Source organism: Protopterus annectens, chromosome 13.part0, assembly GCF_019279795.1.
Source record: "Protopterus annectens isolate FY-2018-M chromosome 13.part0, PAN1.0, whole genome shotgun sequence".
NCBI lineage: Eukaryota > Metazoa > Chordata > Ceratodontiformes > Protopteridae > Protopterus > Protopterus annectens.
In genome coordinates, this window is record NC_056747.1 from 995,158,413 (window position 1) to 995,230,501 (window position 72,089).

At 39.0% G+C, this 72,089-nt stretch overlaps 1 protein-coding gene across 1 annotated transcript; it reads left to right on the forward strand.

The window, feature by feature from the left end:
* The first annotated feature begins 14,278 nt into the window (after positions 1-14,278).
* On the forward strand, positions 14,279-40,821 carry LOC122788054 (keratin, type I cytoskeletal 19-like). The gene is made up of 8 exons (XM_044054976.1): positions 14,279-14,846; positions 24,058-24,140; positions 25,121-25,277; positions 29,509-29,670; positions 29,808-29,933; positions 32,430-32,650; positions 37,029-37,042; positions 40,133-40,821. Exons 1-8 carry the CDS (start codon positions 14,325-14,327, stop codon positions 40,225-40,227), a joined length of 1,380 nt encoding a protein of 459 aa, XP_043910911.1. The 5' UTR covers positions 14,279-14,324; the 3' UTR covers positions 40,228-40,821.
* The last annotated feature ends 31,268 nt before the right edge of the window (positions 40,822-72,089 follow it).

The window sequence follows — 72,089 nt, forward strand, 5'->3', positions numbered from 1 at the left end:
ATATCATTGTCCTTAGAATGTGTGAGGATATTAAATGGCAATAATATAATATACATTTACCAACAGATGAAAGGGAGGTTGGATATTAATGAAAATAACCTGTGAATTATGTGGTACTTACTTACATTTCCAGCCTTGATAAAATTACATCTAACACTTTGTAGGTTTAACCTGACATACCCCCAGGATGTAGGTCAATCTGCATTGCTGTTGTGTCTTCCTTCTCCCTACTATTAGTCATTCGCAGTTGCAATCCATTAAAAACAAAGAATGAGGAAGTGCCTGTGCTATGTTTACATCTGATACAGTATTTCGGATTCAGCAATTCTAATGAGTTTGCACCTCATTAGCATTTTCACTATGCTGACAGCCCTGAATCTATACCATAAAAAGGCAATCAAATAACTAGGGAAACTGAAGGTGAGGAGACTTGTTTATGTGGAGAACACAAAAAAGAAGCTGTTACTTTGGGATATATCTGCACAGAGGATTACTGAAGTTGAGAAAATATGCTTACATTTTGACAGCAACATGCTGCATATTCTGAAGTGTAACTAAAAATCTGTTTAATACTTGTATATATTTATTAGCAAAACTAATATACTTTTATCTGTATGCATTAGTTAGAAGTGTACTTATGGCATGGCCATGTTTGCCAGGGCATTTCACGGTTACATGTGATTGGCAATACCTTAACATGAAATATTCTGTGTTAGATCTGTAGACATGTTTCAGGGACAGTTCATTTGCTAGCACTTTTAGCATTTCAAAGATGGTTTGTTAGCAAAATGTGTCATTTGCCTGTTTTTTTGGGGATGGGGAGCAAGCTGCATTTCTGTTATGGCACAAACCAGGATATGTTGCTATTGTTCCTCTCCTTTTTTGCAGCTAAGCTGTTGCTTATATTTCAGATCTCTAGACAGGTTTATCTTTTTCCAGTGGGTAATACTGAAATGCTACCCTTTCTGTTTTACCTGGGAAGTTATTTTGTAGTTATGTGATACTTACGTGTGCTATCCTTCTGTTGTCTTTTAGGACACCTAGGACTACAGCACCCAGGCATCTCAATCCTTGAAAACCACCCTTCACTGACCCTGAGAATCAAGCCATTGCTGAAGCTTTTATGCAACATGGTGCCTTCCTGCTTGAAAGGGGACATGGAGATATGTCAGGCAAAATGCAAATTTAGCAGCAGATCATTGCAGACATTAATGCAGTGGGCATCCACAGCAGGACATATGACCAGGTGCACCATAGGGCCACTGACTTAATCTCATCTACATGGAAGAGAGCAGCTGCAGTGGCCTATGATTGGATGGGTATGGGGGGGCTGCTACAGAGCCACCTCTAACAACAAATAAAGAATTCCTATCCACTGTCAGGGATCCAGACAGCTCCCAGGAAAGTGCAGAACAGCATGTCCTTGACGTTGGTGCTATTGTTTCAGGGACAGCAAGCATGTCCCTGGAGGAGCTTCCAGATAGGCTTTTGTATCTCAGTTGTTAAATATTGTTGTATAGTAAAAAAATTAAAATCAATACATTAGTTGTACTTCACAAGATTTTTTTAGGGGGAGGGGTGAATATTGTTACAGTTAACAACATATTGTGATTGCACATGATATTAGGTTGAACTTGCCATCCAAGTTCTTGTTGAAAGTCTAGTTAATTTACATATAAAGGGGCAACAGTATTGCCCCCCGTGTTTCTATTAATGTGGTGATGTTGCCCTTACCTTTTGGTTAACTTCTTTTAGAGCCATCTGGGATACAGAACACACCATCATCTGCACATGACAAGCCAAATGTTTTTATCTCAGTACTAATGAGCAAATCAAAGAAATACTTAGTAATATTTTAGTGTGTGCTGTTAATGTCAGGACTGTTGTGTGTATTGCTGTACTGTCTAATAGTGGCACCCCTGTTATTTTGTTATCATAAATTGGACTATAGTAGTGTAGGTATTAACTGTTACTGTGTTTGTTGCTTATTATTACAGGTGATCCTGACAGTGGAAGTGTGAGACTTCTACCACCTGATGTCAGAGTACCAGCAGACTCTGATCATGATGGTGGCCAAACAGAGGCACAGTCAGAGGGTGCATAGGTTGAATCTGACACTGAGGTTGACATACAGCCACCCCCTGAAATTCCATCGGATGCAGCCAATAGGTTTATGCTTACAAATTCCAGTGAGCCCTCAGATATTTAACAGGTGGAGGGTGAGACAATCTATCAGGGAAGTGTGGTTACTGGGGCTTCAGTACCTGTTGACTCTGGCTGTAGCCAAAATGTGGGTGAGGTGCCCTGCAAGATGGTTGTTAGGGGTGCTCGGAGGAAGCCTGCTGCACATCCTCGACCTGATCCGGGTATCCCTTCCCAAGCCACTCAGGATATATTTAAGGGCATTGTGGAGACACAGGTGGGCTCCCATAGGTGCATCAGAGAAATGCTTGCAGGTTATAGATGTGGCACAGGCTGACATGTGTGACTACCTACACCATGTTGCTGATTCAATGATTCAGATGAATGACACATTGGAATGAGCAGTGTCTGTGACAGAATGCTTGCTGAGAAGGGGATTGCATCCTAGTAGGTGTAGGTCAGCCACATTATCTGCAGTTAGCCAACATGGCCAGGCCCAATCATGTGCCCATAGTGGCAGAACGTCTACTCCTCCATCAGTGGATGAGCTGTCAACATCCAGACATGCCAGGCCATGGGACCATGGTCCCTGGAGTCCTCGTGAAAGGAGCATATCCAGCAAGCATCAATCACAATCAGGTAGCAGTAGTACACCTGACTGTGGGCATGGACATGCTAGTGCAACTGCTGGCAGAGCCAGTTACTGTGGTTGGGGATGACAAAGATGAACTTCCACGTCTACCATGCATGACTCACACTTCTCCAACATACCAAGATACAGAGCTAGCACAATGCTTGTCTGTGTTCATGCAGATACTCATACACCAATTTCACCTGGAGGACCAATACAGACACACACAAAGCAGTTACGTGGTTCAGATGTGCAGCTGAAAACTCATTTTGTCTCACTGGCCATTTGTTGCTTTATCCAAATGTCTACCTGATTATCTTTCTTACTCACACATACTCATTGACCTTTTGTGTCAACCAAGGGTCCCCCACAGCACAACATGTGCAAGTGATGATAATGGTGCCATAACCCTGTTTTGTATCTTTTGGATTCAGGGGTGCATAAGCTTTGTGTCTGATGGTTAAAGTGCATAGCTGACTTAGTGCTTAGTATATCTGCATTTGTGATGTTGAAATGGTAACAGTATCATATTGGTCTTAGAAAGTTAGACAGTTGATAGCATCATCATTTTTTAATCTTTATTGTTAACAGTCCTGTGAGGGTTGTGAAGTCTGAAACTACACTGCAATGTGTATCATTACTCTCTAACTTCTATCTTTAATGATTTTCCAGTACAAATGTATGGTGCTAAACTCAGGGCATGCAGTGACCATCACTACTTTTGAGAGGTATGACTGTGTGAATCTTTTGTGCCTGAGGCATAATACTTAATTATGGATACATATAAGTCAAATAAGTCTCTGCTGTCAAATGTTAAGTTTATTTCTGTACAAATCTCTCACCTTTTACTTGCTTACACTACCAAGTAACAACATGAAAGAATATGCCGGTCATTCATATTACTACACAATACACTCCAAATTTGACACTTATTTTGTAAATACAGCAATTACAACAGTTTTAGTTGAGGGTTGAATCTGTCTGATGCAAGCAGTGCACAGCCAATGCATAGGAAGGTAAAGGTTGTGACATTTATCAATGTTACTGCATGTATAAGCATAGGAGGAAGGCTTTAGGCCTTTTAGGTGGTGAATGTGTACGCAATACATTGTCTTTTAGCCAGTGCAAGGTCATATTGAGCAGGCCTATACCCACAACAGCTGCTGCTTCCCCCTCTGACTCCTCACTTGTGTGTGGCTCTGGTGACCTTGGCGTTGGCAGCGGGATATGTGCTCCTTACCCTTGTTGATCCTGCTGAAGCTGTTTTCTCAGGATGATGTTGCATAGTTCTCCACCAGATGTAGCTAAGCACCAGAACCAGGACTTCAGCAGCCCAAACACATGCACTATGATATTTCTGGTTTGAGCATGTGCCTCATTATGGTGTTCTTCAGCAGGTGTGTGTGCATGTCTCATGGGTGTCATCAGACACATTTCCAGTGCATAACCTGCATCCCCCATTAAATTACCCTGTGAGATATCCTCCCAGTGACCATACTGGGAGGTGTGCCAGATATGTGAGTCATGGTAATTGCCTGGGTTGCCAGCACACATGTTCAAGATGAGTCCCTTGGCATTACATATGACTTGGCAGTTGTTAGAGTGAAAGCCTTTATTATTAATGTAGAGCCTTCCTTGTTCCTCAGGTGGTACCTTAATTTTTACATGTGTGCAGTCTATGATATCCAGTACTTCAGGGTAGTGTGCTACAGGGTAGAACTCCTGCATATCTCTGGCCTATCCTCAGGAGTACAGAGAAAATATATGTGTTCCCTAACATGTTGTAGCATAGAATTCAAGGGCTGATGGAAGATCCTGGATGCTGATGCTTGTGACACCCCCAGCATGTCCTCTGTTGGTCTCTGAAAGGCATCTGTAGCTAAGATTCTAAGTGCTACATATACCTTTGTTTCCACTGAGATGGGTTTCCCTCGGTTTGCCCTGGCTCTGAGTTGAAGACAACAGAGGATGCAGAGTTCCGGTAGTGTGTCTCTATCCACACTGTAGCCCTCGATAAGTTCCACATCATATAGATTGTGATAAGTTACCAGGGGTCTTTAAACTCTTCTCTTTTTTGGCCTTGGTCTATTAGCAGCAGCAGCAGCAGCAGCAGCAGCAGTATAGACTTCAGCCTGTTGCACATGCACATGAATTAAAGCAACAGTAGCCCCTAACATTGTTTCTGAGTAGACTCCTTTCTGTGGCTGTATTCCAGCATGTTTCTGAATTCATAGGGAAAACCAGCACTGATTCTACATGGCTGCTTTATAGCTTGTTGAATAGCTCCTCCATCTTGGATTAGCTGATTAGCATAACATTAAACTGCTTATGCTGATTTGCATGCCATGGTGTTTACCTTGTTTGAGCAGCTGTGTGCAGCTCTACACACCATGTAGAGCCACTTACTTAATCCAAAACACTGCTCTGCCACATGCGCATCACAGCACAATGCACACACAGTGGAAATGGACTGTGTAGGCTTTACTGAATCTGGCTGCATGTGTTTTTTTACAAGAAAGGAAACACTAACCTGAATGCTATGGTCCATACTTCTGGACTAGACACTAGTTATTTACCTTGCAGCCATATGGTGTGCACAAGCCTGCCACATGGGTCCCTTATTATTACTTCGGATGAATGGTCATCATTACTCATATTTGGAGTAGAACTGGAACTAGTGAAGCATGGGTCACTTCACCACCAGACTCCTATGTGATAAGGTTGTACAGACGCAACATGCATATTGTCTTGATGCTCACATGGGCTTGGGATTGGGCTATGCTGTAACTGGCTTCAGCAGCTATACTTGAATTTTTCACTGATGTCATGAGCAATGGCTCCAGTGGATGTTTAGCATCACCTGAAAGAAAAAAAAGAGAAAAAGTGAGAGAATAAAACAGAAAAAAACTGGATTAGTATTCAACAATACATTTTGCCACAAATAATTACTTAAATAAAAGACAAAGAAGAAAAAAAATTCTACTTACCAATAAGATAACCACCGGGCAATACCCTTAAAAAAACTTAAATATACTCAGCTCATGATAATGAATAATGCGTATCTTACTCCTGACATACTTAATAAAATATATCCCAACTACCCTCCTCAATGTCAGTTTTGCCCTAATCAAACTGATGATTTATTACATGTTTTCTGGAGTTGCAAATGCTCATATAGGTTATGGTGTGCTTTGAGAGTTTTACTGGAGAAAATTGGATACGAAAAGTCTACTCTTTCTTGGGAATTTACTGTTCTACATATCCCACCTCCAGGTTTATCCGAGCGGAATTATAGATTACTGATCTCTATTTTTATGCTAATTAAATATTATATTTCTTTGAATTGGAAAAATAGGCATATACTATCGTGGGAAGGGTTTAAGACTCTAGCTATTAAGCACCTCAAATCACATAAATATTTTCTTCACAACATGAATCACAAACCATTTCTCAAAGAATTTTGGAGAATACTTTTTGAACTTATTTTAATATGATTACATGTTCTTTTAGGTAATACCAATTGCTATTTTGTTTTCTTTCTCTTTATTTATAGGTGGACAATGTATAAATGTACATAGTTTTTTATGTTTTGTCCTTCTGTTTGTTGTACATATTGTTATAGTTTGATCTTTTTTACTTGTATTGGTGTTATTATGGAAAAATCAATAAAGAGAATTAAAAAAAAAAAAAAAAAAGATAACCACTGGGCATCTTTCCAGGTAGGGCGAGGCAGTAGAGTGAGCTAGTGTGCCAATATGTGAATCATACACACTGCTAGGATGCTGGGCTGGGACATTGGTGACGCACTCCAATGCATCACACACTACCTGGCAATTGACGGAATGATAGCCCTTCCTATTATGGCACCATTCACCTTGTCGACGAGATGGGTCACTACATGGGTGCAATCTATTGCACTGAGCCACACTATAAAAGGCTCACATAGTCTGGGCTTGGTCCAGTGGTGACCCTGAAAAATAGATGTGCAGATCCACATGTGCTAAGAATACATCCAGGAACTGCCAAAGTATGCTCAAGGCAGGAGCTGGTGAGATATACAATGTGTCCCCAGCCTGACTCTGGAAGGTCCCTCTGGCAAACATAGTGAGGGCTATACATACCTTTGTATCTGCAAGGGAAGGAATTACTTATACATTCTAACTCTGAGATCAATGTATATAGAATAAGAGGAATATTCTGAAATTCTAAAGCTGTGGATGAAGTATATGTTCCTCCTATTTACATTTTTTTGTTTCTTTTCTTCCAATGACTGGAGTTACAATCCATAAAATTCCAGTGGGATACCCATGAAGGCACTATACATAGTCTTTCGGCTTTTCCCGGTTAGGGGTCGCCACAGTGGATCTCCGGTCCGCTAATGATTGGCAGTAGAGTTTTACATGCTGGCTTGCCGGGCCTAACGCACAACCTTTAACGAAGGAACGCCTATTCACTCATGTCGTCACACAGTAGATGCTTTAACTGAGAATCGAACGGGCAACGTCTAACTGTGAGGTGACAATTGCACTTAATTAGTACTGCTCTTGGACTGACTTCAAACCTTTCTCCTTCACTATGCCACAATCCCACAAAAGCTTAGAGTAAATAAATAAATAAATACATAAACTTTATAAAACTGAAAAAAATAACTACTAGCTAAGGAAAAAAATCACTCTTGCTGAAACTCACTTCCCAGCATTACAATCATGGGGTTGTAAATGCCAGAAAAAAAAAAAAGAAAAAAATCTGCCTACCAAACAATAAGCACATTAAAGAAACAATGAAAAAGTGTTCCGTCTAATAAAACAACAAAAATCAAACAAAAATATCAATAAAAATTCTTACCAAAACTACAGAAATATAACAACCAACTTGGAATTCATGCTTCATTTCCTTTAATAAATCCTAGAAGTGTTGTATCATGTAGTTGTACTTTGTAAAAAGTCAGGAAATGCACGTTAATAAGAAACAGTTGTTTTACTAATATATTAATACATTTTTAGTGCCCATGCGCACGCACACATATGCATGCATGGCTTACCTTCTCGGTGTCAATTTAAACTAAAAACTGACCTCTGTTTTGTCAAAACAGTCTGGTTAGCAAAACGGGTCTATATTAAATTATCGAACGGAACGAATGTCGAATGGCCGGATTATCGAAAGTGCCGTTGATCGAGTTCTGGTTTGTGGGATTGGGGTGCAGTGACAATCGGGAATTTTGCCCTTTCCTCTCTGTAGTGCGATCTCGGAGTTAGTATATATAATTAGCGGTGGGTGGGGGGTGCAGCCCCCCACACAACCAAGTAATGTCAATGGCACTTTTGATATTTCAGCCATTCAACATTCTTGCTATTCGATAATGTAATATAGACCTAGCAAAACATATGGCTGACAGTTGTGTGAGACTGGACAATCCTCAGGTTTGGGGAATATACCCTTTCCCTGAAAACTGTGAGATCTTAGAGCTGGAATAAATAATTACATAGGGTCGAGGAAGTGCAGGGGGCTTGCCAACACCCCTGCAAAAACACTTTTACAATTTGCATGGTCCAAGAAATAAATTCAGATCATGCACAGAAGTGTGTTGATGTTTATCTAATTATGTTAATGTGTTGACATTAGAGACGTCTCCATTTCAGAAGTTCAATGATTGTCACTATATCCATATGTGGGTGCGTGTATATATAAGCTATTTCATGCTAGCTTATTTTTCATGTTATGTATATTTTATATATATATATATATATATATATATATATATATATATATATATATATATATAAAATATGCAAAGTATAATATATATTATATATATATATATATATATATATATATATATATATATATATATAGAGAGAGAGAGAGAGAGGGAGAGAGGAGCTGTATTTATGCATATTTGTGAGTCTGTATAAAGCCAAAACATTGCTCTAGTTATGAATTCCCCTTCAAAAATGAAGAGTAAACTCTGCAGTGGTTTTCTTCACCTCCTTATATAGTGCTTTACTGCATTAATTGCTTTACTAAGTAAACCTTGTCTGGCTATTACAACAAATTATTTTTCTGCTCTTAAAGAAACATTTTCAGATAAGGTAAACAAACATTGCAGTTTAAACCCGTTGTATCTATTTATATCTTGATCACTAAAAATATTTTATGTTTGCTACTTACATCAGTATTCTGGCATTCTTGAGACACTTACGCTATGCCGTTTGATGAGGTTCACCACACTTTCCTATAAATCATGAAGTGATTGAAATGACAGGCTTTCTGCCCACTGGATGGCCTGTATTCCTATGACAGCAGATTGCGGTGGTTCAGTCCAAGTAGTGTAATGCGTTACATGGCTGTATCCTTTTCATCGCTGCAGTTTCCTTCACTATTCTTTCTATTTCCTGAATTCTAAGCCTTGGGAAACTGTCCAAGTCTAAAATGTTCAATCTCTACAAGTCGCAACAGACCTTAATGATTTCATTAGTTTGGGACTCACATTATGGGACTGCTGGCCTCATTTTGACTTCTCCACTATCCCTGTCCAGGACTATTTCTTCCTGTATAACCTTTGTCACTCTGCCAATCTGCAAGGGTTGAAGTTAATCTTTTCTGTATTTAAATTACATTTAATCTGATGAGACTGTGTTGCTCTTCTTCCCTGAAACGGAAGTTTCTTACTGCTGACATTTTTCAGATAGACATTGGGCTAGAGCAATCATGCATCAAAAGTTCCAAGATAAATTATAAGATGTGTTCTGCAATTATTTACTAACGTTTTACAAGTTTGCCTACACCACTTTTCTACCTTGATTAGTCAGTATGTTCACTTGGCTGTTCAGAAAGACAAACTCTTGCCTGTGAATTGCTTTCATCTTGTCCATTACACTGTATTTTTCTTATACTCACTCAACTAACGCTTTGGCTTTTACTTGCATTCTTTACCACACATGATTCCTGCTTCTCTTCAGCAATTTCAGATTTGGTTAAGGCATCATAACATTTAACCACTGCACTTTCTTAGTTTTCTCATGATTCTACACACCATATATACTTTATATATCCTTTTAGCCATTCTGTTTTTGTGAATATCTTGCTTTTTCTAAGGAATCCTTTTCACTAGTGTTCACATCACTTCTCTTATCACTTATTTTGGCTAGAATTCTCTCAGATTTGTTCCATTACATAAGACAAGGTTACTACTCATTTCATATTCCTCTATCATCTGATCTTCCATCCTGTCATTCTGATTATGACATCCTGAGCTGAACAGCAGATTACTATGACTATACACACTATATGCTTCTTCTGTGCATTGGTTAAACGTGTAAACGTATATAGCATGTTCCTTTTACCTGCAGTTTTACCTTCTTTGTATGAGCCACTATTGTAACTCAAAGTATGAGTAGGTTGTAGGGACATCTTGCTCAAATTCTTCACCTTTATATCTCTTGCTTAAAGTACTTCTTCCAACCACACCATTTTAAAATGTAAGCGTCTTACCTGAAGGTTAGCAAACTCTGGAGTTTCCTGAGGGTCAACTTGGCTTGAGATAGAAGGACTGTACTTTTTCCTCTCCGACTACCACGGGTATTGGGGTTTCAGTGACTATCTCATTACCTTCAAAAATCAACTCCTACTAGTACTTTTTAATACCATTTTCTATATACCACCTTTGATGTCTCTTTTTTTATGTTACCTTCACTCTGTGTTATGCTGAATGAATCCCTTCCTCTCAATTTCTATATTTTTTTTGTGTAAGTTACTATGACTGGAAAAGTTACATCAGAGCATATTTTACTTACAGTCTTACATTTTTTCTTAGTTATAGATATCTGTTGCCTATAATCTTCTCTTATCTGTTTTTTTATGCCTTGTTCTAACAAAAATGGGTCTAGATCTCTGTCTAGGTACTATGTTCCACTTTTGACTATACTAGTGAAATCTTTCTCACGGCTAAGCTTCTTCTCCTCAACATACCTACAGGCTTAGAATTCTCATTTTCTGGGGCTTACTGTTTTAGAATGACAGAAAGTTTAGAATTCTCTCTGGGTTTTGCATTTCCTTAAAATACACCTTTTCAATGAGTGTTTCATTCTCTTAGTTCTTCTAGTCACTTCTACTCTCTCTTTGTAATATTCCCACGCTGCAATGACACATTTAGGCACCTGCTTTTTAGACTTACTCTATTCCCAGCTACATATAGACGTGCTAATCAGATATTTTTTTCAGCCAAATCTTGTTTGCCTGTCTAATCAGAATTAAAAGCAGCATCAGGCACTGCTCGTTTTGAGTGCAGCTCCCTCTGCTCAAAGGGCTTCTATTACATTTAGTAATGTGAAAACCACCAAATTCATGAAAACCAGCGTAAACTTCAGAAAAAAAAAAAACAACAGAAAAAAAAATGTGAAAAAAAGGCAAAATGATGACTGTCCACACTGATAAAAAGTTAAGTGCTTTATTTCATTTTAATCACAACAAACTTCTTCAGAAGAATTTTGTCTTTTTTTCACGTTTTTTTTTTCTGAGGCTTCTATTACATTGACTTAATATCAATCAAGCAAGGATCAGGACTGGAAACACCAATAATTGCAGAATGTCCATAATATATATCTTATCTAGCCTCATTTTAACATGCTGCTTTAAATAAATAAATTTACATATTTTGCATCACAAGATATCAATATTTTCAATTTGATATGCTTTAATGAAGTGTTGCACAAACTATGGTTATAAAATCTGATAGCCTGAGCTAGTAGGATAAATTAAACAATATGTTTTATCTTATACAGTTCATCACTCAGACAACTAGAGAATCTGAGACAGAGCAATAGTGGTACATCATAAGCTCTTTAATTATGCAGAGATACTCCATGTAATATCATCCCTACCACTAAACTGCCTTCTACCATTCTTTATACATGCAAACACAGTAACTGTCAAACTAGAACATGCTGCAATAATGTTTCCAGATTTGCTGCAAATGTCCAGCAAAGAACTCATCATCACAAAGCACTACAAAAATTAGGATCACTTGAACTAAGAAATACTACTTCAACAACTAAAACTTCAAAACACAACCCTTTTTAAGTCCTAAAAATATCCACTTCTCTCAAACATCCTCCAAATATGCAGCCTCCTAGAATCTTAGATGAGTATATCAGAATGAGCTACTTATCACTAAATCACACAAAAGGAATGATGACCCTTTGCTCTCTGTCAGTACAGCTAACAGCATAACTACTAATATCAAAATGAATGCAACATAAAACCATTCTTAAACTGAAACAGACTCTAAACTCAAGTCAATATTACCTTAGCATTATCTAAAATTATACTAACTCCTACATCTCCAGACATATCCAACATGCCAATTAATTACGTCCGTTTAAGAAAACACCAATCTTAGCTAGCACTCCTATCTTCCTCTCTCACTGCGACAGTATGTAATTCATCTGTCCAAGCTAATCACTTTCTTATTTCCCCTTTGTCTTCTATCTACCTATCTATTCTGAGATACCCCTTACATGCAAACTTTGCAAATAACTGCCATAATAATTGTTGTGGAGCGTTATATTTAAAATATAGTAGGATGATCGGTTAATAAAGTATAATATAGAAACAAACAAATATATAAGGAAATACAATTAATCACAGTAGTTAGTATTTGACACAATGGGCAGCCACGGTGGTGCAGCAGTTAGCGTTGCTGCCTCACAGCAAGAGGTTCTCTGGTTCGATCCTTGGCTGGGGTGTCTTCTGTGCGGAGTCAGCATGTCTTCCCTGTGGTTGCGTGGGTTTTCTCCGGGTGCTCCAGTTTCCTCCCACATCCCAAAGACATGCTGTAGGTGGATTGGACACTCTAAATTGGCCCTGGGTGTGTGTGTGTTCCTTCTGTGGAAGGTTGGGTGCCAGGCTGGCTACTCGACATTGTAAAACTCCACTGCCAATCATGAGCGGACAGGTGATCTGCTGTGGTGACCCCTAACCAGGAAAAAGCCGAAAGAAGATGTTAGAATTTGACAAACAGTTACACTTCAATCTATAGTGAATGTATGTGTTTATCTTTGGAGCATCTTCTTCTGGACCAAACATAGAGATTTACTAGCTGTAAAACAAATATTACTCAGTCTAGAATATCTGCGTGATGGACCCATCTCTTTCAGAAGAGTTAAAACATGTTGTATGCATGACAGTCTGTGTTTTCTCTAATTTATGCTTTTCATAGGAGAGTGACAGAAATCTGTGATTTTTATTCTGGAAGGAATTAATGACAGAGCATTTCCTCATATTTCATGGTAGGCACTGCAAGCTAAAACATCTTCTGTGATATTGCATTTGGATCCATGGGCAAGTTATCTAGGTTAAAATATAATGATGCAGAGGTAATGGGTCTTTCAATAGCATGAAAAAAGATAATATTTTAGCAATATTGCTGATTGGGGACTGCAGCATTCCCATTCAGTGCAAACTGTCTGGAGTTTAGTACAGGCCTTTCTATACAAAAAAGTATAAAGAGTTGTGTCTGCACTGAGTGAAGCATTTACCTTTGTTACAATGATGTTCTTTTAAAATTGGGAAGGTAATATGTAATAAGATTCATTAAAGTAGGGTGTGAGCTTTAGGGGAACAATGATCACACTGCGTTGATGGTCTTAGTAGTGATTATGGTGTTGTGATAGCAAAGGACAAATGAATGAGTACTGTATCACATATGCTTTATCCATACTTCAAATGTCAAGAGAGTACCAACAACAAAGGAAAAAAAAAAAGCTAGATGATGCCATAACATTTACTGCAAAATGCTGCACTACGGATATTGGATTACATTTTGACTTTTTACTCAGGTGCAGCAAATTATCTTCGAAATAATACATACCCATGTCAATTTTCGTTATTTCGAAACAAAATGAAAATATTATGCTCAAGGGTGAAATACATTTGCAGTTTGTTAACTACATACTTTTTTAGCAAAAGTTTCCTTATCATGGTCTATACAAGGAATCTTTACAACCAGAAATGAATGCTTAGGTTCCTGAAAGTAACCCTAGCTGCTACAAAAAAAGCTTTATATTTATAAATGGTTAATTGTCTGTAAATATTAGGTGCACTGTAACAGACCTAGACTTATTTTGATCTTTCCATATTACAATCCTGAATTTTCAAGACATTCAAATTTCGGTGAGAAGCAGCATGGGTGTGGTTCCCATTATTAAAAATGAAACAGTGTGCTTCTTTTAATGATGATACATCAAGCATCTTTGATGGAATTAGTGTCTCCTTTCAGTACTTCCTATTATTCAAGAACAGTGTGTTCTTGCCAACATCATTAAAAAGACTCAGAACATTAAGGGGAAAATAATACAAGTGTCTTGTGGTCTGGCTTGGACATGTCTGATTTGTAACTAAGGATGGATTAAGGTAAGTTGTGAAACTTTACCTCACCCTGCTTGTGAAGAATATATATGAAGGACAAAGAAGGCAAATGGTGTGCACTTGCTCTTAGACTTTGCTTGTGGTCAGGCCTTTCCTTGCCCTTACACTCCAGTCCTTCACTGAAAATATGACAAGCCAGTTCACAATTTCAAGGCATTGTGGCTCAGTTAGGGCCCCAGGTAGTATGCAGATTTCTCAGATAGCTTCTGGGTCCTGTCCAACTGTACGTAAAGCTTTCAGTGTATATGGTTCTGGGACAGGTGGTCGAACCCATGCCTCACTGCCAGGATATGGTGGCTTGTGTTCCTCTAGCATAGTATCATCTTCTGTTGGTGGTGGTTTTGGTGGTTGTTTTGGTAGTGGTTCTGGTTTCGGTAGTGGCTCTGGTGGTACAGGATTTGGTAGTTTATCTGTAGCCTTAGGTGGTGCTCTTGATAGTAATTTTCTTGCTGGAAATGAAAAGATAACAATGCAAAACCTGAATGACCGTCTGGCAAACTACCTGGGTAATGTGCACATGTTAGAGAGAAAAAATGCCGAACTAGAAAAAAACATCAAAGAGTGGTATCTGAAACAATCTCAGGGTGGAGATGGGACAACTCGTGACTACAGTGAATATGAAAAGATAATTGATGACTTGAGAAATAAGGTAAGCTCTCCTTTATTATGGCATGATTAACTGTTACTGTCTCTTGATGATTTTTGTGTTTCTCTGTGGTAATAGGCATGACTGTTAATTTTAAGATTTTCTAGCAACAATGTCAAAAAAATTCTAAACTAAAATTCCAGATGTAGGCAGATTACAACTGCAGAGAAAAAGGGGTCTATATTAGAAGCTCGAAGAGTCTCTTCATCGAATGCTTAAATGCCATAAAGCATCTAAGAATCCACCTATCTTTCCAATGGCTTTGCCTCTGTACTAATCCTGTCTAATTTTTTTTTCCTCCTCATTCCACTATCTTCACATGCACAATTACAGGCATCCCTTGTAGAAGAAGAAACAAATCACCCTGTCTTTGTCTTTTCTATATTTAGTTGTATTTTAACTTTCTAATATTACCTTTACATATGTTAATCATGTTATAAACATGTAATTTTATATTCTCTTATGTAATGAATATTTAATTTTTACTAGTCACTATATCAAATTTAATTTTTAAAATATGTTACTCCTATGTAGTATTTTTTGGTTTCTTTAGAACAATGTTGTAGTGGAGCTTTTCTCCCCGGGCCTCTACTGAAAATGGACATATATCCAGTTAGACTAGCCCGGTCAACAAATGTAAAATAAAATAAATTAAAATGAATTGTTATATTAGTGTTGACACCGCCTTTCATTAAAGGCCTAGGTTAATTGCCTTATTAAGGACTTGTGTACAATAGGCAAACAGAGACTGAAATTAAACCCAGGACTACATGATGAAGTTTGATAGCTGATGGTATCTTTGATTCAGTGACTTAAACTGCCAGACAATTTTGTATCATGATAGTATCTCTTGGGAAGTCAGCCACCCCTGATAAGTACCATATTAACAACACATCTCTAAGAGTCAACGTAGTAGTGAGGGATTGGGGACTCACACAGACATAATCTATCTTTTGACCATCATGAATGCATGATAGTGAAGAAATCATTCCATACTGCGCAGCTTATAAACAAAGGTATGACATCTTGGTCCAAGGAGGCCATTGTTCCACTGTATTTGCCTTAATTAAACCAATCATTGAGTATAGCGCCCCCTTTGGTATGCATCTAACCAGGAACATCCAACCACTGCAGTGCCAACAGAGGTTCCTCACTAAAAGAATACAAGGCATGAATATATGTTATGTAGAATGCTTCAGTGACTCAACCCTGTATTCTGTCTCCTAGAGGCTGTTGAGAGGAGATCTATACCTGGAATACAAGACATCATCAGACCCTACCATTATGGAGCTTCTGCATATTCACAAAACAAACAGCACCAGAATTATCAAATCTAAAAACTTATACCTTATCTGTGATATAAATAAGAGTTGCAGAATTGCTGGAGAGACAGGTATGAATCACAGAGAGTAACCCTTCTCTGTATCAGGCTCCACATCAATGTAAAGCAGAGATCCTCCCTAACACAGTTCAAGTGTAACTTGGATAGTTGGATAGAGGACAGGAAATTCACCTCTGGTTTGGTGCCTATCACTCTAATAAACACGGGTAATCTGTAAATGGTTTATTTCCCAGGCCCCTGTTTATAAATGGTTTATCTCCCAAACCCCTGTTTACACTTTTCAAGAGTACCAGAACTTGTCAGAGATTTTGGGATGCATGGCTAGGCTTAAAAAGGTCCCAGTGGTTGGTAGCCTAGAACATATCTGTGAACTTATGAACCATCCAAATGAATGATTGCTGAAAAAAGCAGCAGTAGGCCCATCTGCTTAAGCAAGCATTCCTCCTTTTTGTTGAAGAAGTTGAATTGCTTTACCTATTTATTTCCTGATATTTTTCCATCACAGCTGACCAGACCTCTTACTGCTAGAAATTTTCTTTTTGTTTGGTTCTGCCAATTTTCTGAGTTGAATACGTCATGGATGACACTATCCACGTGTCATTTTTTGTACATCTGAATGGTTTCAAAAGGATTTTCAGTGGAATGGGTATGGAATGTTGCTGCTCAGAAATTAGAGCTAAGGCTAATGATCATGTTTGTCTTTTGTGCCTTTCCGGCCCTTCTAAATAGTGACACATAATAAACTTACTCCAGTGTCATCCTTGGAGCCATTGGCTGATAGATGTGTTGTGTCCCCACAGGGTTATTGGTTGTTAGCTTTAGAAAGAAGGGGCCAGGTTTGTGGCAGCATAAACATGATACTGCATCTTTAAAGATGTTTCATTCTTCCAAAGAATAAGCGGATCACTGCTACTGATATCCACTATCAGGAGATAATGACAGAAGCATGAAATTGAATTTATCTCAGCCTTACATATTACATACAGCCTTACAGCCTTACATACAGCCTGAATTTATCAGCCTCACATAATGCTACCACACCACTGAATCAAACACATAAACACACAAAAACATACTCGGAGGCTCTGAGTAAAAATTTACCTAAACAGCAGAGGCATCCAAAGCAGACACCCAAACAACTGCTACCTCAACACACCCCACAAGCAACACATAAACCACAAAATCAGTGTGCAAAGCAGTCACAGCCCTTAAGGCCAAATACAACACCAAACATACTTGTCATAGGTGACTCCATAGTCAGACACACTGACGTCCCACTCACCAGGCTGAACAAGGAGAGGGTCACAGTAAGCTGCCTATCGGGCGCTAGAATCCGCCACATAACACAAGCACTCGGGTCACTCCACGGCAAGTACAAATATGACACAATCATTGTCCATGCTGGTGTGAACGACCTGAGACGTACCTCCCTAGACTACATGAAAAGAGACATAGAGGAGCTCTCTTATTATGTAGCCCGGGCAGGTATGACCCTGACCCTGAGCAGTATCCTTCCTTCACCAAGAATGATGCCACAATATAGAGACAAGATGATCAGCTTTAACAATTGGCTTAATGTCTGGTGTCATTCAAAGGGGATCCAGTGTCTGTCTGCCTGGGATGACATGCTTGACAAGCCACGCTGCTTCGCAAGGGACAGCTTGCACCTGTCACCCCTGGGATTCCGGATATTGGCTAAGGCTCTTGCCACCCCCATAGTGCCTTTTTTAGGCAAGGCTCAAATTCTAAACCTACCACCCTAGAAAACAAAAATGGGAAGAAACTGAGGGTAATGCTGCTCAATGCCAGAAGTCTAAATCTCAAAATGCACGCACTCGAGGCCCTTCTTAGTATGGAGAACATCGATGTCTGTGCTGTAACTGAAACCTGGTTCAAGGCTCCTGAGAGCACCCCGGCACTATTAGGTTTTACCTCATATCATGCGTTCTGGCCCCAAAACCCGGACCACACCACAAAAGGAGTGGGTGTATCCATATTCATAAAGGATACCCACACCTCCTGGTTGGTGGCAACGCACGAAGCTTCAGAAACCATCCAGGTGCAACTAACCATAGGCAAAACTGCTCTACAAATTGTAGCATGCTACAGGCCACCGTCTCAAACTCAGGAACCCCACACAGCCTTCCTGAAGACACTGGAGGGTATAAATGTATCTCCAAACACCATCATATTGGGTGACTTCAACTACCCGAATATAGACTGGGAACATTACTCAAGCCCTAACTTTCTAGCCCAACGGTTCCTGGAGTTCATAAATTCAAATGCCATGGAACAGCTAGTCACTGTTCCCACGAGAGGAGAAAATATACTAGATCTCATTATCACAAACATGGGGACAAAATGCTCCACACTGGAAGTATATCCCTCATTGGTGAGATCTGATCATAAACTAATCTCACTGGAAATCCACATCCCGCCCCCACCCCCAACAAAAGACCACAGTGAAGAACTTCTCTAAAGCAAACTTCACACTACTCAAGACTGGTGTGGTATCCTTCAAGGCCCCTGAGCCAGTGGAAACCACAACCCAAGCTGTGGATGCCCTTACAAATGCCTTCTATGAACACCTCCAGGACTGCATGGATCAGGCAATCCCAAATAAAACCAAGACTCTTTCCACAAAGGGCAAACGTCCAGTCTGGTGGACCCCAGCCATTAACAAACTTTACAATAAGAGGAGAAAGCTATTACATGATAGAACAAAGTCCATAAAAGGGAAGTCACCCCTGATCATTATTAGTAAAAAAATACGAGCACTCATAAAATCAACTAAGGCCAATTTTGAGAGAAAAATTGCCATGGATTCAAAGGACAATCATAAGGCCTTTTTCAGCTATGTTAGGAACCTGGGTGGAAACTCCCAGATATGCTCAGAATTAGTCCAAAATGATACAAAAATCACTGAACCCACAGACATTGCCAACATACTGGCAGACAGGTTCAGTGCAAACTCCACCCCCCCCCTAAAGGAGAGATAACTATCCCAGCGGAGTGTAGCCTCCCAGACATCTCAAATGTGTAGGTGAAAGCTGCTCTGTCTAAAGCTAAAAACACAGCATCAGTGGGACCGGATGGTGTCCCTGGCTGTGTGCTACATGAGCTAAATGAGGAATTAAACCTGCACATAAGGCAGCTGTTTAATCACAGCCTTACCACAGGATACGTGCCCAAGGAGTGGCGTACGGCAACTGTGGTCCCACTCCACAAAGGCGGTGCCTCTACAGACCCTGGTAATTACCGCCCCATAAGCTTAACAAGTTTAGTCTGCAAAGCTATGGAGAGGATCATAATGGAGCTCATAAACAAAGATATAGGGGACTTGCAGACATTGGACCCGACCCGGTTTGGCTTCGTCAAGGGCAGATCATGCCTTTTGAACTTGGTTGACTTCTTCGAAACAGTCACCAAGGCCATTGATGAGGGAAAGGCAGTCCATACAGCCTACCTTGACCTTGCAAAGGCTTTCGACACAATACCCCACTCGGGTATTGTAGAAAAACTTACCAGCTTAAATGTAAATCCATATGTCACAAGATGGGTTGCAAACTGGCTTAAGGACAGAACCCACAGGGTTAGAGTTGCTGGCGCTATGTCAGACTCCAAGCCGGTCACAAGTGGTGTCCCACAGGGCTCTGTCCTTGGCCCCCTATTGTTCGGCATTTACTTCTCAGAAGTACAGGCCAACATGGGAGGACTTTGGCTGACAAAGTTTGCAGACGACTGCAAACTGGGCGCCATAGTGGAAAGTGCATCGGACACGGATATCCTTCAGAAGGGACTCACGGAAACAGATAGCTGGTGCCACAGCCATGGCCTGAAGTTAAACACCAAAAAATGTATGGTCATACCCTTCGGGAAAAACAAGCTAACCCCAAGCTACCATATAGGTGGCAATCCACTAAGCACAGAAGAGGTTATCAGGGACCTGGGGACCCAGGTTGACAGTGACCTTTCTTTTGACACTCACGTTGCTAAAGTGGTTAGAAAGACCTTCTACATTGCCCACCTGATCAAGAAGGGATTCACATCCAGATCTAGTGAGGTCATTGTTCCCCTGTACTCTTCACTTATCAGACCAATGATCGAGTACAATGCCCCATTCGGGATGTATCTCACCCAACATCTGCAGCAATTGGAGAGACCCCAAAAATTCCTCACCAAAAGGATAAAGGGACTCCAAAATCTGTCATATGCTGCCAGATTGAAGAAACTCCAGCTCTATTCAGTCGCATACCGTCTGCTCAGAGGTGACATGTGCCTGACATACAAGGCCATGTCCAACCCGGAATTAATGGACATACTCCACCTCAAAAAATCCAAATCCACCAAAACCACTAGAGCAAGCGACTTAAACCTTAGCACGGATATAAATAGGACATGCTGGAGGGATAAATGTATCACTCAGAGACTCCCTATGCTGTGGAATAAAATCCCGGTCCATGTGAGGCAGAGCACCTCGCTGGCTCTGTTCAAGAGAAATCTTGACCTGTGGATGGGAGATCGTAGGTTTACCCCGGGAATCATCTCTGTGTCACTGCTGGACAGAGGCACAACAAACTAATGGGTACAGTATTTTTTCATATAAGGGGTGGCGTAAGCCACAAAACTTTGGGCTAGGCTTATAAATGCCTTAGGGCAGATAGCCTAGTATAAACCTATGAAGCTATGAACCTATGAACCTATCTGCAATGTACCTCTATGCTACTGTGTAAAAAGTACACTTCAGTCCTTTGAAATTGCAGGTGTTAATAAAGATTAACCCTACTGTTTCTCCTCATGGTTTCTATATAATCATACCTCTCAAATGTATCTAATTTTCAAGAACAGTTCCTTACTGTATGTTCCTTCGTGAAACTACCATGTTCCACAAAGAAAAAGTTGTGTCCAACTTTCAGTACTATGGTTTCTAAGCATAGATTTGCAGTAAATATTATTGAATCATATTGTTTTATGAGAAAAAAAAAGAAAACATATTGTAGGCACAAAACAAAACATTTTATCCATGATATGAGCTCCATATGTGAAGTTATCACCTGATATATTTTGACTGATTGTTTTAGAGTTCAAAACTCTATGTTCCCTCTTTTATAAAACTGAAGTTTAAGATGTGTGAGTATTCATGAAAATAGTTATGGTTAGATATAAGCTGTCTCTGTCTCAAGTTTTGTGAGGAATTCTGCACTAAAATTATGCTGCTCTAGAACAAACTCTGCAGTTACAAAACTGTGTATGTCAGGCAGCCTTTAATAAGGACTTTGCTGAAACCTTTTAGCAGGTATGAGAGGATGTGTAAGAGCTGTGTTCATGCATATTGTTACTACAGCAGTTTTTTTTCCATTACTTCCTTCCAATGCTTTAAAAATTGTATTCTTAAATAAATTTGACTGCAAAGTTTGAGCCTGCTACCTTATTTTATGCACTTCGGAATCAGGAAGGGAAAGAACTATACATCAGGGAGTGCTCTCAACTCTTGTGTCTTAATAACACTTAAACTAATACTGTGATTGGAAGGGGGGAGGGGTGGACAACTAGACACCAGGGATATAACTTGCAAAAGGAGATACAGGGGGAAGGGTATACTATTTAGTTACTGTGCTGTATATATATATATATATATATATATATATATATATATATATATATATATATATATATATATATATATATATATATGTGTGTGTGTGTGTGTGTGTGTGTATGTGTGTGTGAGTGTGTACATTTGAATGAGTATTTGTACGTGTGGAATAGTGACTAGAGGAATACCTGTGCCTACATGATATGACCACAGCAGTTAACAATCTGCATATCATGCTAGTAACTGCAATCCAGAGATAAGCAAATTAGCCACTAATGAGGTTTTACTTCATAGCAGCTAACTTGTCTCTGAATCAGAAAATACCACATTACGGGAGCAGGGTATTACAACTAGCACTAGGCCCTTTCATGAATCCTGGGCCTGTCTCTATTAGACTCTTGATAACTGGATTAGTTTGGTATGGAATGAATGAACACCTGATAAAACGATATAAGGTCATTCTTTGTTTCAGTGTTTCAAAGTGTACCTGCATCTAATAAGATTGCAGAATTAGGAACATAGGAATAGTATTAGGTGTGCAATCACAGAAACCATTCAATACCTACCCACACACACTTTGCAAGCACTTAAGAGTGCTTACCTCCAAAATTAAGCAGGGCTGCAAATACTTTTCTTGACTTATGGCAGTGTCTTATTCCATAGATTGGGAATACAGTGTTAGAAACCAATCCCTCCAGTGAGCTTTGTTTATTTGCTGATGTAGATTCTGGTCTCTAGTATGGATGTTTATGGAACCACTAGCTTTGTGGAGAAACATTAGGTCAAATATGATTGGATTTTTCTTGGCTCTGTAATAGGAAGTCACAAGTCACTGCAGAGCAGCTGGTGGACTGCTGAGTATAAGAAGAGCTGTGCTAATTTATTGGGGGAATTAAAATGAATAAATAAATAATTGGGGTCTTTCCAGTCAAGCAATATACTTAGATTAGTACATACCAAAGAGGTCACTGTATTTGATGTTTTGTCTGATAAGGGAAGAGTACAGTGGTAGGACATCTTCTTAGAAGTCCCTTGGAAATTAAGTCAGCAAGAATGAAGGATTTTCTGATCACAGGGAAACATGATGACAGAATGAGAAAGGGTTGCCTATGTAAATACTTAGATCTCTTATGACCATATTTGTCTGAAGTATCAGTTATAGCATATGAGGTGGGAGCAGCTTTTTGGTTGAATGCTACTATGCTGTACCTTTTGGCATTTAGTGTTAAACATTTTTGATAAACTAGGTATGTATAGGGTTGCCACCTTTCCAAATGCCCAAAGTGGGACATTTGTGCTACAAACATCAGATTTTGCAGGGCAAAACATACCCACGGCCAGTACAAAGGACATAACTTCAGTGTTTTGCCTGAATAAAAGTCTATTCTTGTAGCATTTTAGTTCCTTATTCTGTTTCTTATAACATTTAGGTGTTTCAGATACAGAATAACTGTTTTATGCAACTATGACATAAAATATAGAAAATAATATTGTCCTAAAATCTCAGGACATTTACCATTTTTTCACATTTTTGCAGGACACAACTGCCCAAAGAGGGAATGTCCCTCGCAAAGTGGGACAGGTGGTAACCCTAGGTATGTACATATCTCAGATCTTGATGGAACAGTTTAGTATCAGTGGTTGAGCGGATAAAAGTACCCAGCTTGAAGTCATCAGAAAACTTGGTCAACCATACTTCTGGGATATCAGCTAGGATGTTTGCAAAATAAATGCCAAACAGGAATGCTTCCACATTCCTTAAAGTGATGGTTTGCAATATAAACTAAAAAGATTTATGCAAGATGTGTTCTACATTTGGCAGTGCTCTGTAGTTAATATCTATTGAGGTAAAGAACCGAAACCATTTTCTATAGCAGAAATATTATATAATCATATTATTATTTTTTTATTTCTTAACTATTTCCTTCGCCATTGATTTTGTCACGAAGAAGAAATGATCCCTAATGAAAATGATTTAAAATATGCAAAAACCAAGATGGAAGTTCTTCACTTCATCGATAATATATGCCTATCTTTTATCATGCTTTCCTGTAAAGCATTGTCAAAATGTAAGGTAATAACAAGTGGTGAGTCTAAAAAAAGCATACACATCAGACAGCTGGTGACTGTAGGAAGGTAGGTGTCATAGCATGTCCCACAGGAGACCTCTGTTAATTTTAAGTGTAGTTCAATAATTAGTTACTGGAGTTTCACATGCAAGCTGCAACAAATTCCATTGTTTAATAATCATCTTGTGCAACAACTATTCATTGCAGATCCTGAATAAAAACGTGGACAATGCCGAAGCTGTGCTTCATATCGACAATGCTAAACTGGCAGCTGATGACTTGAGACTCAAGTAAGTAAATATACAAAGATCTACAGCTTAGACAACATTGCCTTTGTTTAAATCATGAGACTCAAGAAAGTAAATATGCAAAGATCTGCAGCTTAGACAACCTTACCTCTGTTCAAAGCATCTGTTTTTCATAATCAAAACAGGGTATGCACTCCATGCAATAGGAATGCCATCAATCCATACTGATATTCTGTTAAACAAAATCTTCAGAAGCAAATTTGCTTTATGCAACTAGAATGCAGCTGAGTTTACATTTGAGTATGACTTGCAAAATGAAAATCAGGATGCTTAAAATGAATTCCAGTTAAGCATAAGTATGTGTACACAGTGTTGTTATTGTGGAGGTCTACTTTCATTGTGTTTTAGGAAATATGACTACTGTGCTAGTCCCATGTTCGATTACTGAGTCGAATCTGAGTATATGGTGGAACCATGGCAGGCAACATTTTCATATCAAGAGACTTTAAAAGTTGTCTGCACATTATATTGTTATACAAATAAATATGTGTTGAGTTATTAGTCATTACAAAGAACAGGTAAATATTTCTGGTATGTGAATTAAGTACAAACTTCAGTAGCCATAACATATATAGGAATGTTACTTTCTGATATATTTAACTCAATTGAATTAATATTATTGTCACTGATAAATTGCAGAATTTCTTCATTAAAAAAATTATAAGCAAATAAAGGAACTTTTGCAACAGAATGCAGCACTTTCAAAATGCAGAAGTAAATGAATCCTTTAGGACTGTGATAAGCAAGGAAATAAAGAAACAGTCTATTCAAAGTGAACTCAAATTAATCTCATTATATAGGATCTTAGAACCATATACCCTTTAAGGTGACATACTTAAAAGTTTGTGCCTCCCTTTTCAAGCACTTAATATTGTACACTACATGTTCCTCTAGAACTGCTATGAACAGAATAGTATGTTCTAAGTAATTTTTGAACCCATGTCACTTTTTTATTTTGGCAGGTATGAGAATGAGCTGAATCTGAGACAAAATGTTGAAGCAGACATAAATGGCTTGCACAGAGTTATGGATGAACTGTCCTTGTGTCGGGCAGATTTGGAGTCACAAATTGAAGCCTTGATGGAAGATCTGAACTTCCTCAAGAAGAACCATGTAGAGGTAAGCTAAATTTATTTAGCCAGTATGTTCTGCACAGAAGCAGAAATTCCATTCCAGGAACATAGACACTATTGTTAAATATAATATGTTAAAGGAAATTTAATTTTTAAATAAATCTTCAGAAGTCTAAACATGTACTTGTTAGCTACATATTTTATTTGCCATCAGTAAAGTTCATTCTTGTTCTGAGTTTCCACACAAAAGTTTAGTAATCATTATGAGTGCCTAAAAGTATCAGGGTGGCAACATAAACAAAGCATGGTCTGGATAATGCAACAGTGAAGGTAATGATGTATAAGGTTCTCTCTGCACAGCAAGACATTTCTTGTGGATTGCATATAGATTTGTAATTGATCTGTCCTTGTATAACATCTTCATAAGTGGCATAATGCAGAGGAAAGAAGAACAGCATGCTGTTTTACAGATTACATGCCATAATGGTTACTACAGGTGTTGGTTCACAGATGTGAAGAGACTTGACCCAGTAAAAAGAAGACCCAGAAATAAGGCATTTGTGAGCATGTTACTTGTCACTCTGAACTACTTTTGAGTTGTCGCAAAGAGGGCACAAGCTATTTTCTAGATGTGTAAAAGTACTTTGTCATGAAGAGATGCAGTGACTCTTGGGATGTACTAGCAGAATTAATGGTGGTTATGGAATCCACAGAGATATCAACATGTCATGGAACAGGTTATGAAAGGGGTAAAGAAGGAGAAGGGTGTAAACAAAGATAGAATATTAAATGCAATTGGTAGTCAAATTGCAAGAGCTTACTTTCTCTTTTTACCATGAAACAAATGTGGGACAATGCAGAACAATGCAAGTGGGAAGTACAAAATCTTGTACAGGTTATATGTAGATAACTGGGTGTAGTAGGTAGACGAGTGAAAGAGTTTTTTGAGAGCTATTTCAGATGATTTAAAAATAAAAAATATATATGGGAAACCAACAAGGATGATCATAGGAATACTGAGGTGCATTGGTGGACATCTCAACAGTAAAACATAAGAAGCTTTTGCCCTTCTAAAAAAACAAATATTGACAGTTTGCTTGGAATTTTGTTCCATATGGTGATTCTAGCTTCAGAGACAGCAAATTAAAATGGCTTGAGTCCTACAGCAAAAAAAAAAAAAAAAAAAATGAATGATTTGAAAAGACAAATCTGTTTACCCGAAGGAGAAAGAGATGGGAAAGTGTGGGCATTACAAAAAAATTTAGTCATCTAAAGGGCATCTCAAATTCTTAAAAAGTCTGACTTGAAGTAAGAGGGTCTAATTTGCAATAAATAAATGAAAGAAAATTCAGTGGCAACTCTGGGAACTACCTTTCACTAACATGATGCTAAACTCATAGAAAAATATGTCAGTACAGGTTGTCATTTCAAAGATACAGAGATAGTGCAATATTTCATTGCAGAAGTAAGGGTTTCTTTAAATTATGGGTAGTGTATTTTTATACATAGAATATAATTTATAAATAGGTGGAGGAATAGAAATTTAGAATGAGACAAGTATCCCTTATCTGTCTTGTAAGTCTATTTTTCTACAGTTTTATTAAACATAATTAAACACATTCTCTAACTAGAAATGAAACTATTTGCACTACATCATTTTTTAGTTTGTCTATCTGGGGTCAAAGTATTGAGTTTGAATGGGAAATATACTGAAACTGGGCAAGCCATCACTATTGTTTTTTAACCAGATGAGCGGACTGATCCTTGGAGGACTTCAGGAGGTAGTGTGGGAACCAGAGTCAGATGACCAGATGTATGTAATACTATTCTGTAATCCAGTACTGAAATGATGTTTTAATACTAGATGAGACAGAAGTCTCAGGGCAGTCTGTTTTTGAAACCTGACAAACAAGGATCACTCACGCATTTAATTTTGGTTTGTTTTGGTAAGTAACCAGGGAATAGTAAGTCTTTAGATCAGTCAGGAAATATATAGTGAGATTTCTTCAGTGCACTTTTTCTGTATCTGTGTGCATCTATCCATCTGTGTTATTTTTAATATTTCCTATAATTGAAACGCTGGTGTTGATTGTAAATAGATATTTAGTATGTTAATGTTCTTTTATTATTTATTAAATATATTTAAACCTTTTATTGTGGCTGGTCTTTTAGTGAATATTTTAATCTTTGAGAGTACTTATATTTATTTGGTGACACTGTGGCCACTCCTGAAAGCCTTGCTGCATTGGTCAAACACTGCCATTTGTATTAGTATTGATTTTACTCAGTATAATTAGGTACCCTTGTAAGAGCCTTAGAGTAGCTGGCTTTGGAGTGTTCTGGTGGCATTACCTACCTCATAGTCTAGGTAGAAGGGGCATAGCTGGTGAATCTGTGCCAGCCTTTCCTGTGTGTGTGTGTGTGTGTGTGTGTGTGTGTGTGTGTGTGTGTGTGTGTGTGTGTGTGTGTGAGTGTGTGTGAGTGTGTGTGTGTGTGTGTGTGTGTGTGTGTGTGTGTGTGTGTGTGTGTGTGTGTGTGTGTGTGTGTGTGAAAATTAAATCTCAGAGATTGTGTGTGGCAGCTATATGAAGCAGGGACATAGTGCACTGATTTCACAGAGATGGTGGTAGAGATGGTGGAGGACTTGATGTAGAACACTCGGCTGAAGACTCAAATCTACAGCTTTGCTAGTGGGGAGTCTTATTGGGGGCCTGGAAACACAGAGGGAAACCCAGCCTCTGGACTGAGTTTGGTCTCTGTATGCTCTTAAGGAAATTGTGCTTGGAGCAGAGAGCTGGAAATGGAAATACTGTGTGCATTTAATTATTTTATTTTTTGTTTGTTTATTTACAGTTGTTGGGTTGAAAAAAACCCGTTTTCAGAGGAGACCTGGGGAGAAAAGCTCCACAATGAAAAGAACATTATTAAGGTACAAGCAGTAAACTTAGTTTAAGTAGTACATTGCTAACATATATGTAAATGAGCTTAACAAAAATATTATAGCAAAATATAATAACAGAATACAATATAAACATCCATGTTTTAGGCATACAAGAATACTTTTTTTACAATATATGAGGTACATAAGTCATGTAGCTTTACAGGGTGAGTCACTTCTGAAAGACCAAAATTGGTCATGTAGTTTTACAAGTTAGGTCATCTGAAGGAACAAAGATCAATAAAGATAAAACAGATAGTGGGATAGTCCTATGTGGCATGAGCACTATTTGGGCTAAGATGTGTGAGGTGAGTGGGAAAAATAAGATGTATATTAGTTGGGCGCAATACAGGGGCATAGCTAATTATCATTTAAATAGTTCTTCAGGGTTGTTTGAAATGTGGAATGGTTGGGGATTTTAGTTATCTGTTGAGGAAGGGTGTTCCAGTCTTTGGCTATTTTATGAAAGTAGAGGGAGTCTCCATGATAGTTGTGAGCTTGGGTTACTTTTAGCATAAGTTTGATGTTTTTACTCCAAGTGAATGTCCGTCACTGGTGTCAGTGGTGAGAATTGAGACTCCTTGATTACTGGCTTAGGGTGCCACACTGAACATAGAAAGAGGTGTCTTCTAGCCTTTGGAGTCCAGCATTTGTTTATATTCTGGATTTTTAGAAGCCACATATGTTGATGGTCCAGAAGGCAAATATGAACTCTGATAACATTAGGCCCAAATGACATACAGCCTGGAGAAAAAGGAGTCAGTCAGCTAAGACACACCCAGAAATGCTTTTCTAACATTTGTCTAAAGGTATAAAGTATGCAAGTGGAGACAAAGGACAACAAGATGAAGCCTGTTAGATCAAATTCCTAACCTTGTGTGCTGTACTGGCAAATGTATATACCTATCTGTACATATACATGTGCTTTGTCAAAGCATTACTCATCCCTGTGCCACTTCTTTCAATCACTTCACTCAAAAATTCAGGAATCTCAAAGCAAGGAGGTATAAAAGTCCAAAGGTAGATGAATGTTTTATTTTTCTCAAATATTTTTGTATACATTTGATGGAATATAATAATTTGTATTCCAAATTTATAAAATGTAATTACTCATACTGTCTGCTGCGGATTTTAATGTTCACATTGTGTTACAAAATTACGAGTCAAATCAGAGACAAACATTTTGTAGCAAAATCAGAGATTCACTAAAATTATAAACAGTTGCAGCTGAGATGCATACCAGCTAGATTTCAACACTAGAGCTGCCACTACTGAAAACAATTGTATAATTACTAAAATAATATTATAACTGAAAACCTTTTCATATTTTGTTGTTTAGGAAATGGCTGCACTGCAGGCCCAGATTGGTGGGGATGTCAATGTAGAGATTGATGCAGCTCCGGGTATTGACTTGACCAAAGCCATGGATGAAATGCGATGCCAGTATGAAACTATAGTAGAGAAGAATCAGAGAGAGGCTGAAGACTGGTACAAAAAGAAGGTACTGTGAAGTCATAAATGTGTGATGACACAAAAATGAGAAAGTCTGCTTAATTTAGATTACAGATGGATATCTTTAAATAAGTAATCAGTGCTGCTTCATGCTTTGTTAATAAGTTGTTTCATTTGTATTTTAAGGCAAGTGAGCTGAGCAAGGAAGTGTCTTCTAGTACAGAGTTGTTGCAGACACACAAGACAGAGATGACAAACCTGAAACACACTTTGCAGGGACTGGAAATTGAGCTGCAGACTCTACTTGCAACGGTGAGCCTACCATTACATTACAAATTAAGTGCAGAATGTCAGACTAAACATTCATTCACTTATTGCAAGTCGTGCAGAGATATTAGTATTACAGTCATTTTCCTGATTTTGAGTATATACAGCTTCATGCATACTAACCTCCAAAAATATTTTCTTAACTTTCAGAAGGAAAGCAAAGACCTTTTTTGTACAACACTAATAAGAAGAGGTACAGCACTAGAAAAGCATGTTAAATGTATAATCTAATTAAATAGTGTTGGCATGTGGAAAAATGTAGCAAAGGGTCAGTTCATCATTGTATAGCAAGGATACAGCAGCAGTATGTTACTGTACACCAATCATGCAGCTGGTGAACACTGTTTATGCAAATGAGCTGTACAGCAGGAAGACCAGTACTAATGCAGTTTGGAGTCATACCCACAGAGCACCAGCTCTGTCTTCTGAATCCATATTAGGGTGCAGAATCATAGCAGAAGCCATTAGCCTTCTCTGGAAATACAAATGACAAAGCCATCAGTGGTATAGTTACAATATTCTGTGCACAAGCCAAGTCTGCAACATAACAAGGCTCACACTACACAAAGACACAGCTACCAGTGTAACTAAAATATATCTTACATATATACTCACAAAACAAACAGACACATATATACACATGACAAATTACTCTTTAATCTACACAGAGCTCTAATTTATATATATATATATTTCAGTTTCACTGTTTCCTCAGTACAGCTTGTTGTGGTATGGCTTTTACATACAATTATTAACTCTGCTTTTAATATGCAGTCTGTGTGGGTTGTTAATTATGAATCCATTCTGGATGGAACTCCACTCAAACACCCAACATACTGGCTAATTTCCTCCAACCCAAGACTTCCTTGTCTTTGTTTTTCTTTTAAGGGTGGCCTTTGCCTAGACTAAAAGATCCTTGTACTCCAAAAAAACACTGTAATAGCTGGGAATGCTACTTAGTGTGAAACAAAATTAAAAGTGGCATGGAGTTACTGCTCACAGCTTGGTTCATTTTACTTTGGAATGTCTAAGGAATAAATCATGATTACTGTACAGTTCTGTGCCGGAACCTCACACATATAAGCATTACAAACAAGCTGGCCTTCTAAACCTGATATGCAGTGGACAGACGTTTCTTTATCTGTCTGGCATTCTGGAGAAACACATTTTAAAAATTCACATTCAACTTTCTACGCAAACACATTTTGCATAGATTGTTGTCAGGATAGTAAGATATTCTGTTAAAAAATGATAAACTGAATCTGATAGCACTTCATGTGAGTATAATTTAACATAACAATGAATTATGACAGCTTTAAAATATTTGTAAGCTTCACATTAAAAGCACATCTCCTAAATCTCACAAAAGCTATGATGCACTACCTCATTGTCACTTTTTCTCTGAATAAAACAGAAATCATAACCTTTTTCAAATATGCGCTGCACATAATCCTGTTGTGATATATTTCAAGAAATTCAGTATCTACTGACATGAACACTAAATTCATAAAATTGCTATCATTTTACATCTTGCACTCGCTTACTACAAGTGACAGCGTGTGCAGTTTTAGCAAGTATAATTCTTAACTAGCATGATGCAATCATTCTAGGAAAGAGCAAAATATCAGTTATTGGGACTAAAATATACCCACATTCCAGAAATTTTGTGATGTTATACTTCCATCCATCAGTATCTTCTTGCTTTGCATATGTTTCAGGGAGCTCTTACTCTGCATGCAAACCACTGCAGATGTAACAAGGGTTGACATGAAGAGATCTGATATCATGAGCAAATGCTAGTAAATACTCTAGACAAATGTGCCTGATGCATTCAGTAATTTTTTTCTTAGTTATAAATCAGACTAACAAGATTAGATCATTTACATTGCTATCATACTAAGAAGATTTGATTGTTTACATTTTTGGTTTTATTTAAATAACACTGAGCATTTTTAATTTATTACAGAATGCCCAACTATATCACACTGTATTTTACTTTGGCAGTAAGGTTACAAAGCAAGTCATGTTTAGAGATACAACTCACTATTCTAATACATAGCTGCTGTATTATGTATTGTTAATAAATAGTGATGCAGAATTTAAGCTACTTTAGTATTATCACTTTGTCATTATCATTTATAGATTAAATAATATTTAAATTGTATCTACTGTACAGTCGCTAAAGAAGCCAAAAAGCCAATGTCATTTGTCTCATATATGCATATTTTAACTGTAATATAACCATGATCACTAGAGCATCCCTATTAGCCCATTTTACAATTGAACATTCTATGTAAATGAACATGAATCCAATAAAAACCTAGCTGAATACTATGAATAGTATTTGAATGTTAAGCCTAGTTGAGGTACTTGTTGTATTATATTCCACATATGCAGAACACTGCATTGCTGCTGGATGATAAAGGCAATGCATTACTTGATGCCCCAGCAAACTATGTTTATATCTTGTTTTTTTTCCAGAAATGTTCTTTAGAAAACATATTAGCTGATACAGAAGCTCGCTATGGTGCAATGTTGCAGGACATTCAAGCATCAGTCAATAATGTAGAAGTGAATTTAGCAAACATCAGGTCAGAAATCGAGTGTCAATCACGGGACTACCAACTGCTCCTGGATACCAAAACAAGACTTGAAAGAGAGATCAGTGAATATCGACAGCTGCTTGAAGGAGAGGATGGCAGGTGAGCTAACAGTCACCTAGGGAAGGGATAGCATTGTGTGGTTACATTTATCACAATAATTATCCATTCACAGTTGGTGAGATAGGGAGATGGATTGTTCACAGACAAATTCTAGATGGTGATCAAAACGTGGAAGGTTAAAAAGAAGTTACCAATGAAAAAGTGCTCTATGAACACCCAAATGAATCAAAACTTACCAGGGAAGGTATGGGATTAGATAATTAAATAATCAGATGTAATGCATGCAGATATGATTAATGCTTTTAAAGGTGAATAGAGCAAAAAAATACTTAAGAGGGTGGTAACAGCAAAACAAGAAGTGAGATGAGTGTGTATGAGCAGCAGTACCTCAAGGGATGGATATTGTATACTGCTCCCCAAAATGTGCAGTCAGTCCTTGGTATCAATGTAATGCTGCAGGACTGAGATACTACATGATTTGTTTGTCATATTACTGCTAGTATACTAGCTGTTGAGTATGGAAGATTCTCGTGGTTTGTAAGTGAATTAATAACTAATTCATTAAAGATGTAGTTGTAGCTGAAACCTTTGTTTTCATTGTTTTCAGACTTTTTTTGCCTCTTTTTTACTGTTTCATTTGGATGCCTGATGTATAGGACACAATGCTGAATGTTGTATTTATTTGTGAAACTTTATTCAAAAAGCCCCAGAAGAGTGATTCATAAGTAAACCATAAAGACTAATCACCTGAGCATTTATATGCAAGTAGCATTCTGATTGAATATATAATACTTAATATGTCATTTAAATCATGGTACAACCCTTTATTTTAGTAGTTAAAACATTAAAGTGAGTCCTCTATAGCAAGTTCTCTATTCAACAATTAGTGTTTTAAGTATGATCACTTAAACGTAACACTGTGGGTGATGCAGCGATCAATGGCTTACTATGAAAAACCTAACCGTAAGCCAAGTTTGTGCTTCTGCACTGGAACATTTCGAACTGCATTTTACTTGTATTATTTATTGCATGCTGTCTAAGGGCACTCATCATAGGTTACATCTAGATAGAAAATTATTGTATGGAAAATAAATAAAAAACTTTCCTTAATGTAAATATGAATAAAATGATCAACTCTTTAAGAAGTATGTCTTTCCTTATGTTTTGTGGATTACTTTCCATGAAAAGCCAACATGGTGGGTTTGATCCCTAAGATGTACACTTGATTATTCATAATGGAATGCTTTCTACTTCCCCAGCACCATGCCACAGCCATATCATAAGTAGCAGCAATGCTGCTCTGGATTGAAGTTGTATTCTTAATGTTTGATACAACACACTCCCCCTCATGTTTTCACTGAGCTTTTCTCTTTCCTGACTCTAGGGGTCTCACATTACAAAAGGTATGATTAAGCTGTGCTCAGATGTCTGTCATTAATTACTATTTCACAAAAGCTATACTTAGCTCAGTTCACAATCGCAAGTTCAAAGTCAGTCAGCAGTTCATAGGGGATTACTAGGCTAACAGCCCTAGATCCCTTACAAGCCTAGCCAAGTTATACCTGAGTTACCATTACAAGCTTAGCCATGGTATACCTAAGTTACCCTAATTGAGCATGGTTAGATGGGCATTATTCATAGAGTGAGTCTATAACCAGCATTGACTACCCCTGCCCATCAAAGGCATGACTACCACCCCTGGGATGAATTTGCAGTTTTCCATCATATTGTCCAGGTTGCACTTGAATAGAGTCAGTGAGGAGCTCTGCTTTATGTGAATTGGGAGTCTATTCCAGAGGAGGGGCAGTCTCTGGGAGATATATCTGTATCTTCAGCATGTTTTGCTAATGTCACAGGCTAGGTTTAGATCCCTGGAGTGAGTGACTCTTGTCCTGTTTGATTTGTGGATGTGCAACATTTCCATTAGGGTCAGAGACTGACCTGTAGGCTAGGCACAATTCACCTCTCAGCAGCCTATAAGATACAGAGTACAGTGACAGAAATTTCAGTCTATTCATGGTCTAGATAGTCTAATGAGGGTCAGGTATAGTGGAGTTATAACATTCTTGTACCTGGATGCTATGCCCTTACTTATGAAATGGGCAATGTAGAAGGCTTTCTTTACCACTGTGGAAACATGGCGATTGAAATTTAGATGATTATCAACCTGTGTTCCCAAGTCTAGCACCACTGCATTCAAGCTTAGGGGGTGCTGTCAATACTGTAATTAGCAGAGAATTCTTCTTTGCCAAAGGGGATAGAAATGCACTGTTTTGTGTTTAGTTTTAGTCTGTGGCTTTGGCACAAATTCTTTGTCTGTGTCCGCCCCTTCTGCAATATGTTAACATTGTTGGGGGACTCAAATTATTTTGCCTAATTTGCAATCATCAGTGAACTTGGTAAGCCACAGGCCATCTACTTTAGCCTGGACTTCTAAGAAATAGATTCCAAACAGAAGAGGGCCTAGCACAGATCCATGTGGTATGCCTCTGGTGACTAGTCTACTAGTAGAGGTGGAGTCCCCGACTTTGGCAGTGCATGTTCTGATGGTGAGCAAGTTGGCTATCCATCTAGCAATGTAAGGATTAATCCCTAGCTGGGAGAGTTTCTAAGTGATACCAGACTGGGGGATTGTGTCAAAAGCCTTGGCTACGTAAGATAGGCAGCATGTAATTTCTTACCTTTATTCAGAGCTTTGGTGACATTCTCAAAGAAGTCTATCAGGTTTAACAAGCATGATCTACCCTTAACAAAGCCAAACTAGGTTGGGTTGAGAGTTTGAATGTCAGCCCTGTCCTTGCTGATTAGGTCCACAATGATTCCATCCATGGCCTTGCAAATGAGTCTGGTTAGACTTATGGGTCTATAGATCCCAGGGTCGGTTGATGGGCCCCATTCATGCAAGATTATTATTGTTGCTGTTCTCCAGCCTACTGGAACAAAGCCAGTTATCAGGCTATGGTTAAAGAGATCACAAAGTGCTTCCACTAGGTTTTGTTTTATATTGTTAAGTAAGCAGCCTGGGGTGTTATCTGGTCTCACTGAGGTCATGTTTTTGACCTTGAAAAGCACAGATATGACCTGTTCTCTAGAGATACTAGGCAGAGGACTAGTGCAAGGAATACTTTGGGGTATGGCTGGTAGGGACATGGGGTGACGTTTATGCAAAATCTGTCAGCTAGCAGTTTGCATTTTCCTCAGATACAGTATGAGTGTTACCATCCACTACTAGTTCAGCACATAGCTTAGGTATTCCCTTTTATATTTCTGATTTAGCTGAAAAATGCCTTATGGTTATCCTTAGCTAGATAGGTTATTTTAGCTTTGAAATTTGCTTTAGGTGACTACAAGATATTTAATTTGCTTATTCAAGCTGTGGAGGGAATTTTTCCCTCTGTTGAGTCAGTTATCTCTTGTTGCTAGACATCAGTTCCTTACCTCTGTTGTATAACCTATTTATACCTGAGGCCCACCAGGGTGGCTTGTTTTTTCAGGAGGACCTGGTTTTGATCTGATCGGGTACAGCTGAGTCTATACATTTGTTTAGGTGTTTATACAGAGCATCTGTGTAAACCTCTGCATTGGAGTCATTGTTAACTGTGTTTACAGGAGGTTTGAAACTTTTTATGCCATTGCTTAATATGTTGTAGTTAGCTTTGGAAACATGTTTTAGTTTTTCTGCTCTTGTTGGGATATCAGATCTGATAGTAACTTCAAATGAGATTGATTTATGGTCTGACCTTACCAGGGTGGACATCACATGGGGAGGGTGTAGTGACCTCCCCCATGTTAGTGAGTACTAATTCAAACACATTTGAGCCCCTTGTGGGGGTGCAGACTATCTGTTCCAAGGCATTTGTATTGACAAAGTCCAGGAACCTCTAAGCAATCATGTTTGTGCGTGTGTATGTTGCTCAGTTGTAGTTAAAGTCTCCCATGAGCAAGGTGTTTGGCTGTATAGAGAGTGACTCCAGTAGTCCAGGTAGGAGGTATGTTTTTCTTGGTTCATTGTCGGAGACCTATAACTAACAATGATGTGGTAGGGTACTTTACTTGTAGTTAGCTTGATCCGTTGTAGCTCAAGAAAGTTGTATTGTTTAACCAGTCTGGAGGTATACTTAGCTTTAATAAAGATGGATACACCTCCACCTTTGGTTCTTTCATCCCTGTTTTGAAGTTTGAAAGCAGGTAAAAATGTACAATAAGGAATGATATAGCAGTGCAGTTCAGACAAGCAGCAGAATACATCAAGGATAAATGTGCTTGGAATTATGTTGACGCATGTATGTGATACAAATTTGATGGAAGTTAGAAAGCCTTCGAATAAAAATACTGTAATGCTATTTTATTTGAAATGAATAAATATTTAGAGATTTGCTATGACAGTTCTAATTTTATTTCTTTTTTTTTTCAACAGGTACACATCTTCAGGTAATGCATTTTTGTATTTTTCAGATATATGTTAGTCAGGTCAAAGTACATCCATACCATTACGTATACACATATATATTTTGCTAGATTGCATTTTGTTTTATTTGTTGCATGAAAATTCCACACATATGATGTACTGTGTCTTACAGAATATTACTTGTGCTGACTGTCATATAACCAGTCCACAAGAAAAAAGCTTTTTCATGTATGACAAACTCATGCAGCCATAAGTCTTTATATAATTAATTTCAGGTTTGCATTTCACCTTCATTACTTAATGAAGATGACTAGGATTCCTGCATGCCACCATCTATATGCCAAAAGCTGCCTAAGCAGGAAACACTTGGCATAAGTTATATCTTATTGTGCTATATCATAGCCAATCCACCCCTGGATACTTTTCACTCATTATGCATTGTAAATGTTTTGTAATAGAGATGAAATATGCCTTAGCATTAAAATACATTAGTGTGAAACAATGGGACATCATTGTACCTACAATGACAAAGACTCAGACATGTATACATGCACACACAGATAGAGGTAGATACACACACACACACACACACACACACACACACACACACACACACACACACACACACACACACACACACACACACACACCCTTTTATATTTTCTTTAAAATTCATACACTTTCAATGTTGTGTCCAGTATTCCTACATGCAGAGCTTATATATCTGGAAATTATTGTGTATCCTTAGCAAATACCAATATTTACCAGCTACCTATCTGTGGTTTGTATGTTTGTGTGTGTGTGTGTGTGTGTGTGTGTACGTATGCGTGTGTGCGTGTGTGTGTGTGCATCTATATCTATAATATTTGTATATTTTTCATCTGTCTATATTTACCTATCTATATATATGATTACCTAACAAAACATTGGCCACTGAAATGTAAAAAAAAAGATTGTTATACTACAATAAAATCAGAAATTAATGGAAAAAGGGGATTAGAAACTATTTTATCTGTGCAGAGGATGTTACTGTACCCCCCACCCCTTGCTAATTATATCTACCAGCTCTGAGGTAACACAACAGTGGTGAAAGGGCAGATTTCTAGTCCTTGGTGTACAGTTCTCTCACACACACCAACATTAACAAACTTCAGTCTCTTAAGTTGCAAAAACTTGTCTCATGCAAAATATTTATTTTTGTGTTTCATGACCTTGGGAGTGTTGCTGTTTTGAGTAGCAGCCCATCTCAAGTTTCAGATGTTTAGGAGTTAAATAAGTGGTTATTGATTATATAAGACACACTTATTTCTTAAAAACTTAGCTATTTGGAAGCTAAGTATATGACTATGAAATCCACTAATTATCCAAATTACTAAACACTGTGCCTTATCTCACCTTTGATTTTGTTACTTTGGAAATATGCAAGTTACAAATATCTACTGTTAGTCATTGGTGTGATACCTGCTTCATGACAAATGTGTATTGTTTTGACAGTGTGTTACATTCATCCATTAGTCTTATGAAATTAAGGTATTGTAACACATATACCTTTCCTTGATTCAGCAACTGCCTTTACACAGTACTGCATGGTCCTCTAACATGAAGACATGTAGCACCACAGGGAGCTGGTCCCATGGCCATGCTGAATGATAATGAGTCTTTCAAGGGGGAAAGGCACATGCTAATTAGTCATGCACTCTCTCCCTGGAACTGCCTGTAGGAAATCAGCTACACAACTGAGCAGTTCATGAAATTGCTTGGCCATGGAGATCAACATGGACATCCCCACCATGTTGTGGTATAGAACACACCCAGAAGTTCTGTTCAGCCACTTAACATGAACATGGTGGACAGGAGCTACTAGACACCAGGTATTACTCAAAGTGCCATAGTAGCATCAATGGTGGTGGGAGGATGCACTAGACACCAGGAGCTACTTTTTAAAAGTGTTGTAATAACAGAAACAGTAAAACAGGGCTCGGGGTGGTGGAATGCAGTAGACCCCAGGAATTACTTTTAAAAATGTTGTAATGGCACCAACAGCAAAAAGGACATGGGGGGCACTAAACATCTTGGATTACTCTTTAAGGTATACTGATTGAACTGACATCAAAACAGGCATCAGGAGGTGAGGAGGACTATACACCAGGGATTTACTCTTTAAAGTGCCATAATCACACTGACAGAAAAACAGGGACTGGGGGGGATGGACTAGACATCAGTTAATACGTTTAAAGTGTAATGGCACCAATAGCAGTATGGGGATTGGGGTGGTGGGAACTACTTGGCACCAGGAACAACATAAAATCTAAAGTACCATAATGGCACCAACATCATAATGATGATTAGAGGGTGTGGGGAACCACTGCATACCAGGGATGACTCATGATGTAAAGTGTCATGATGGAGCCAATGAAGTACAGGAATCAGAGAAATGGGGGATAGACTATACCAGTAGGCTGTAATAGGTATATGTTGTAATTACACTCCAACTATAATGGGGGGGCAGATATGGGAGAGACAGCTACAGGGACTATGGTGTGTGTGTGTGTGTGTGTGTGTGTGTGTTCAGGTTTGTATATTTGTGTGTGTCTGACTGAGTGACCTGGGACAATTCCACTACCTACACAAGCAGCAGGTTATTATCATGACTGATGTGCACTTCACTGTAGTAAATGTGATTCAGAAACATGCAAATTTGTTGAAAATCTCAGCTAAAATCTTTCTGAATTGCAAATGGACAAATCATGGGAGAATGACCATTCAGGCATGAGACATACAGCTCGTGCTACATGCTTTACTGATTTCCCAGGATAGTGTTATGTCAGGAAAAAAGTGCAGTGATTTCATAATACTTCAGAGCGGCAGTGACAATATTTAAAGTCAGGCAGTAGAATGCACTCTACTGACTGCATATGATTAACAATTTATCAACAGACAAGCATGAAGGAAGGTAAGATTGCCCATGTTGCCATTATCAAATAACACCATGTAAGTGTGCGGTTAAATATAACTTAATTATTTTGTGAATATAATGAACGCATTTATTTATTTATTTGTTACCCTATTGTACACTAGCTAAAGTGCAATTTGATTTTTATCGCCCTGAACAGGTCCACAGACCACCATAAATATCAGAAAAATTGTGGAGGAGTACAGGGATGGAAAGAAGGTCTCTGAAAAGGAGGAAAGACAAGTACACTTGTAACAGCGAGCCAGATTCCTGTAGACCCACTGTCTGCTTGAGCTAAAGAATTATATAGTCATGCTAAAAGCAAAGCTTAGAATCTTGTATGCATTCAGAGTGAAAGCAGCAATGAAAATTCTTCCCTGAATACCATTAAAACAGTACCATGCTAATTAGAGTAACTGAAATGTTGCTAAAAAATTTCTTTAAAACCTCTGCAGCTGATACTCCCCACTGCCAGCATTTTGATGTAGTTCCAACATCAAAGTGTAGGACAGGCTATGTCTCATTCTAAGGTACATCTTGGATAGCAGCCATTGTACCAAATTCTGGGTTTCTTCTTTCACATACTGAAATGAACATTAAAGAGAATTACAGAACAGTAGATGTAGATGGTGAAACCTCAAGAAACATCCATTGTGCTTGTATTTCATGTGTGCAATAAAAGAAAACAATTAAACAGAAGTTTGAAAGCATTACAAGACGTGTTTTGATATTAACTCCCAGCTTCTTTGTGATTCATTTTCTTAATATATTTAGCATTGCAATGCTTGTTTTTTTTGTTTTTGTTTTATCACTGCTACTTATTTGTCAAGAGATCTGAATGTAACTATTCTTATGCCAAATGGTTAATAAAGCTGTTTAGTTTGTCAATCAAAAATTACAATTGTTTCATGCTCATTTTATTTGGGGATGATCGTAAATTTTGAAAACAAAAATAATTTGTTTTAGTATAGCTATATGATTAATGTTGTGATAGTTTACACAAACAGTTGCTATCTTTTATGGAGAGAAAAGTAATTAATGAGATTAAATGCACAAATAATTCAGTGCAAATATGGGGGGTCAAATGGTTGCCTGGGAGATATGTCACAAGCCTGGAAGACTTTGGAGGAATTTTGTGTTGCAATCAGTTTTGATGAGGGGTAAAAAGGAGGAAAGTCAGGTTAGAGTTTGTTTATTCTGTAGTAAGCTTTATTAAAGGCTTTGTTGTACAACTATGTATGGCAGTTGGAACAGAGGATTAAGGAACTGTTTCCTGTGACCAGAGGTCTAAGGTTTGATTCTCTCAGCCTCCATTGCCTAACTGTATGTCTCTAAGCAAGTCAGTTAACTAGATTGCTCTTGGGCAGAGTCTGAAAAATGTCAATGGCGATCAATTCTCTATCCAAGTTAAGAAATACAATTAAATAAATAAATAGACAAAGGTAAGTACACTCTGGAGACAGTTTACTCAGGGCTGAGCATAAAGTAAAAATGTTTAAGACCAACAATAAAATATGTTAAACCAAGCTTTCATCCAATTGATTATTACTGGACAGCCTCAGAACAAACTGCAAAATCATACGCAGCACTTTTAAAAACAATGCAGAATGTCATGTGACCCATAAGAACACAAGAAAACTAAAAGTCTTTTTAAAAGTCATTTTAGAATCTACTAAACAATATACTTACGATTGAAAAACAAATAATATGAATGATAAAAAAGTGAATCATAAAAAGGTATTTTTTAAATAAAAACAAACAATATACAATTGTAAAGAAACTGAAAACTCATTTAATGAACAACTCAACAATTATAACCAACACTAATACAAGAGGTGGGGGTCATCTTTTGACGTAATCAATTATAAAAATTAGCAATCATAACTTAGCTGCCCTCTCTCTTAAATCAGGTAATAGGGAAATAAAGTCATTAATCTCCATTGAGTTTGTAGCACTTAACTTGAGTTGCCATAATAATTCTTTGTACTCAATTATATTCTTCCACAAACCACCAAGGACATTACATTCTAGTCTTTCAAGGGTAACAAAGCTAAATTGTTTAAAGCCCCACAAATAACTTAATTTCTATATAAGGCATTGCTGGTGTTACCTTTTAAGATGTCAAAGTCATGTTCATAAATGCATTTCTTAAGGACATGTGCTGTTTTTCCAATGTGAAAGGCAGAACATGTGGAGCAAACAGCAAGATGAACCACCCCTTTGTTGTTAGAGTGTCCCTTAACAGGGTAAATTGTTACAGAAATGTATGAGTTCATCTTCATAATTAAAGTTGCACTGGTTACACGTACCTCATTTCTTAGTACCGATCTTATTGCCTTCGGTGACAGTAGATTTGGCCAAAATTTCTACTAAGTTTTTGATGTTTCTTGCTCTCTTCTAAACAAAGTAAGGTGTCTTACTTAACATGTGGAAGATGCTACTATTAGATCTAAAAATATTCATTTCTTTTAACAACTGCCTTAACAATATGTGAAAAATAATTGTATTGCAGTACTAATGTTCAGTGGAATAACACACCATCACCCACCTCATACTCTCCCTTCATGAGCTCCAATTAATTTCTAGGCAGATCATCAAGCAGGTCAATGTCACCTAGCCCAGAGGGTCATAGTGATATACTATTTTGTGCGACCTGTTTATCTAACCCCACACCCAAAATTAGTTTATATTTCACACCCCAAGCAGCACTGATATTTTCACTAATTTCTTTAATTAAAGGCGTAGGGCATTACCTATTAATAAATAGGTCCTCCAAAACGTTCCTCTCCATTTCAAAAATAGATTTATCTGATATCATTCTAGCTAGTCTTACAAACTTCGATTTTATTAAGCTTCTTTTTGTGCAGAAGAATGACAACTACTGAAATGCAAATAAGCATTAGGAAAGGTTGGCTTTCTATAAATTGTGGAAGTAAAACCTGTTTCATCTTTAAAGATAGTAGTATCTAGAAAGTTAACTTTGGTAAAAGCAACTTGGTGTCTAAACCTCAAACAGTTGGCCATATTATACAAAATCCAAAAAAATGTGATATTCAAATGTGTTCCATCCCAAAGGATGAAAATATCATCCAAATAGTGTAAGTAAAGCCTATAAAGTTTATAGAAGTTTAACTGAACAAATACTTTCTCTCCCATGGTAATATAACCATATTAGCAAAAATCAGGGCACACATGATGCCATAGCAACCCCTTTTATTTGTTTGACTATTTCAACCTCAAAGTAAATGCATGTGTCATTGAAGACTATTTCCATAAATTTCTTAATTAATTTAATATGATCAACAGAAAAAAAATTACACATGATTAGGGCCTCATAGGTTCATAGGTTAGTACTAAGTTAACTGCTCTTGTGAGCCATTTTAAGCCTAGCCAATTATCCCTTGTGAGACTCAAACCCTGCACCTTGTGTTTGTAAGGCAAACACCTTAACCATTAGGCCATCCTCCCAACCCCTCAAATATGTGCCTTCCCTGTGGTGGAAAGTGGCTGCCATTTGACCTATAGATTACACTCTATATGCTTGCTATTTACTCTCCCTAGTTGCCAGGTGTATGCATTCAGGAAATGAAAAAAAAACATGTTCCACCTTCTGCCTCTTTGCTAACTGCTTTGCACTGGCAGCAAACTGATTGTTCTCTGTAATTTGACCTGAGAGTGGATGCCTCTCTATATTCAACCTTGCTTTACTCCCCTAACCTACCTCATGGAACAAATTCACACCTAACCCCTGCTGGATACTAGTGAAGAGGTCTACAACATCAGTTGTCAAGATTAGGACCTCCTTTTTCCATAAGTGTGATTTAATTCTCCCTAAGAAATCACAAGAGTCCTTAAGCAAATGCTTATCCTGATATTGCAAGGGTTTCATCCTATTAATAACTATTGCAAAGAGGTATGTTTTAGATCCCCTGAGCCACAACAATGGTCCTGAATGGAGGTTTGAGCACATTCTTATGCACACTGGGGTTGCCAAAGATCACTTGGATAACTGGGGAAGTATTTTTCAAAAGTTGGAGCAGATTATGGGCATAATCTGTTCCTGCATTAGACAATCGTCCAAGTATTGTCTGATTCCCCTATAAGCTACATTTACCACATTCTTTGAGGCTTCTGAACACCTATGTTAGTCATAAAGGAGGCTATACATGTCACCAACATAATCAGTGTCAAACCAGACAATACCCCTCTCTTGTCTGGTTCCAAACCTCTTAATGTTTTGCCATTCCTTAATTTATTTAATAATTCATACTCATGTTTTGAAATGTGATATTACTTATTCAACATTTTTTTAGATGAATAGCATTTACATAAATTGTTTTTGCAGGCTGATGCAAAAAAATTAAACCAGGGGTTTCATAGTAGGCAGGAGAGTATTTTTTTTCTTTAAGCCACAAGGAACTTGTGCAAGGCAGGGTTTTGACCATAAAATGGAATAGCAAGGTTCAACTTCCTAATATATAATTTAAATCCAATAAGTGGATCCACTAAATCAAAGTGTGTGGCTGGAACAAAAGAAAAGCCCTTTTCAAAAAGTGTAATGTACTCAGTCGTTACAGGCAGCCCACTATAATTAAAGATCTTAAAAATCATTTTTTTGTTAAAACAACTCCATTGTCCTTGACTTTGTTCTGATTTGATTGTACTAGGTATATTTCATGTGTGGTGAGCCTGTTTCAGTTTTTTCCCTTTCCTCACCCTTTTCTCCTTCCATATTGTTGTGGCCTCTCTTGCAATTTAAGGGTGCTGGTATGGTCCCCATTCACAACAAAGGAGGGCTTTCCTTCTCCGGAAGGAGTCAGTTGGCTAATCTCTCTGACCCATGGAGAGAGGAAAACTCTGAAGGGTCATGTAGATTGGGGGCAATATTTGTACTAATATGGTCACTGTTCCTGATCCCATACTGATTCATATGCTGATCCAGTCCTTGGTCACAATTCTGCCCTACTGTATCCTGTACTAAAACATAATCAGTACTATGCCTGTTGCTGTTATTATTATGAATATTGAGGGGGGAAAGACATCTGTTTCATACTGCTTTGCATCCCTAATCAATTTTTACTGTAGCTATTCATGACCTTTACATAAAGCTAGTCAACTCTAGTAAAAACTTTGTCATAATCTTCTTTGTAGAAATGAAATAAGACATCTTCCCTAATTTTGTTGATCAAGTTCTTAACATCTAAAAAAAGATTCTGAATGAAATCGCCATTATGTTTAATCAAAAGAGCAACAAGTTCCAAACCTTGATTATTAATCAAAGTGATCAAATCATAACAAAAAGTAGAGCCAAGTTTAGTTCCATTCCATTAGGAGTCAACATATTGATTAGTATGGGATCAGGACCAGTGATCATATTAGTGTGAATAATTACTCCAATTTACTTGACCGTTTAGAGATCCCCCTCTCCGTAAGTCAGATATGTTAGCCAACTGACACCATCCAGATACAGAAAGCCTTCCTTTGTTGGGAATGGAGACCCGACTGGTAATCTCAAAAATGTAACAGAGGCCACAACAAGAGGGGAAGGGAAAAAATGGAGAGGAAGAGAAAGAAATCGAAACAGGCTCACCACACATTGAATACATGCAATACAGAGATCAAAGTAGAGGATAATGGAATTGTTTTAACAAAAAATGGTTTTAAGATCTTTAATTATAGTGGGTTGGCTGTAATAAACAAACACTTTACACTTTTTGAAAAGGGCTTTTCTTTTGCTCCAGCTGTAAAATTTGGTTTAGCGGATTCACTTATATAATTTATATTTTATATTAGAAAGTTGAACCTTGCCATTCAATTTTATAGGTCAAAACTCTACCCTGCACAAGTTTGTACTGGCTTAAAGGAAAAAAAGTACACTCCTACCTAACATGAACCCTTAGTTCAAGGTTTGACCTCAGCCTGCGAAAATGACCTATATAAACACTACTTATCTAAAGGAATGTTGAATAAGGAATATAACCTTTTGAAGAATGAGTATGGATTATTAAATAAATTAAGGAATGATAAAACATTAACAGTTATGAAACCAGGTAAGAAACGGGGCATTGTTCTGTTAGACACTATTGATTTTGTTGGTGACATGTTTAACCTCTTTCATGACCTAGATGCCTATTTAGAAGCCTCAAGGAATGAAGAAATGTAGCATATAGGAAAATTGACCAATATTTGAATGACTGTCTTCTGCAGTAACAGATTGTGCCCACAATCTTCAGTTTTTGAAAAATACTTCCCCTGTTATCCCAGTGATTTTTGGTATACTGAAAGTGCATAAGACTGTACTCAAACTACCATTCAGGCCTATCATTGTGAAACAGGGTTCTAAAACATACCCCTTCATGATAGTTATCGATATGCCACTGAAACCTCTGCAATATCAGGATACGCATTTGCTAAAGAACTCGTGATTTCTTAGACAGAAATAAATCATACTTGTAGAGCATGGAGCTTCTATTCTTGACTACTAATCTTGTAGGCCTCTTCATTATTATCCTGCAGGGAGTAGATTTGTTTTGTTCCATGATGCTCTAATTATGTGCAATTTTTATGTGCCACTGATATTAAATTAATTATGGAATTTATGGAAATAGTCCTCAATGAAAACTACATTTAGTTTAAGGGCAAAATATTCAAACAAATAAAAGGGGTTATCATTGTGTTGTGTGTGGCCTAATGTTTGCTAATAGGGTTATGCTATCATGGGAAATATTGTATTTGTTCATTTCAGAATTTAGAATTGAAAGCTTTACATATTCTTTTGAGATGGAGCACATCTAAATATTATTTTTTTTGAATTTTCCAAATAATGCAACCAATTTTTTGAGGCTTACCCACCAAATTGGTCTTACCAAAGTGAACATACTAAATACTAATTTCTTTAAAAATTAAACAAGTTTTACTTCCACAATTTATAGAAAGACAGCTTTTTAATGCTTATTTGCATTTCAATAGTTGTCATCCTTATGCACAAAAATGAATCTCACTAAAAGCTCAGTTTGTAAGACTAGTTAGATTGATTTCTGATAAATCTATTTTTGAGATGGACAGGGAAGTGTTGAAGGACATATTTGTAAATATGGAGTGCCCTACACCTTTATTTAAAGAAATCAATGATGATATCAATGCTGGTTGGGGTATGAAATATAAACCACTTTTATGTGTTGTGTTAGATAACAGGTCACCCACAATGGTGTGTCACTATTGCAGTCTAGGTGAGGTGACACTGACCTGCTTGCAGCTCTGCCTCAAAATTCATTGGAGCCCACGAAGGATGAAAGTGAGATGGACAATGGTGTGTTATTCCAATGAGTATTAGTACTGCAATATAATTCTGGTTCACATATTTTTAAGAATGTTATTAAAATGAATCAGAATATTTTTAGATCTAATAGTAGCATCTTCCACATATTAGGTAAGGCACATTACTTTGCTTATAAGAGAGCAAGAAACATCAAAGACATGGTAGAAATTTTGGCCAAGTCTATTGTTTCTGACTGTAATAAAGAAGTATTGTAAATGTGGTATGTATAATCAGTACAGATTTATTTGTGAAGATGAACTCATACATTTCAACAACAGTTTGAAATCTATAGTTTACTCTGTTAAGGGAAACTTTTACAGCAAAGGGTTGGTTTATCTTGCTATTTTCTCCATTTGTTCTGCCTTTTACATTGGAAAAACATACCCCAGGATTTAATAAAATCTATGTAAGCATAGTGTAGGGCCTACATGGAATGGAAGCATGTCCATGTACATGGTTCCCCCCTCAGCTGAGCACCAACCATATTAATCATGGCACATTGCCAAGGGACATCCAAGGAACATGGTTATTGAGTCAGTGTTGGGAGTGCAGTGTAAACCATGTCTGCTGATGGGTAAGACACTCCCTGCACTGTCCAATTGTAGAATATCAATGTTTTTTTTTTTATTTAAAAAACATGGTTGTGCGGTGCGGAGCACAGCAATGCTAAACATTGCCGAGACACTTACCAGACATCTAAAAATAGAAACCAGAAGCATTTAATTATTTACTTAAATGTTACGTTTAAGGATAGCTGAGCAGATTTGCATGGTGAGGCACTGTGCTCAGCAGTGCTTATACGTAGCTTAGAGTTATACGTAAAGTTATAGTAAAATTCCACATATCCACGTAGCCAAATGGGTAGAGTTATGGCCTCATAAGCAGTAGGTGCAGGGTTTAAATACATGGAATGGAAAAGAAGCATTTAGTTTTGAAATGCAAATTATGCCACTTGTATCTAAATTCTGGTCTACTGTGATCAGCTAAGCTCTGCTAAGGCCTGCTAAGCACCACATAAACACAATAATTGCTGAAAATGTTTACACACTGCTCAGCTCTGCTTAGCTGATTTGTGCACTGCTAAGCATATGGGTCTTTGGGTTTTTGCACTGTTCAGCTAAGCTGTGCTGGTTTGCACACTGCTAAGCGACATACCACCTTTTTAAATATTGCCCAATGGAATGTAAGGGTGGGAAAACTGGCAATATTAAGCCCAATAGGTGGGAAAACAGCATAATCTGTTGTTAGATTGTGTAGTGACTATGGTAAGCATTGGAGAGGGTGTGCACTTCTGGGTGCAGAGTTCAGGCGTTCCGGAGTCCAGGGTCATGGTTGGACTTCTGGTAAAAAACATGGTGACTGACTGCTGCAGGAAGGGTTTCAGGGCTCAGACTGCAAGGCAGAGGCCTGGAACTAACTGGCACATAAAATCACCAGTGTGACAGGTATCCACCGCACAGTCGAGCAGGCTCGTCACCATCATGATGACCTGAAGCATCAAAAGGAGTACTCCTAGGACACCTGTATCCAAGAAGCTCAGGCAGGAAATGACCCACAACTCTTTAAGTAATCTTACTTCAGTCTGACCAGTATCTAAAGCAAATATCTGCTAATCTGGTATGCATAATGGTGTGCTTCTATCCCGACAGCTGCAGAGGACAGAGCTCACAATATTGAGGCACATGCTGGACGCTTGGCCAGGTTGCGCCATGAGTTGGTGAATACAGATATATTATACTAACTATAGTCAAATAAGCAAGAAAGAATAAAGCATTAACTGCAATTAGGTATATACAGTAAAGATTGCATTTCAATAAATGTGGACTTAGATCTGTACTGCAATAAGTGAATATTGCCAACTGTAGTGCATGACAACTGTAGTTCAATAAGTAGGGAAGAGTAAAGCATTAACTGTAAAACAGTATTTACAATAAAGTTTCTAGTACAATAAAGGTGGAATTACAGCTGTATTGCAACACCTGCATAATCACAACTGTTGTGCAATAAAAACTTGAAACTATTCCAGGAACTGCATGAAGGTATTTCCAATAAAGTTTGCTATTTAATAAGTGTGGAAGTAGAACTGTTTTACAAGAAATTAATTATGGCAACTGTTCTGCAATAACACATTAACCAATGCCAATAACATCAAGGTAAATTGTGTAGATCAGGAATGTCTTGTTTTAAAGATTGCAGTTGAGCTATATGCATTCAGGCTGTGAGTTAAGGTGCAGTAATTAAGTGTAATAACTGTAGAGTGCAAAATTAATGGCTGCCAAATTAATTTTTTAACACATACAATACCAGTCAAGGCTGATTCTAGACCACTATTGTTCACATAATGGTCTGTCATCCACAAACAACAGGTAAGCAAGGTGTATGGTTGAGATAGCCCACTCCATGATCTGATATTGCTTGTTGGCTCCACAGATATGTAAACCGGCTAACAATATATTGTGTACATCTGCAGTCTATATGGTAATATATAGGTTACCAACTATCTCTGTCATGCTTATACTTTATGCATGTATGTTCTACTGTCACTGCAGGCTAGTACAAAACTGTAGTAGTACTGCCAGGTCATATTTTTTCCAAGTAAGATGTAGGTAAATAGCAGTCACTCAATAATCAGCAGTGACTCAGTTTGTTAAAAGCACTGTATAAATTACATTTTGGCACACACAGACCATGGTTTGAATCCAATGTTAGGTTTCACTACATAATGCTCACAACAACAAGAATGTAAAAATGTAGCATAAAATAAAGGAAATAAATATTACAATAATAAAATAAAGTGAAATACATAACATGTATTCTTGGTATGGCTGTATGCCTGGGGTGTTTGCAAAAACATTGCTGCAGCCAATTCATACATACCATGTAGATGTCCTCTGCATTCACTGCTATTGGGTTCTATCCCCATGCCTGCCAAGCAAGGCATGATAGTTGTTTAGTTTCTGTACTGTACCCATACATGTCTCTCAAGTATCATGCTGTCATGTAATGTGATTAGTAGTGTGTAATCCCTCTGTCATAGGTTTATCATCGACATGATTATCTAAATAGCAGAGTATTAATATAGTAGCCAACAGTACACCTTGGTAGTTATAAAGGTCCACCTGTTGTGCACATGTTCAGTGTAGTTGTATACCCACATTTGTTACTGCTTGGCCCATACTGTCCCATGCGGATAGTTTGAGAGGTATGCATGTGCTACAGCAGCTATAGGAGACTTGTACACATAAAGAAAGGACAGCTCTGTAGAGTCAATAGTAGTACTGTTGTCAAGTATATGGCCAATAATAGTATGAATGCCATGTTTTTCTCTCTGCCCCCCCCCGATCTTCATTTATTTATTATTGTTATTCATTAGTCATGGTTCACTATTAACATGTGCTGTTACATTAAACTGTATTTTGGGGCATGTGTTTATTATTGTTACGTATTACAATGGTTGCATATTAACATATCTTTTCGAATTACCTATTTTGTTGGCCTTATGCCGTAGCTGTTCCTGGCATGTTGTTATTATACTGACTGTTCTTTTTTTTTACTGTTGTGTTTCACATAATATGCATTGTTATGTACTTGGGTTATTTCAGCTGTTCTGGCATGCTATTACTAATGTTTTGTTCATAACTAACCTATACGTATTGCTATACCTCCATCACCACAGCCTGTCAGGGTAGGATAGTTCTTGGTGATCTGCCTACCCAACCTCAACTGGCCATAGCACCAGGTCCTGGCACATCTGGGACCCAAATCGGTGGTCCCTGCTCTGCTGCCCTTGCAGCACCTGTGGTGCAGAGTGGAACCACCTCAGGGGACAGGGCCCAACCTCCTTGGAAGTGGTGGTGGAGGTGCAGTAGTCACCCAGCAGCAACTACCGGCCATGGTGTGCCAGATCAGTCATCAGAGCTATGAATATCACCTGCGCCAGATTGAGGGCACACTGGTCATCCTGGTGGGGCAAGCTGGCCTTGGTGCCCAGCCAACAGCTGAGCCACCTTCAGGACAGGGAAGGAGCATTGTTGACTGTCCATCAGTTGGGTCCTCTGTCACACTGCTGCCATCTGGAGGCACATGCATCTCCACTTCCACAACTCCCTCCCCATCCAAGGAGTTTACCCCCCTCACATCACATACTGCCCCTGTCTGTTATCTCGTCTGTCTTGTATGTCTGCTATTACATTCTCTCCTACCCCAATGACCTCTGCACATGTACCTATATCACTTCTCCAACATTCCACTCTTTCCTTAAAAAATTGACATTTGTCCTACAAAAAAAAATATCGCCCCATACATAGCTCTCCATATTGCACACATGTCCACTGGACACAACTAATGTGGTCCAATTGGCTTGACAACACATTTATGTTGTCCTCACTCCTCTCTCTGGGGTTTGAGAGTCCAAACTCATCTACAAAATCTGTCAAAATGTACAGCTGTTGCTGTAGAAGAAATGAATAGCTATGGTTCTTTCCTTCACCCTTCCTGCACTTCCTTACCTGCTATTCACTATGTTTTTCCCCCTGCTTTTCCACATTTCACTACTTTCCTATCTCTCCTTTTTTTTTCTTTATATTCTTTTAGTGCTGTTTTGTGAGGAGTGGCACAGCGCACCATGCCGCTTTGCTTAGCTCAACTTAAATGAGCTCTAATGTCTATGACAGTGTTTCTCTCATGTACCAAATAAACACCTCTGCAAGACTCAAAGACAGGCCCCTTTCAACAATAGCAACAACAGCACAGTGCATTAACCAACCATGCTACACAGGTCTTAGATTACACAGGTGTTTCCGGCAATACATACTGACTGCTACCTACTGTCATTAAGCAAGTAAATGATATATAAATGGAATGGGAAAAATAGGAGTGTACCTTGGACGCTGATGCAATAATACACCAGTGGACAGCCAAAGACATACCAATGAATGTACATGAGGCCTGTGATGGCAGGTATATGTGGCCTTTTATCAGCAACTTGTGTAAAGGCACCTGCTAATGCAGCTATGGCAAAGGGCATATACAACTGGGACCCTGGTGCAAAAATACAACCATATAAAGCCATGCACATACTCATGGTTGTTAAAATGTTTCTCACAGCCTGTATATGTGCAAATATATCTTGCACATACACATGGTTTTGCAGTAGCTCAGTTTGCTAAAAGCCTTGCACACAGTATGTTTTGCCACATGCAGTCCTGGGTTCAATTCCAGTCTTGTGACTCACTTCATTTACATTATTGTGCAGACAGCAAGTAATGATTGTGTTTTGTAAGTCTGAATCCCCACAGTTTACTACTACTGCTTAATTAACTGCTACCCAGTTTTGCAAGATAAAGGCCTGCAGGCAGAGACACAGTACACATATCCATATCATCTAACTATATGTTGCCTAGCACACTGTTATTAACACTGTTGCATAACACATATACCTTATGCACATGCACTGATTGGACTGTATAGAATACCTTTACCCTGGCTCTGCCATAAAGACAGCTCTGCCACAGCAGCCACAGTTACAAGTACAGCCTGCTTTCTAACAAAGTGTTAACAACCCCCTTATGTGTTGTAGCCCACAGTAGCAGCTGCAGCATGTAGCATACCAGCTATATGTAAAGGTAGCTGCTATATATCTACCATATCTCCAAACCCCCTAGAGCAGGGGATCTGGACACAGCCATACTTACTGGGGGGGGGGGGCAAAGGGCCAAAGACAGGGACATGACATGTTCAACAGTTTGCCCCACAAAGATAGTATGTTGATAGAATAACATCTCCTGCATTAACATGCATATTCTGATGGGTATGAAGTATGACACTCACATGTCTCTCTTCCCTTACTGACATCAACCCACAATGTTTGCCAGTGAACTGCCAGATGACCAGAATGTTATGAAACACTGACCAAACATATGAGGCAAAACTGTGCACATACTTCACAAATCTCTACAGTGGACAGTAGTTGTACCTACTTTCTGTGATGCTGTAGTCTCCACACCTCAGTAATGTCCATCTGAAACAGTAAGAAAGAGGCCAAGGCCTACATGAAGACCTTATATATTGCATTGTGGTGACATGTCATTGGCTACTGATAATGCAATTCAGCTGTTTTGGTTGCAATTAGCACTTCTGAGCCAGTGATTGCTGCATAGGCAATTAATTGCTAATGAGCATTACCTTCAAAGGCAAACAACTGGTGCTGGGGAACAGATCTGTATGAAATTTCAAGCACACAGACAGTGTATGTTACAAGCTTTTCCAGACTAAAGATTCAAAAAAGGAATATTGCACTCCACCAGGTATGCAATAGATGTTTCCATATAATGGGATACAAATAGGAGGATGGAGGTATGGGGAATAGGAAGTACAGAAGTAGGTTTGTCATAGCTCTATGATATGAGATGTCATTGATACTCTGCAGTTCTACACCTATAAGCACACACCTGTCTCTGCTTTCCAGCACATCTCACCTCTGTCCCTATCAATCCCTCCTGCAATGGTCGGCTGTTGTAGGAAAGCTAGTGGATTACATGTAGAACATTGTGACAATAACTAAGGGTGTACACTCCTGTAACATCAAACAATGTACTGTATGTCACCTCCTCTAATTCTGTGAATGTGTCACATACATAGTTCTAACATTGTAAAAGCATCCCTGAATGTCTCTGCTGTACTTTGGCTATGCCCTTGTGTCATTGACATGTGTCCCAGTTTGGTTGACAGCTATACCTACTATACTTGTCAACCCCCTATCGCAAGATATCAGGGCAAAGCCATAACCAATGGTGGGCCAAACAGAGTATACATATATATATATATATATATATATATATATATATATATATATATATATATATATATATTGCCCGTTCAATGTAAGAACATGGGTAGACTAACACATTACTGTCTCATAACTGTCTTCTGACATGTGAAAGTCAGAATATGACTGTATATTCTGACATCAACCATTAATAATTGGCCGACCATTTGCCAGACATCCACAGGTTTGTGTGAACAGGACACATGCATGAGGCAAACATCGTGATATTCTGCAAACATTTGTATAGTTGAGAGGTATGATGCCTATAGGGGACAAATCCTATAGCAGGTTTGCATTGCTTTCTGTCATTCTGGCACACTGGTGTTGCTGGATTGTCCCCGTGCAGTTGTTGTAATAGCACACTGCTATTTGTCTGACAGTGGTCATATGATATATTAGTGGGAATTTGCCCATAGGGGACACACCCAAGTAGACTGCAGTGATGGGGGTATGGATATACAGCAGAATCTGTCTCTGCACACAGGGACATAACCCAGTATTACTACTAACTTGGTGATATCCACACATGTAGTGCATTCCCAGACTGTGGAGTATGATATGTGAGTGAGCAGTGGTAGTGCAAGCCATTATGGGCATGCAGGATCTGTACATTGTGGAAATCCATGTATGTGGTCCATTAAGGTATTCCCCTCTTGTTAGCTTTCAGGAACCATGTATCACAGCAGACATCTGCATTCACAACTGCAGAGAATGACATAATACTGGATGGTCTCAGGCACCACCATCATTTCCTGCTTAGTAGGGCTCGGCACAGTTGTGAACAGTGGGCAGCATTGTGGACAGATCTTGTGCGGGCTGTTAATCAGATTGGCCAACAGGACAGGACTTATGAGCATGTCCAACACCAGGCCATGGATATGGTGAATGCTGCATGTCATAGGGCAGCTGCTGTTGCCAGGGATTGTGCTGCCAGTGGTGGAAGGCCTGCAACAGAACAACTACTCTCGGCCACAGAGGAATTCTTGGTGAACCTAGGATCAGCCAAGAGCTCCCAGCATCCATTACACCACACATCCTGCAGCTGCATGCCACAGCATCCACAGAAGAGTAGTGTCCGGGTAAGCTTACTGTGTTCACCAGTGTAATGCTGTATCAGTCATTGTGGCAGGCTGTACATACCAGTACATGAGTGTCAGGTCTATCTGCATTGGGCGAGGTTGGGTTTTATGCACAGTTGTGCACACATACTCAGACTGTCAGCAAAATAGCCATTATCACAGTAGCTACTGTACATGTGGATATATGCATATATTACCTTGTAGTTCTGCAGTGTTTGGTGATGCTGACAATACCTCTCTCTCACATTTTCATAGATCTGTCAGGTGTGGCTAAAGCCCATGGTCCTGTACCTGGAAAGTGTAATACTTTTATTTTACAGGTCATATATAAACTAAGAAGGTTAAGGGCTGCCACTTCACCCTGTGTAGAAGTTGTGCTTAGCCAGAGTAGACTATTTGTATGCTCCAGTCTGGAACAGTTAACTCCAGTGCATAGACTGGGTTATCACAGATGTGTATTTGTACAAACATTAACACATTTGCACTTATAGTTTTGAACAACTACACAGCCTGGTATGCATGAGACAATTACTCCAAGATGCCTGTTCAACCACAAAAGGGAGATGGTACATACCTGAGGTAGTGACACTACAACTGGTATATCATTCTCAACATAGGTGTACTGGGTGTATGTGTAGTTCTATCATATACACTGACATATTGCATACCTCACATGTATATTGTAATGGCAATATTAACTGGATGTAGCTGAAGTGCATGTTATAAAAGATCTGACTTGTCTTTGTATGTTGTGAGTTTGTCTGTTGTGCATGGGAACAGAGATGAGAAGATGTGGGACATGTAATGCAGTTATGGATCTTCATCTGTATGCATCTGTGTGGATTACCTTACATAATAGTGCAGGTAGTAATGTACTACTTTTGTCTTCCCTTTTACAGGTGAATGGGGGGGTTGACGTCTGTTCCTCTCACAACCTGATGTCAGTGTCTCATTGGATTCTGATGATGATGGTAGCCATAGTGAGGCACAGATGAGGGTTGTAGGGAGCTGATTCTGTCCCACAGGTTAACATTCCTCCTCTTGCCCCATTGTCCACACACACAGTCTGTATGCCCACACATACCCAGTCCCCAGAGGCCACAGATATTGGACAGTCAGAGGGGTGATGACATTGCACAAGACTGTGACAACTATGGTGTCAGTGAGTATAGACAGTAGCCATTTTCAAACAGCTGGCAAGGTCCCACAAAGGCAGATTGACAGGGGTGCTCGAAGGAGGACTGCTGCCCATCCACCACCTGTTGTAGGTGTCACACTATGGGTCACTCACCGCATGTTTCACACCATCATGGAGTCATAGGCACATTTTGAACACAACACTAGACGGATGCTTAGGGTTATGGATACAGCACAGTCTGGCATCTGTGACTGCCTTCACCACATTGGTGACACCCTGGATCGGTTCACTGATGTAGTGGACAGATGGTGGGCTGAAACAGTGTCTATCTTTGACCGCACATTGTCTGTGCTGAAACACGTTGCTGGAGCTGGGTGTTGGACATGTGGATGTAGGCCAGCAACACCATCTGCTAGAGTCTATGTAGCCATGCACACTAATGCTCTTGTAGTGCCAGTACCTCAAGCGCTACAGAGGGAAATGTGCTGTCCACACCATAACATGGCAGGCCATGGGCATGTGGTCCAGGGCAGTCCCGTGGGGGACACAGGCTAGCAGACAGAAGTCACCATCAGGTACTAACACCACATTTGACCTTGGGCATGTTGGTGTCAGTGCTACTCTTGGTGAAGCCAGTTACCATGTTCATGGCTGGAGATGGTGAACTGTCCAAGCTACCATGTACGGTCCACAGCTGTTTAACATACACATATGTAGGGCTAGCACTGGGCTTGACTGTGTTCATGCACACACTCCAACACCATCTTACATGCAAGTCACCAACAGACACACACGGCACCTCTCCATGACCCATCCAACCAGCACCACTTCTTGACTCACACATATGCTGTCAACTGTTTGGCACAGTCTAGGCCTCTGGAACCCCCACACCACACCCTGTGCATGTGATGATACCTGTGCCACATCCCTGCCATCCATGGCATTGATGCAGGGACCTAAAATATGTGTCTGATGCACAGAGTGACTATATTACTTTACATGTGTTTGCATAGTGCAGCAGTATTATGCCATGGCAGCTGTTGTGGGCCATGGTAGGTGCTGTATGCTGGCATGCATCATGACTACACATCAAACTTTGTGTATCTTTGTTGCCTGATGGTATGCTGGTGGTAGTGTTACAGAATGACAGGTGTGTCACGGACTTCTGCATGTTTTTGTCCCAGGAGTCTGAGTGGTTAAACAATGGACACATGGTGGTGATACAGTGGCACAGGATGGCAAGGCAGCACAGCAGAAATATGACATCAGCAAGCTATGCCAGTATACTTGCATGGCTCCCAGGCTGCATATGTGTAGAACAGTGCAATGGGGATAGTTAGCGTAATCATGCTGTTATACCCTGTGACAAGGTCTGCTACCCTTGATACGTGTCACCTGGGTGTATTCTGCACATACACATCTAGATGGTGGCAGACATCAATAATGCATATGTAGATGAGGGCAATTTAGGGCCAGTGGCTAGTCACTGAGTCATAAAATGCATAACCATTGCACAGAGATAGGCCAGATGGGCATGTCTCTAATGCTGCAAGGGGATATATTTACACACTCACACACACACACACACACACACACACACACACACACACACACACACACACACACACACATATATATACAGAGATTAGAATCCCTACCTATCTAGTAATACACACTATAGCTTGCAGTACTTATTGTATGCTCTACTGAGTTTATCTGACATCAGAGTGTCAGCCAGCAGTCTTAAGGTGGATGGCATCAGCAGGCCTTGTAAAGGAGGCCAACATGATGAGGGCAATTTAGGGCCAGCGGCTAGTCACAGGGCCTTAAAATGCATAACCACTGCCCAGAGATAAGCTAGATGGGGATGTCTGTAGTGCAGCAAGGGGATATATGTACATACACAGACACACATACACAAGTCGGATGACGTGAGATTAGAACCCCTATCTATCTACTATTACACAATATGGCTTGCAATACTTATCACATGCACAACACAGCTTACCTGATATTAAATTGTCAGCCAGTGCTCTTAAGGTGGATGACATCTGCAGACCTTGCAGAAGGGGGTATTTAGAGGCCAGCAGCCCATCACGGGGTCATAAAATGCATACCATTGCATGGAGATAGCCCATATGGGCATGTCCATAGTGCTGTGAGGGGATATATTAATGCACACACACACACACACACACACACACACACACACACACACACACACACACACACACAATTAGATGATATGAGATTAGAACCTCTACCTAGCTATTATTACACACTACAGCTCATGGTACTTATCACACACAACACAGGTTATGTCTTTTTAATAAAAAAATGAAGAGATATTCCCTTTTGCTGTGGTGAACTGTCCAATAAATAATCCACAAACCAAACGACAGCTGGTTCACCCAGGCTAACACTGTGCTGAAAAGCAAATAAACTGTCTGTGCAATCCAGTAATAAAAGTTCTGTTAAAATCCAGAATTTAATGAAACGAATGAAATAAAACAAAATAAGAACAAAAATAATAAAAATAATAAAAAAATTAAGTCCCTTGTCCAACGATAAGCGCTTTCGAATAGTTCTTCTTCAGATCATATAATCAAATGGGACATTCATCTGTATATATAAGCCAGTCAAAATTATTCACCCAATGAGAATATCAACACCAAGGTTTCAGCCAATCCATGTTTGGATTTCTCCATCTGATTTGCATAAACCAGGTTAACAATCCCATTTTCTAAATGGATGCCTCACACAGCTTGCTAATGTTCAGTACTAATGAAATATGCAAAGTAGGTGATGTTAGTAACCAATAGCACTTCCAAAAGAAGTAACAGATGAAGCAGCTAGCTTTCATGCATACTTAGAAGCATGCCTCACACTAATGTATTGGAGTCACAATATGCAAAATAGGTGAACTAAACAGCCAAAAGTGGCTTCCAAAAAACAGCAAAAGACAAATCTGCTAGCCTTCATGTATTCTTATTGAAACAACTTGTCAAATAATCCCAAAAGCAGTTCTTTACATATTTCTAATATACAATAAAGGAAAAATGGCATGAACAATAAATGGATGATCTAAGTAGCCAATGGTGGCTTCCAAGGAGTGGCAAAAAACAAATCTGCTGACTTTCATAAATTCCTATTATGAAACTTCTTTTCTTTAATCTAATTAACCCAAAAGAAGTTTTTCACATATCTCTGATGTCCAGTGATGGGGATGACAACAAAATAATATATATAGTAGCATGCATCACTATCAATAAAAAAGCCAATATCATTACTAAAATTTCATTTCTTAAGACAGGAATATAGCAGGACAATTATTAAGTGACAATAAATGTCAAGGCTCCATGTCTTGCATGGCCACATTTGGACCTCGAGAAATTCACATTCAGCATACCGGGGTATATGGGGTTATTCGTACATCCCCACCCATATCTATATAAATGTTTATAACAGGGATGTCTCCTTAAATGTTGTTGTGCATGTACATTATGTAAATGTGTTATTTTGATATATGTGGAGAGTCTATGTATTATTGCACTTTATATAATTATATATACATCTTGTTATCATATATATATATATATATATATATATATATATATATATATATATATATGTGCCACATACTGATAGGTACACTCATCAAGTATGAGTGGGATAGGGAGAGACAGATATGTATGCATAGCTATATGTATGTACAGACATAATTCCACATAGCAGGTATTTGGGCGGCAGAGCTGATAGACTTGGGCTCAAGTTAGCTAAGTGTAGGAGCATGCTTACAAGGTGACTCCAGGCCAGAACAACGTATAATCCAGTCAGGATTATGTGTGCTGCAGGCCATTGACTTCTGCACCTGTTACCACAGTACTGCACTTTCCTGATATTGTCCAAGGCATTCCCTAGCTGTTTGCTGACCTTAATATGTGGCTCTTACCTCACAACTGTACAGAGTTTCACAGACTGTCTAGCATTTTGCCTCATATGTTTGGTCCATTTTACACAACACTGTAGTTTTCTGACAAATTAGTGGCAAATCAGTGAAGATTGCATTCAATAAATAATGACTGACATTTGAGTTTCAGACTCCATACACATCAAGAGATTCATCCTAATGCAAAGCCTGTTATTCTATCAACATTCTACATTTGTAAGAGCAAATATTTAACACTTGTCCCTATTTGTGGGCCTCGGTCCCACTTATATTCATGGCTTTGGCCAGGTTTCTTGCTCTAAGAGGTTGACATGTATGATGTGACTGGGGTAATTAATGCAACACCACACCAGTGTGACAGTCTGCAAACCTCTCCCTCTATTTTTTTGCAGAATGTCCCATATTTCGCCCCATATATCTGCTGTGTTCCACATATATTTGTGGTTTTCTGGTACTATACTGTAAACAGCAGTCACTGAATTGAGGTACCTACTGACACATTTCAGTGATGGCCTTTACATCCTGCAGCTAATTTGACCTGTTGCAGCCTGCTGCTGTACTAGCCACCTGCTAGGTTACTCAGAGCATGTATAATGTCTGTCTGTAGGTATGGCCCTTTATCCCCCATTCACTCTGGCTTTGTCCAGCTTTGTTGCAATAACAGATTTGGAGGTTATGGCAGTCTGTGGGAATACCACCATATAAGTACCTCACATGCAAAAGATGTTGGATGTGGCCAGATTCAAACCATCAACACCATAGTTCATGCTACTGTTGCTGGCCTAGTGAGCCACACCAGCGACCTGACTGAGAGGTTTCATTCCTCAGACTATCAGCAACATACAGGCCTGCTGGTATATCATTGCAGACTTACTGTTACAGCAGTTGCATGGGAACACTGATGTGCTTGGGGTGGGAGATGACCAGCCCATGCTTTGCTGGTACAGACAGTCATGTGACTGTCCTATGACCCCACTGTTTGGCATCTCCCTTGAATAATGTTGTGAAGTTTCCAGCCATGTGGCCTAGTGGATATTATGGGGACATGTTAGTGAACAGAGTATCTGTTGTCCCAAGTGGCTGTTAGATCTGTACAAGTAGCCCTGTAACCCGCTATAGAGCTCTGCAAGTAGCACAGTAGCACACTATATATAGCACACTATGCTACCATATTATAGTACCCCTTACAAGTCATGTATAGGAGAGTGACTTACCTTGTGAATGCAGCAGTTGATAGACCTGCAGTTTGGGGCTAACTCTGTCTGATTAATGCAGTCCACAGCCAATACATGGTGAGGTACAGGTTGTGTGGGCTGGCTGGCATCAATTTACTAATATGTATTTGAGTCAGAGTATGGTTTCAGTCCCTAGAGCCCTAGGTTATCAGTGCATGTGCTATACATTGTCTCTTGGTCAAGGCCAGGGCATATTAGGCACACCAACGTCTGCCTACAGGGACAGCTTCAAGGGGTTCCTCCTCCGAGTCCTCCTGTAGGTGCAGCTGTGCTGATCTAGGCACTGGTGGGTGACTATGTATTCCTTTACTTTGCTGATCCTGCTGCAGCTATTTCCACAGGATCATATTGTATAGCATGGCACATACAGTGAACATCTGTGCACATGTGGCTGGAGAGTGCTGCAGGGCTCCACCAGATATATCAAGGCACTGGGACCGTGACTTCAACAGCCCAAACACATGCTTTATGATGTTCCTAGTTTGTGTGTGTGCCTCATTATGGCATTCTTCAGTGGGTGGGTGTGTATTTCTGATGTGTGTCATCATCCATGGTTCCAGTGCATAGCGAGCATCCCCCAGTAAATGGCCATGTGGGATGTCCCCCCTAGCAAACATCTGGTACAGCTGTGATGTGCACCAGATATGGGAGTTGTGATAATTTGCAGGGCTGCCAGCACACACATTCAGCATAATGCCCTTGGCATTGCATATGACCTGGCAGTTGTTGGAGTGGCACCCCTTGTGGTTGATGTAGATTCTACCCTCGAACCAGGTAGTGCCTTGAATTGTACATGAGTGCAATCTATGGCACCTAGTACCTCAGGGTAGTGTGCTACACAGTAGAAGAGTTGCATACCGCTGGCCCTCTTTTCCAGGGTGTGGGGAAAATAAATGTGCTCAGTGGCATGCAGTAGCATGGCATCCAGGAATTGGAGGAGTACCTTGGAAGCAGATGCCTGTGAGACCCCCATCATATCCCCAGTTTGTGTTTGGAAAGCACCTGCAGCTAGTATCCTAAGGGCTACATATATGTTTGTTTCCACTGGAATGGGTTCCCCTCTGTTGGCTGTGGGTCTAAGTTGAGGACAGTAGAGCTCAGTGAGCTTATGTAGTATGTCCCTGTCCACCCTGTAGCACTGTACAATCTCCAGCTCATGTAGCTCCTGGTAGGTTACCTTGGGCTTGAACACTCTTATCCTTCTCAGTCTAGGCCTATGGTCAGCATCAGCAGCAGCTGCATTGACCTCAGAATCTAGCACATACATATGCACCAGACCTGCAGCAGCCCCTAGCATTCTTACAGTTAGAATTCCCAGGTCTGTACTCCAATAGTGCAGACTATGGGTAAAAATCAGATTGTAGGGTGTATGCTTACTTTATAGTGTTCTGCTATAGATGTAGCCTGTGTGATTGGCTAGCTATGATGCATTCCACCTGTCAAGTACTTCATTAAGGGGTTTTAATGGCCCTAGTTTAAGTGAAACAGGGCTCATCAGTAATTAATATATCATTGGCTTTCTCAGACATTTTTTTGACAGCTTTCCTTGCTGAACACTGCAGTGTGCCATGCAAATCCATGCTGCATAGATAAATAGGGCTTAGCAGTCCATAGACACACCCCCATGGAAAGTCACACTTTGCATGGTGACACACTGTGCAAACATGATGAAACATGCACCTCAGAGGTAAACACATCTTAGCAGTCAGTGTAAACCCACCCTCTCAGCTCAGAGGTGAGCCACGCAAACAGGCACCACTGAGGTCCAATGAGCTTACAAGCATTCAGACACACACCCCTTTGATGTCAGCTACCTCTTCTGTGGACAGCAACATGGTTTTCTGCCTACATGGATGGGATCTGTGGACACAGATACCCATTTGTGCTATTCAGCAACCTCAACTCATTTGCATACAGATCCGTGTACAGAACCTGGAAACTACATGGCTCCAGGCCCTGCCTCATTAGCAACCACAGCTGTGTAACATTGTGCATACTCCACAGAGGGTCCTATAATGCATTACGGTTACAAAATCAAAAATTATGGTTTTTAGACTCTTTTTATATTTTCTTTCCATAAAGGCATTTTTGAGCATTGCAGCATGCCATGCAAATATACCCAGGGTATTAACTGGTGAAGAAGAAGTGGGATTGTCAGAGAGAGTAGGCAGGAGTATAAGGAGATGAGGAGTATGGCAAAGAGAGGTGGCAAAGGCTAAGGATAAGGCATATGGAGAGTTATATGAAAGGTTGAACACTAAATAGGGAGAAAAGGACATGTACCGAATGGCTAGACAGAGTAACCGAGCTGGGAAAGATGTGCAGCAGGTAAGGGTCATAAAGGATAGTGAGGGAAATGTACTCACAAGCAAGGACAGTGTGTTGAGCAGATGGAAAGAGTACTTTGAGGGGCTGATGAATGAAGAGAATGAGAGAGAGAGAAGGTTGGATGATGTGGGTATAGTGAACCAGGAAGTGAAACAGATTAGCAAGGAGGAAGTATGGACAGCTATGAAGAGAATGAAGAATGGAAAGGCTGTTGGTCCAGATGACATACCAGTGGAAGCATGGAGGTGCTTAGGAGAAATGGCAGAGGAATTCTTAACCAGATTATTTAATGAAATTTTGGAAAGTCATAGGATGCCTAAGGAGTGGAGAAAAAGTGCTTCAGTACCTATTTTTAAGAATAAGGGTGATGTGTAGAGTTGTAGTAACTACAGAGGGATAAAACTAATCAGTCACAGTGTGAAGTTATGGGAAAGAGTAGTGGAAGCTAGGTTAAGAATGGTGGTGATGATTAGCGATCAGCAGTATGGTTTCATGCCGAGAAAGAGCACAACAGATGCGATGTTTGCTCTGAGACTGTTGATGGGGAAATATAGGGAAGGTCAGAAGGAGTTGCATTGTGCCTTTGTGGACTTGGAGAAAGCATATGATAGGGTGCCTAGAGAGGAGTTATGGTATTGTATGAGGAAGTCAGGAGTGGCAGAGAAGTATGTAAGAGTGGTACAGGATATGTACGATGGTAGCGGGACAGTGGTGAAGTCTGCAGTGGGAGTGAAAGATCCATTTAAGGTGGAGGTGGGATTACATCAAGGATCAGCTCTGAGCCCTTTCTTATTTGCAATGGTGATGGACAGGTTGACAGACAAAATCAGACAGGAGGCCCCATGGACTATGATGTTTGCAGATGACATTGTGATCTGTAGTGAGAGTAGGGATCAAGTTGAGGTGGAGATATGCTCTAGAGAGGAGAGGAGAGGAGAGGAATGAAGGTCAGCAGGACTAAGGCAGAATATGTGTGTGTGAATGAGAGGGAGGATAGAGGAATGGTGAGGATGCAGGGAGTAGAGTTGGCAAAGGTGGATGTGTTTAAGTACTTGGAATCAACAGTTCAGAGTAATGGTGAGTGTGGAACAGAGGTAAAGAAGATAGTACAGGTAGAATGGAATGGGTGGAGAGTGTCAGGAGTGATTTGTGACAGACGGGTACCAGTACGAGTGAAAGGGAAGGTCTACAAGAGGGTAGTGAGACCAGCTATGTTGTATGGGTTGGAGACGGTGGCATTAACAAAAAGGCAAGAGTCAGAGCTGTAAGTGGCAGAGTTAAAGATGTTAAGATGTGCAATGGGTGTGACAAGGATGGACAGGATTAGGAATCGGTATATTAGAGGGTCAGCTCAGGTTGGACGGTTTGGAGACAAAGTCAGAGAGGGGGGATTGCATTGGTTTGGACATGTGCTGAGGAGGGATGATGGGTATATTGGGAAAGGATGCTAAAGATGGAGCTGCCAGGTAAGAGGAAAAGAGGATGGCCTAAGATAAGGTTTATGTATGTGGTGAGAGAGGACATGCAGGTGGTTGGTGTGACTGAGCAATATGCAGAGGACAGGAATAAATGGAAACAGATGATCCGCTGTGGCGACCCCTAACGGGAACAGCCAAAAGAGAAAAATATCATTATTTTCCATATGGTTCTGGACACAATGGATAGTTTTGCACATATCTGTGTCCACTATGCTATTTCTGACGCTCTAAGTACACTTTTACAGCCCCTGGTGTCATTTTTACATCCTGTACACGGAATGTTTCCGTGTACATTATGGACACCAACACAGGGTCTGCAGGACTGCCTATCTGCTTGCCGGATTGTTCCACCACCCTCCTTTGCATGCATTTCACCTACTTATGAGATTATGTGCACGCCACAGACACTTGTGTGTTCACACACTTGTGCATGCCCCTCAGCTCCATTTACTGGATCGCACATCTGCTTACTTCTGTGTAAGTAGCATGCCACTATGCCAACACAGAAAACAAGTCTGTGTAGGGTTTACTGAATTCCCTCTAGAGTGTGTCCTTAGGAGACATATTTATGAACATAACTCTCACATATTAAAAGGTAACACCAATGACTTATATAGTCAGAGGAGGTTAGAAAGGATTGAGAAGAGAGATTGGATAAGCAATTAGCAAATAAACAATGGGAGGATATATGGGAGAATATATGTATGTGCCCCAAATATGCTACAAAATCTAGAAGATTTAGGATTTTTGCTTGGAAATGTTTACATAGATATTTTTATAACCCACGTAGACTTCAGATATTTTTTTCCTTAGACAGATAGCAAATGTTGGAGGTGTAACAGGAAAGAAAGAGGTAGTAGGGAACATATTTTCTGGTAGTACAGTGAGTTGACAAACTTTAAGGATTCTCTGTGGGATGCACTTTCAGAGATGCTGGGAGGGCAGATTAGTGTGGCAAAGGAGATGATTTTTCTGAGCTATGATACAGAAAGGGAATTGACTAGACATGGTAAGACCTTTCCGTAACTAATTATGGTGGCTGCCAAAAAAGCAATTACTAAAAAATGGAAATCAGAATCTAAATCAACTATATTAAAAGTAGTCAATATAGTAACAGAGATAAAATGACTAGAATTGAGATCTTTAGAAAAAGGTAGGAGCAAACCGACATAGGAAAAACGGGAATTGTGGGAACAATACATACAGGGGAGGAATGAAGTTTAAAAGAAGGCAGGACTTAAATGAGCTATGTAATTTTTAACTGAAAACAATTGGGTAGATTTAAGTGATGTATAATGGTTGCAACTGGGAGTGTGTCAGTACGGTTTATGATGAAAAAATGCTTGCAACTATGATTGTGTCTGTGTGGTTTGTTTTCATTTATGTTTAAGTCATAAGTAACGGTTTAATAAAGAAGTTTAAAAAAAGAGACAGGGATTGAAAAATGTAAGTAATGTTGCTTAGGTTATATGATATAATATATATATATATATATATATATATATATATATATATATATATGTGTGTGTGTGTGTGTGAAGCATAACATTTGATAATTTTAACTTGTTAATACAGTTTGATTACTTTTATATAAATGTAAATGTGCCTATGTCACAAGGGATAATTCAATAAAGGTGATTAAAAAAAGCAATGACTTATATATGCATTCACTTTTTTGTGAGGCTTTCAAACAATTTAGTTTTGTTATCCTTGAGACAATAGAATGTAATTTCCATGGCAATTCATGGCAGAACTGAACTGAGTATAAAGACTTGATATGACAACTCATGCTAAACTCTACGAATCTGTTCTTTTGCTTCCTTGTTTCCACATCCCAGTCCCAGTGGTATGCAAGTAACATTAACAGTTGTAGCCCTAAATTTTACATCCCATAAATGAACACAATCTTACCCCACTCTCCACTTGGAAAGTATTTCCTGCAAAACCGTCCTACAAATAACTTTTTTTTTTTAATAATGTTGCAGCCCTGATTTTTACACTCCAGAAACAAACACAAGCTTACACTACTTTCCAGTTGGAAAGCATTTCCTGAAAAATGGTCCTCTAAATAACTGTCTGTCATTCTATTTTCATATTTCTGAAATCTGAATAGAATATGCTTCCTGCAAATCACACAGCCACATCTTTCTCACCCAGTGTATTCTTGCCTATTCACTCTTGTAGTACCCCTCCTTTTCCCTGCTACCTTTCTCATCTGCTCTCCTAACCTGCCTTAACCTCTGTAATCCCACTTCAAACTACTCTTACTATTATCCCTTGCTTTCTGTCTCTGTAACTACATAATAAACCATACCTATCAGTTAACCCCCCTTACCTTATTTTTCCCTGGACACCCTCAGGAACTTCCTTGTACTTGTGCTTTCTACCATACTTACCCAGTAGCCAGCTCAAAAACACACACCTTTCTTACATCCCCTTCCTAAACTCTGGGACTGCTTTCTTGGCCACTACTTAGGATCATAGAGATTACTAGGCAATTGAACCGGAGGTCATTTTAAGGCTAGCTGTTTCAACCCAATGTAATACCATAGTCAATACCAAGATTGCATTTAGTGATGACTGCCCATGTCCAGGAAGGTTGGGGGTGCTATCCCTGATAAGAATTGCGGTGCCCCATCCACTCATCCAGGTTTATCTTGAACAGTGTCATAGAGGTGCTCTGTTTCACATGAATTGGTAGCCTGTTCCAAAGATGAAGCAGTCACTGGGAGATAAATATGTCCCTCCAGCATGTCCTATTTAAGTCACAAGCCATATTTAAGTCCCTCGATCAGGTAGCCCTAGATCCATTTGATTACTAACTGCTCACTGATTATTCCTGCAGCCAGCTGCTATCCAGTTTTCCTTATACACCTCCCATGTTTTTACTTTCATTTTCATCAGTCTTTCCTGTTCACCTCCAACTTTTTACCTACTGCCTTCCCTCCCATAAAGCCCTGTGGCATTTAACTTTCCTGGTAGCTATCCTGAGCCATCCTTTCTTCACTGTTGCTTCCTTGTCTCCACGTCCCAGTCCTGGTGGTGTGCAAGTAACATTAATGGTCTGTTTTTTTCTCACACATTTGTTGAACCTGTTGGTAAAATTGCTGTACATTTGTGGAATCTGTTGCTAAAACTGAAGGCATTGTAAACCTACTTTGTATAATAATTGGCATTTTCTTGCTACTTTATTGTATTAGCGGTCCAAGTACAAGCACTATTTTGAATTCTCGCTAGCATGTGTGCTGCGATTCTATTGCATTAAAACATATTGCAAATGCCTATGAGCTACTGTTAACCCTGTTCTGTTGCCATTGCATGTATCAACTCTGTATATTTGGACTCCTAGGTATGAAAGTGTATAGCAGCTAAGATATTCGCCATATAGTTAGTTTGCTGTGCGTCTTGCACTTCACAGAAGCCTCATTGGTTTTCTTTTACTATCTTACCTCTGGTTACCTGCTATCATTCTATGCTCCCTGAAAGTGTTGTTAGTGCATAGCTTTCAATTGCCTACCCAAGCTTAACAAACATACATATTATTATACAGTGCTTATGTTTTCTATTTAGTACTAGTCAAATTATTCAAATAGAAATATTCCACTGTGGGTTCTGCTTTCTATTTGGGCATATACTGGTTCTACCTTGCTAATACAGAAAGCGTAGATACAGGTTAGCTATTAATGCAATTTCATGATACATTGTTTAAGTGTAGTTTTATCTACTAAAAGTGAATGTCTGGCTTGCTGATTCAGTTCTAAGACTGATGAAGTGCACCTCTAGCAATGATTAAGATTTTAAAACTGCATTGCATCTATATTAACTTCTGAAATATATGCTCAGCTGCTCTAATGTAGAATATTGTTTAGAGAAGCATGCTCAATGTTATTTGAAAATATGGAATTGTTGCTTTGTGCTACAGACTAAGGCATGCATACTGTCTTTTACAGTTCAGATATGCATACTCAGATTGCTACAACTGTATTAAATACCAGCTTAGTGATCTTTAACTTTTAATGCTATTAAATTACTATAAAAATTATTATCATTTTTTTAAATTACTATTTAGAACAGTATTGTTCTGATGCATACATACCACATGCTTCTTGCATCCTTTACAAATGTGCAGCACAGGACCTGACATTTGAGGCTCGCTCCATAGCAGCTGTGGGAAAAAAATAGAACAGAATATTATTATGAATACCAGTCTTGACTATGTTCAGCTTTGAACTCTTACAATTACTTACAGAAATTGATACTTACATATCTGTGGGGTGTCTCCTGTACTAAATTCCCCAGTCCAATGATCGAGGGTATACTGTTTCCTCCTCTGTAGGTCATCAAAGTGATGTCTGCATTGCTCACCAGTGTGGAGATACCTGCAGCACTGGTCAAAGCCCTGGCAATACTATTCCAGGCATCAGACTTGTACTCTTGCCTGAGTAGTCCTGCTGCAGCAACCAGGGCCCATGTTCCTTAATTAGGAGTCCAACAAAGACTTTGGACTCCTGGACACCCCACCTCTGCACATAAAAGTGCACTTCCTCATCAGCAACTCCAAACGTTTCTTCTATTGCTCAAGTTCAATGTAGAATGAGCATTTTCTGCCAATTGCATTTTATATCCTGATGTTTTCCACCAGCTGCATATCTCATTCTTACTGAGAGTGCGCACATTTTGGTTTTGCAATATTGGAAAATGCTGCACATTGCTTACCACTGCACAAACACAGTAGGTGAGGGTGCGCACTGCCAGGCACAGTGTTTCTGTGATGTTAAGTGATGTGTAACAATGACAAGTACTACAATTAGAAAATTATTTGGTATACAGGTACTTGTGTAAATGTGCTAGTCAAATGGACCATGTCTATGGTTCTCCTACACTTACAGCTATTGCTACAAGAACGTTGAAAAAACAATTGTGCATGTTGCAGTTCATTGGTATAATTTGCAATCTCACAACTGTAAAACAAATTTGCACATCCTATACTAGAACCCCGGACCATCTACACTCCACACCTACATTTAACACCTTCTGCCACAGGATTAGTGACATGACATGCTCTATCTTAGTATTTATTGTAAAGTTCTTCCCATTAATCACAGTGCAACACTGCTTTTGGTGTTTGCACAATAGCCAATAGTGTTAATTAAATGCATCTGATTTATGTTTGCAGCTTTCTGGGTCCTGTCTGCAACCTGGGTGGTCCATTCCTGCAGTTTGTGCACTGCTGCACTTCACTCAAACCAGGTGAGCGCAGTCAAGCATGTTTGCGCTAAGCAGTGCATTGCACAAACACTGGCCTCAAAAAAAGGGAGACATAGTTGAAATGAAGTAAAACAATCTATGGCAGTGCCCTAAACAATTTTTAGTGATGACAACTCAAGTAAGGAAGAAGCAATTGCTGTGCTCTCCTACATTCCATTTAATGACCAGCAACCTTACATGGAAATGGTATCTGCATCATACCTCCCAACTGTCCAGAATTTTGCAGAATGTCCATATGTTTGCATCATATTTTTGGGCTGTTCCTTGAAAATGTGTGGTTTTCTGGAAAATCACTGAAGATGACATCAATACATAATGATATACATATCAGCTAATACAAATACTATTATTCTACCTACTTTATACAGTTATCAGAACAATATAGTAAATGTCTCTCTAATTTGGCCCTTTGTTCCCCCATTAGTTTAGTCTTTGTCCAGATTTCTTAAATTAAAAGGTTGTCAGGTATGATCTACATTCAGATTGCAGGTTTTGTGCATAGCAACACTAGTGTGAGCCATGAAACCTTGATTACTTAGGCCACACATCAATAATATGGATCGCACTATGCCGTGCAATGAGCAGTATCTATGTATGTAAAAACACTCCATGTAGGCTTTGTGGGTACCCTACACAGAGTTTATTGAATCCTGACCAATGTTTTTATATTATGTCTAATTTGTTATAATTATTTAAACTGCAAATATTTTTCTTTTATTTTTGAAGATTGTAACATTATTGTCCTTAAAATGTTTTGTAATAATTCAGAGCTTTTCTCCACAGGCGTCTACTGAAAATGGACTTTTACCCAGGCAGACTTTCCCAGGATTCAAATGTCAATAAATACAGAAATAAAGAAATAAAAGGAGACATAAATGCATTTTGGAGTAGATTTATGATGACTCTGTTGAACAAAGAAGTTGAATGGACAGAACAGTTAAAAGGAACAATAAGGATCTCTAATGCAAAGGATATGAAATGAGATGAAGTACCAGCCAGAGAAATTGAGATAAAATTATGAAAAGCTTCTAACTGTAGAGCCCTGTCAAGTCTAGACACAGTACTTAACTTCTGGCTAAACGTATTAACATCTGTGACAAACCGAAATGCTGCCAGCCCAGCTAGCTTGACTTTTGTAAATAATTATATGTTACTTGAAAATATTAATATGATTTATATAGAAATGTGACACTGCTAGTCCAGCTATCTGGAATTTTGTAAATAATCATATATCATTTGTGAATATTAATATGATCATTAGGCTTGTCTTACAAATGTAAGAGAACTATATGTTACATGTATATTAAAACTACTGGTGCAGAAGTGTGTGTTGAACTGTGTGTTATGTACTGAGCTTCAAGAATGTAACCATGGTGTACCCTACTGGAAAAGAGCAGAAATGTATATAAACTATATTAATAGCAGACGTTGGAACATACAGAGTTAACTTGCAAAACTTCAGGATATAAGTTAAAAGTGGTTTACGATGTGCTATAAA

Bases quoted from the DNA above. Each gene is read 5' to 3' on its own strand.
- LOC122788054 (XM_044054976.1), top strand. From the start codon at position 14,325: ATGACAAGCCAGTTCACAATTTCAAGGCATTGTGGCTCAGTTAGGGCC. The intron at 14,847-24,057 runs GTAAGCTCTCCT...TATTCATTGCAG, and splicing joins TTGATGACTTGAGAAATAAG to ATCCTGAATAAAAACGTGGA. The intron at 29,671-29,807 runs GTACTGTGAAGT...TTGTATTTTAAG, and splicing joins AAGACTGGTACAAAAAGAAG to GCAAGTGAGCTGAGCAAGGA.